Source organism: Syngnathus scovelli, unplaced genomic scaffold, assembly GCF_024217435.2.
Source record: "Syngnathus scovelli strain Florida unplaced genomic scaffold, RoL_Ssco_1.2 HiC_scaffold_32, whole genome shotgun sequence".
In the NCBI taxonomy this organism is placed as follows: domain Eukaryota; kingdom Metazoa; phylum Chordata; class Actinopteri; order Syngnathiformes; family Syngnathidae; genus Syngnathus; species Syngnathus scovelli.
The window spans coordinates 928304-1000392 of NW_026061412.1; the positions used below are offsets into that span (position 1 = coordinate 928304).

Here is a 72089-nt window from a genome sequence, read left to right on the forward strand (position 1 = left end):
AATAAAGTTGTATAGTACAGGTTTGGCCAAGCCGCAACTCCCGAACCGCATGCGGCTCTTTTATGTTCATATCAACATTTGTGTGTGTGTGTGTGTGTGGGGGGGGGGGGGGGGGGGGGTTGTGCGTGTTGGCTTCACTTGAGTTCAATTTGGTATTTTGGTCAAAAGCGCATGTGGTGAAATTCCACAAAGTAGGATGGGCAAACACATTTCTTTAAACTATGAGTGTCAATTGGGCTCTCGAAATGGCAGGGAAAAGATGCACAGCAAAACGAAAATACGTAGATGAACACAGGACGTTTTAATCAGAGTGGGAAAGTTTCTATTTTTTGTTGAACGTGATGGCAAACCATTCTGCCTGATATGTCAGACCTCAGCGCATTTCAAAGATTCAAATCTTCAGCGCCATGCACTTCAGCTCACTCCATGCTAACATTGATCAGGCGTCGAACCCGCAACATCATGCTTAAGAGGTGGCCATGCTAACCAGTGCGCCATTATGTCAACGCATAATAACTGTAAGTCTACTGATCAAAACAGCGGTTACTATATGACGTCGCTACGTCGTGGTCACGTGACGCAGACAAGACGTCAATGGACGTGGGCAGAGTTAACTTGTTTAAAAGGGAGTGGGCAGAAGAAATATTTAATTTATTTAAATCTATTTTGAGTGCACACCATTATGCCAATGCATAACAACTGTAAATCTACTAAACAAAACAGCGGTTGCTATATGACATCTGCCGCGTGTGGTCACGTGACAGACGTCACGTGATGGGCAGAACTTCCGCCGGAATTCAAATCCGCGGGGAGAGTTAACTTGTTTAAAAGGGAGTGGGCAGAAGAATTATTTAATTTATTTAAATCTATTTGGAGTGTGCGCCATTATGTCAATGCATAACAACTGTAAGTCTACTAAACAAAACAGCGGTTGCTATATGACGTCTGCCACGTCGTGGTCACGTGACGCGGACGTGACGTCGACGCCTACTTTACATCCCACCGATCACAGGACCCCTCGGCTGCATAACCGTGCCCCCTTCCCAACCAATCGGATTTGCTATACGCAAAAACGACGCCAATGGAAAGAGCTTCCGCCCAAATTTAAATCCGTGGGCGTGGCTCGCAGCAGGAAGTAGGAAAATGGCGGTGATGTTGACAAAGACACAGCGGATGGTAACATACGACTAACAAGAGAAATATTTTTATTTTCTGCTTGCAACTGGACCGTCCAGAGCGTACACGGTAAGTACAACTCATCGTTTTTAAAAAGAAGTACTTTTGTTGCCCTGAAAAGCGAGTGAGCGTGGCGTTTGTGGGGGACGTCGAATTTCGACGATTCTTTCTGGTCAACGGTTGTAAATGATTGTGTTGATTAAAAAAGAAAACTTGATGTAACTCTACTTTTAACTGCCGTTTCAGATAGATTTGGAATTGCATCACATCCAATTTTGCCTAGAGCGTACACGGTAAGTAACACTCATTGTGTTTAAGGAGATTTACGTTTGTAATAGCAGAAGTGTAGCCGCGTTGCGTTGTACGTGTGAAAATTGGTCGAGGCGAAATGTTAATGTTTAATTTCATTCCTTTAGGTTCCACGGTGTTTGTTGGCTGCAAGTTTTCCACTGCAAGAAGAGGCTCGTATCATTGACCAGGAGCGAGCTACAATGGTGAGTAGCCATAACATTTATGTTAAACACTTCCTATTTCATGTCTAACAGTACTTGATTTAACAAATAACCATAAATAAATACAGTGTGGGCACTGAAGTTAACATATGTGATTATACTGCCTAATCTGTCACCGAGTAGATTGTTGCAAAGTAATATAAGATCCAAAGTTGTAATTCAGAATAGTTTTCAAAAGAAGGCCATTAGAATTATATACAAGTCTGATTACCCTGAACAAGCTATTAATTAAATCACAAATTCTTCAATTCAAAGATTTGGTAGATTATCAGACAAATAATGTCTAACAGTAATTGATTTAACACATCACGATAAGTAGATTGAGTGTGGGCACTCTCAAGTTAACATATATGATTATACTGCCTAATCTGTTACAGAGTATGTTGTTGCCAAGTAATGTAGAATAGATCCAAAGTAGTAATCCAGAATAGTTTTGAAGAGGCCATTAGAATAATAAACAAATCTGATTACCTTGAACATAATAACAAGCTAAGTGTTTAATATGTCCTATGAAGTCGAAATTGGGCACCGTCATGTGGTGAAATTTGGAATTGCATCACATCCAATTTTGCCTGGGAACAAACAGATTAAATAAATCTTAGTTTTGAATAAGCCACTCCTTCTCAAACAAGTAAACTCTGCCCATTTCGCGCAGTAGATGTTCTGTTAATATCTAGTATTTATACAAAGTCATAATTTAAATTGCTTTCAACCTTCATTCATCGGTTCAACCAACATTACTCGCTCTTACTACCAACTTGTATTGATTTAACTAAGCGTTTAATACTTCCTATCAGGTCTCAAGGCAAGATTTGGCAAAATACAGTTTCAGCAAATCCAATTTTGCCAGGGAACAAAAATAGATTAAATAAACTAAATAAGTCTTCTTCCCAATAAATAAATCAGAAAAGTCTGTCTTGTAACCAGTCCTCTTCAAACAAGTAAAGTCTGCCCATTTTGTGCCGTAGATTTTGTGTCCATGCCTAGTATTTAAACAAAATCATAATTTAAACGACTTCTTGCCTTCATTCACTTTGGAAATTTGGAATTGCAGCAAATCGAATTTTGCCAGGGAACAAAAATAGATCAATTAAACTAAGTCTTCTTCCCATTAAATAAATTAAAAAAGTCTGTCTTGTAACCAGTCCTTTTCAAACAAGTAAAGTCTGCCCATTTTGTGCCGTCGATTTTGTGTTAATGCCTAGTATTTATACAAAATCATAATTTAAAGGACTTCATTCCTTCATTCACTTTGGAAATTTGGAATCGCAGCACATCAAATTTTGCCTGGGAAGAAAAGTAGATTAAATAAATTTAATAAGTCTTACTACTTCCCATTAAATAAATTAAATACGTCTTACTTGTTCCCACTCCTTTTCAAAACAGTAGTTTAAAACGAGGGCCCTTCACTCAACCTTTAACCCTATTTATTCACCTTCTAGGCTAAGTGTTAAAGGCTAAGTGTTAAAGGCTAAGTGTTAAAGGCTAAGTGTTAGAGGCTAAGTGCCAGAGGCTAGGCGCCAGAGGCGAGTTTTTGTGGGCTGAAGTTTTAGTGGGGTTAGTGTGAATACAATCCAAAAGAATACAACAGAATACAATACAATAGAATATAATACATAGATTAAATTCAATAGCTCTTACTACTTCCCATTAAATAAATTAAATACGTCTTACTTGTTCCCAATCCTTTTCAAAAAAGTAGTTTAAAACGAGGGCCCTTCACTCAACCTTTAACCTCAACCCCGCACGTCACATTGTGTTGTATCTGTGAATGTTGGTTGTGGCCAAATGATAGTTTTCTTTCATTCGTTTAGGTTCCACGGTGTTTGTTGGCTATGTTTTCCACTGTCAGAAGGATGAAAATACAAAGTACAACGCTTGGACGTGGGCGAAGACGTCACCGGTGAGTCCTTCCTTCCTATTTATTTACCTTCTAGATGCTAGAGGCTAAGTGTTAGAGGCTAAGTGTTAGAGGCTAAGTGTTAGAGGCTAAGTGTTAAAGGCAACACAATACGAACAACACAACACAATACGAACAACTCAACACAATATGAACAACACAATATGAACAACACAACACAATACGAACAACACAACACAATACGAACAACACAACACAATACGAACAACACAACACATTACGAACAACACAATACGAACAACACAACGATACTGCACTGAACAACACGATACCGCACTGAGAAACACGATACCGCACTGAACAACACGATACCGCACTGAACAACACCATGCCGCACTGAACACCATGCCACACTGAACAACACCATCCCGCACTGAACAACACCATGCCGCACTAAACAACACCATGCCGCACTGAACAACACCATGCCTCACTGAACGACACCATGCCGCACTGAAAGACACCATGCCGCACTGAACGACACCATGCCGCACTGAAAGACACCATCCCGCACTGAACACCATGCCGCACTGAACAACACCATCCTGCACTGAACAACACCATCCCGCACTGAACAACACCATGCCGCACTGAACAACATTATGCCGCACTGAACAACATTATGCCGCACTGAACATTATGCCGCACTGAACAACACCATGCCGCACTGAACAACACCATGCCGCACTGAACAACACCATGCCGCACTGAACAACACCATGCCGCACTGAACAACACCACCCCGTACTGAACAACACGATCCCGCATTGAACAACACCATCCCACACTGAACAACACCATGCCGCACTGAACAACACCATTCCGCACTGAACAACACCATGCCGCACTGAACAACACCATGCCGCACTGAACAACACCATGCCGCACTGAACAACACCATGCCGCATTGAACAACACCATGCCGCACTGAACAACACCATCCTGCACTGAACAACACCATCCCGCACTGAACAACACCATGCCGCATTGAACAACACCATGCCGCACTGAAGAACACCATCCTGCACTGAACAACACCATCCCGCACTGAACAACACCATGCCGCACTGAACAACATTATGGCTTACTGAACAACATTATGCCGCACTGAACAACACCATGCCGCACTGAACAACACCATGCCGCACTGAACAACATTATGCCGCACTGAACAACATTATGCCGAAATGAACAACACCATGCCGCACTGAACAACACCATGCCGCACTGAACAACACCATGCCGCACTGAACAACACCATGCCGCACTGAACAACACCATGCCGCACTGAACAACACCATGCCGCACTGAACAACACGATCCCGCATTGAACACCATGCCGCACTGAACAACACCATGCCGCACTGAACAACACCATGCCGCACTGAACAACACCATGCCGCACTGAACAACACCATTCCGCACTGAACAACACCATGCCACACTGAACAACATTATGCTGCACTGAACAACACCATGCCGCACTGAACAACAACATGCCGCACTGAAAAACATTATGCCGCACTGAACAACACCATGCCGCACTGAACAACACCATCCCGAACTGAACAACACCATGCCGCATTGAACAACACCATGCCGCACTGAACAACACCATCCTGCACTGAACAACACCATCCCGCACTGAACAACACCATGCCGCACTGAACAACACCATGCCGCACTGAACAACACCATGCCGCAATGAACAACACCATCCCGCACTGAACAACATTATGCCGCACTGAACAACATTATGCCGCACTGAACAACACCATGCCGCACTGAACAACACCATGCCGCACTGAACAACACCATGCCGCACTGAACAACACCATGCCGCACTGAACAACACGATCCCGCATTGAACAACACCATGCCGCACTGAACAACACCATGCCGCACTGAACAACACCATCCCGCACTGAACAACACCATGCCGCACTGAACAACATTATGGCGCACTGAACAACATTATGCCGCACTGAACAACACCATGCCGCACTGAACAACACCATGCCGCACTGAACAACACCATGCCGCACTGAACAACACCATCCCGCACTGAACAACACCATGCCGCACTGAGCAACACCATGCCGCACTGAACAACACCATCCTGCACTGAACAACACCATGCCGCATTGAACAACACCATGCCGCACTGAACAACACCATGCCGCACTGAACAACACCATGCCGCACTGAACAACATTACGCTGCACTGAACAACACCATGCCGCACTGAACAACACCATGCCGCACTGAACAACACCATGCCGCATTGAACAACACCATGCCGCATTGAACAACACCATGCCGCACTGAACAACACCATCCTGCACTGAACAACACCATGCCGCATTGAACAACACCATGCCGCACTGAACAACACCATCCTGCACTGAACAACACCATCCCGCACTGAACAACACCATCCCGCATTGAACAACACCATCCTGCACTGAACAACACCATGCCGCACTGAACAACACCATGCCGCACTGAACAACACCATTCCGCACTGAACAACACCATGCCGCACTGAACAACACCATCCTGCACTGAACAACACCATCCCGCACTGAACAACACCATGCCGCATTGAACAACACCATCCTGCACTGAACAACACCATCCTGCACTGAACAACACCATGCCGCACTGAACAACACCATGCCGCACTGAACAACACCATGCCGCACTGAACAACACCATGCCGCACTGAACAACACCATGCCGCACTGAACAACATTATGCCGCACTGAACAACATTATGTCGCACTGAACAACACCATGCCGCACTGAACAACACCATGCTGCACTGAACAACATTATGCCGCACTGAAAAACACCATGCCGCACTGAACAACACCATCCCGCACTGAACAACACCATGCCGCATTGAACAACACCATGCCGCACTGAACAACACCATGCTGCACTGAACAACACCATGCTGCACTGAACAACACGATCCTGCATTGAACAACACCATGCCGCACTGAACAACACCATCCTGCACTGAACAACACCATCCTGCACTGAACAACACCACCCCGTACTGAACAACACGATCCCGCATTGAACAACACCATCCCACACTGAACAACACCATGCCGCACTGAACAACACCATTCCGCACTGAACAACACCATGCCGCACTGAACAACACCATGCCGCACTGAACAACACCATGCCGCACTGAACAACACCATGCCGCATTGAACAACACCATGCCGCACTGAACAACACCATCCTGCACTGAACAACACCATCCCGCACTGAACAACACCATGCCGCATTGAACAACACCATGCCGCACTGAAGAACACCATCCTGCACTGAACAACACCATCCCGCACTGAACAACACCATGCCGCACTGAACAACATTATGGCTTACTGAACAACATTATGCCGCACTGAACAACACCATGCCGCACTGAACAACACCATGCCGCACTGAACAACACCATGCCGCACTGAACAACATTATGCCGCACTGAACAACATTATGCCGCACTGAACAACACCATGCCGCACTGAACAACACCATGCCGCACTGAACAACACCATGCCGCACTGAACAACACGACGTCGCACTGAACAACACGACGCCGCACAGAACAACACGACGCCGCACAGAATAACACAATACCGCACAGAACAACACAATACCGCACAAACAGTTTTAGATAATATTACGTCGCAGTCATGTGACGCGGACATGACGTCAATAGGCGGAACTCACGGCAAAATTATAATCCGTGGGCGTGGCTTGCAACAGGAAGTAGGAAAGCGGCAATTCTGGCAAACAAGACACAGCGGTTAGTAACACGATGACTTACAAGGCAAATATTTTTGTTTTCAGCTTGCAACTTGACCGTCTAGAGCGTACAAGGTAATTACAACTGTTTTTTTTTTAGCCCTGAAAAGCGAGGGAGTGTGGCGTTTGGGAGGAATGTCGAACTCGGCGTCTGCTTCCAGCCACAGACGCCAAATTTCGACGATTATTTCGACTGGTCAACGGTTGTAAATTATTGCGTTGACTAAAAACTTTATTTAACTCTACTCTTAACTTTGCCGTTTCAGATATGCGGGTATTACACTGCGGAAATGACGTCAATAGGCTGAACTCTCGCCAAAATTCAAATCTGTGGGCGCAATGGCCTTGAGCGAGACACCGGATACAAACACGACGATTATCAACAGAAATATCTTTATTTTCTGCTTGCAAGTGGACCGTCTAGAGCGTACACGGTAAGTACAACTCATTGTGTTTAAAAAGATTTACGTTTGTGTAGTTTGCGTTGCGTTGTATCTGTGAATGTTGGTTTAGGCTAAATGTTAATGTTTAATTTCATTCCTTTAGGTTCCACGGTGTTTGTTGGCTGTATGTTTTCCACTGCAAGAAGAGGCTCGTATCATTGACCAGCAGGAGCTACAATGGTGAGTACCCCTTTCGTCTTCCATTTATGTTAAACACTTCCTATTTCATGTCTAACAGTACTCGATTTAACAAATAACCATAAATAAATACAGTGTGGGCAGTCACGTTAACATATGTGATTATCCTGCCTAATATGTTTATCACAAATATGTCACTAATCACTAATATGTTTATTTGTTTATCACAACACCTTTGGACCTTCAGCAATCGATTATTTCCCTTCATCTACATAGAGACAGAACGATGGTGTCTTAAACATCTCATTCATTTCACCAAATAACTTCACGCAGGTGGATAACGGCCGTCTCGGTCACGCTATGTTGCGTGATGCAGTTTTGAAGAACCAAATGCATTTATTCAATGAATAAGTCAAGCTAGTTCTATGTTTATGATGTTGTAAGTTACGGTACCGATTGAAGTTGAGTTCGAAGCCAGTGGAAAACAGCGCTGCGTTTGTGCTCTCCAGGTACAAATGTTGTGATCTCTGACTGACGACCGGGCGAGACTCGAGTAAGAGATGTCCAAACGAGCTCCGGCAGGGCGGGCCAAGGCGGAGCGAACGGACGCCCTTCAGGCCGCCAATGACGAGCTGAGAACCAAACTGATGGACGTCCAGTTAGAACTTCAGCAGGAGAAGAACAAGGTGAAAACCTCAACAGACAGACACTGCCTGCCTCCCTGCCTGCCTCCCTGCCTGCCTCCCTGCCTGCCTCCCTGCCTGCCTCCCTGCCTGCCTCCCTCCCTCCCAGTTTTCCCGATGTAGATTAGACATGCGTGTGCCATGACTGTGTCAGCCTACATCAACAAATGCACCGAGGACGTCAGCACCACTAAGAATATCATCACCCGGGGCAACCAACGACCCTGGATGACTGAGGAGGTACGTCAAACGCTACGAGCGCGGAACTCTGCCTTCAAGTCTGGCGCCAAGGAGACACTGAGGACAGCGAGAGCCAACTTGAACCGTGCCATCAGGATAGCGAAGCGAGACCGCAGTCGAAAATTTCAGGATCGTTTCCACGACGTCAAAAACATCAGGAGTATGTGGCAAGGCATACGGGCGATTACAGACTACAACTCACCCTCCCCCCCCCCCGGTGGGTGTAGTTGATGCTGACTTTCTAAATGGTCTAAATAACTTCTTTGGGAGGTTCGAGGCACTAAACGGCACTCCAGCAGTTAAAACTGTCCCCCATCAGGAAGAGGAGGTACTCTGCCTTGACTCCGCCGATGTGTTGAAGACCCTGAGGAGAGTCAACCCCTGTAAGGCCCCTGGCCCCGACAACATTCCTGGGCGTGTGTTCAGGGAATGTGCAAGTCATCTGGCTGGGGTCATCACAGACATTTTTAACACCTCGCTGGGCCAAGCCACAGTGCCGGCGTGCTTTAAGACTGCCTCCATCATTCCGGTGCCGAAGAAACCTCAAATCACCTCATTTAATGATTACCGGCCTGTTGCACTGACTCCGGTTATGATGAAGTGCTTCGAAAGGCTGCTTAAAGGTCACATCGTTTCCAGACTCCCCCTATTATTTGACCCGTTCCAGTTTGCCGACCGGCAAAACCGCTCCACTCAGGAAGCCATCTCCTCCGTTCTTCACCTGAGCCTGGCTCACCTGGAGGAGAAGAACACCCATGTGCGGAGGCTGTTCCTGGACTTCAGCTCAGCGTTTAACACCATCATCCCACAGCATCTGGTAGGAAAATTGGAACACCTGGGCTTCAACACCCCCCTTCGCAACTGGCTGCTAGACTTCCTCACCAACAGACCTCAGTCAGTCCGGGTCGGACAGAACACCTCTGATGTCATCACCCTCAGCACAGGCTCCCTTCAGGGCTGCGTCCTGAGCCCCCTGCTGTGCACCCTGATGACACACGACTGCGTCCTCAGGTTCACCACCAATCACATCGTGAAGTCAGCAGACGACACAACGGTGGTGGGGCTCATCAGAGACAACAACGACCTGGACTACAGAGAGGAGGTGGAGCAGCTGGTGGGCTGGTGCAGAGAAAACAGCCTGATCCTGAATGAGGAGAAGATGAAGGAGATCATCGTCGACTTCAGGAAAAAACAGCCTCACCACGCTCCACTGATCATCAACAGCTCAGCTGTGGAGGTGGTCAGCAGCACCAAATTCCTGGGGGTCCACATCACAGAAGACCTCACCTGGACTATGAACACTACGGCACTGGTCAAGAGGGCACAGAAGCGCTTGTACTTCCTGCGGAGGATGAGGAGAGCCCACCTGCCCCCACCCATCATGAGGACGTTCTACAGGAGCACCATAGAGAGCATTCTGACAAGCTGTCTCTCTGTGTGGTGTGGAGGCTGCACCGCCTCCGATTGGAAGAACGTGAGGAGAGTGGTGAGGACAGCAGAGAGGATCATAGGGGCTCCTCTTCCCTCCATTCAGGACATTTCATCTCAGCGCTGCATGTCCCGTGCCCGTAACATCATCAATGACCCATCACACCCCCACCATGGACTGTTCTCCCTGCTGCCCTCTGGGAAGAGGTTTGCAGCATCCGCTGCAGGTCCACCAGGTTCTGCAACAGCTTTTTCCCTGCTGTCATCAGACTGTTGAACACTAGAACTGTTGAGCTCTAAACTGAACTCTGCATCACACATTCACAGAACTTTATGACACTACGGACCTCTATCTTGCACTATCTCGCACTACCAACTTTACTGAACTTGCATAAACCCTTTAAATAGAAGTTTAATACATGGTTTAGCATTCCTCTGCACACTCTTGAATACTGTTTTGCCTACTTGCACTATTGCATAATTATCACTGCTGCACTTTATACTTATTTTTAATATATATATATATATATATATATATAGTATATGTATATATATATATTTTCATAGGATATGTTACTTCTATTCAACTGCAATATCACTACTTTGTTGTAAGACGTATGCAACGGAATTTCGTTTTGTATGCACCATGTGCAGACAAGATGACAATAAAGTTTGTCTAAGTCTAAGTCATGTCAGGTCAGCTGTCTGGAGAGAGAGAGAAGTCAGGACCTGCGGGCGGAGCACCACCGTGCCACCGCCGCCATGACGGAACTCAAAAGCAAACTCCATGAGGAGAAGCAGAAAGAGTTAGCCATTACCAGGGAGGCATTACTGCGGCAGCATGAAATGGAGCTGATGAGAGTGATCAAAATCAAAGATGGAGAGATCCAGCGACTGAATGCCTTGGTCCTCAGCCTGAGGGACGGCTCCATGGACAAGGTGATCCGCTCTATCCGTGTCTGACTATCCGCACGCCACGTCGGGCTTCGATGCGGCCGCTACCGTATTGTGTAGCTTGTCCCCAGTAAGCGTCGCGGCGCTCCGTTGCGGTCTCAACGGCCCGGTGTGGCGCAATGTCTGCTCAGGTGAGGAGGGGGGGCGCTTTGCTGGCGGAGGTGGAGGAGACGCGGCGGTGTCGGGAGACGCGGCGGTGTCGGGAGACCGAGTGGTGTCGCCTCCACCAGGAGCGCGGAAGAAGCCCTGGCAGCGGCCCAGCAGGCCTGGCAGTCCCGAGCGGCCGAGCTCCGATCGGCTCATCACCAGCATCGGGAGGAGCTGAGCCGAACCAAGAGAGACTGCGAGAGGGAGATCCGCCGACTGGTAGGACTGATCAGATGCGCGGTGCGTGGCTATGTTCCCAATTTCGTTGTATACCTGCAGTGCAATGACACCTAAGGCATTCTATTCTATTCTATTCTATTTCACAAGAAGAAAATGTCCGGTTGCTCGCTTCGCTTTTGTCACAGCAAAGGTGTTCTAGTCGATTCAAGAAAAAAATTGGCCGGTTGCTCTCTTTGTTTTTGTCACAATTCTGGCAAATGAGTTTGCCCGCCTGCCTGAGCGCTCCCCGTTTGTACATCCAGACGGATGAGATCAAGCTGAAAGACAGAGCGGTTAGTGTTTTGGATGAAGCCCTGGGGCCGGCCACGTCCACCGCCTTCAGCTGCAGACTCAGGCTGCCGAGCAGCAGATCGCTGCCCTGAGGGATTCCCAAAGGGCGGGCCTAAACTACCCTGGAAGTGGGGTCAACGCCGCTACTAGCAATCCTCTTCATTGCGTAAGCCACCTCATCACACACTTGCAGTACGCATGACTTAGTTCGTTGCTGGAGGAAGGTAGCACAAAAACAGTTTTGAACTTTGAACGAGTGCTTGTGTGTGTGTGTTGCGGGGCGTTTTCAGTCTCAGGAGGATCGGGACACGCGACGGTTTCATCTGAAAATCGCTGAGCTCAGCGCAGTCATCAGGAAACTGGAGGATCGAAACGCCCTGCTTTCTGAAGAGCGCAATGAACTGGTAATTTATTGACGGCACGCTTGAAGGTTTGCGCTACGTTTGATGCGCGCCATCCAGCGAGGCACCCATTGCGCTTGCTTATTAGTTGAGCGGCGCGGCGAGTCGGTTGCCTGGTAGATGTCTTTTATTGGGAGCCAAAGCCACGATTCCGTTCAAACCGATGCAAAAGGAATGGATACGTTCTGGCCCGCGTGTTGTGCGTCTTTCACATCCCGCACTTCATGCTTGCAGCTAAAGCGACTGAGAGAAACAGAAAGCCAGTTTCTGCCACTCCTGTACAAAAACAAACGCCTGAGCAGGAAGAATGAAGAACTCTCGCTGGTGCTGTGTCGCCTTGAAAACAAAGTGCGCTTTGTCACCCAGGAGAACGAGGAGATGGCAAGCTTGGTAAGTCGACGCGGACAACGGCGGCGTGCCAACAGAGTCCACTGCATTTGTGTTCCACAGAGAAGGCCTAGTTCGCTCAATGACCTGGACCGCGGTTGCGGCCAGCAGGACGGTGAAATGGAGTTCCTTCAAGTTGTGGAGCAGCGGCACATCATCGACGACTTGTCCAAGGTCTTCAGGCAGGCGACTCGGTGCACGTACGGCAGCGCCGCGCTCGCTCGCTGTCGCCAGGAAACCTTTTCCGTCCAAAGCTTGGCCGGCGGCCGCCATCCAAAAAATTGGCCCCTTAAATTCCGACCTTTCAAGCAGGAGCATTGTGCGCACGCGTTTGAACACGCTTTAGACTTGTTTTGCCGTTTTCAGCAGCTCAAAGCTCCTGTTTTGTCAGCGCCTTTGCCACTCGCTGTGCGCTGAAAACGACGGACTTGCCCGGCTGCTCAGCCCGTCAACCATGAGCCGCGAGCGCGACGTCATTGTCCGTAGGCAGCTAGTGGCAAAATGCACCCTGTTAGAGTTGCGCTCGCTCCAACTTACTTTGCAAGAACCACACGGGAGACAAGTAAGTTCTTTTGGACACCTGCAGGTGGAGAGTCCATCCGTTGTACGAATGAAGTCTGACTCTCGGCTCCTGCACGAGCATTTTAATTAAGAGAAACAGGGTGGGTGTAAGAGTGGATTGAATAGAGGAAGCCCTTGACCTCTAGTCAAAACATAGCAAGGGGTGTTTTACGACTTTGTGTAGGAAGGGATAAGCGATAGGGATAAATAAGGGATAAATAATATTATTTATTACAGGTCGCAGTCAAAGTCAAAGCAACACAATGATACGATAAAGATAATCTGGAAAACCCTGACACACCCTGTAGTTGTCACTTTTGGAAAAGACGAGCGTCCCTCCAATCATCGCCGGTGACGTGTTTTTCAGGCTCTGGAGACAGGAGCTCATGTCAGAAATGTCATTGTGAGTCGCGTTTGTTTCTGCGCCGGAGCCGTTCGTTCCCTTTGCATCCAAAGCATCTCAAAGGCGGATTATTTGTGTCGACAGGAGAGAGATTTGCTGCTACGATACCGACGTCGAGAATCTCTGAGGAGGAACAAAGCGTGAGGTCCTGCAAGGTGAGTCTGTTTGTTTGCGGCTGCTTGGTGTTGCGCAAGATGAAATGGCCTTTTTCTCGCTATCGTTCCTCTCGTCGATTCATCGTGAGGTGTCGCTTCAGTTTGTTCAGAGAGATGTTTGCTTCCGCGCCCGCAGGTCATCGAAACATTTTACGGCTACGACGAAGACGTGTTGGTGGACCCGGACGGATCGTCCTTGTCTTTTCACACCGACAGAACCCCCGACACGGAACCCGAAGAGGTAGCCCGCCATTTCTGCCAGCGTATTGGCACCAAACATTCCTCTTCAGCCTGGAATCGGACTCGTCTTTGCGTCGCGGGTGCTTTGTCGCCGGTCTGACTGATTCTGGTACTAGTGCTGTGTTGCATTGGTGTGTGCATGAAGAGGCGGAGCTTCGCTACCGCCAGCTGACGCAAGAATATCAAGCGCTGCAACGAGCCTACGCTCTGCTAGCCCAGACCAGCGAAGGGGACTACGACGCCGAGAAGGAGATCAAGGTGGCGCCCCTTCCCGCAACCCCCGGCCGGGTCGCAGCCTCCCCGTTCTCACCCAGCCTCGGGTGTTCTCTGGTCTGAAAGGAGGAGGAGGAGCCTCCCTCCTCCTCCTTTCAGACCAGAGAAAAGCTGATGGTAGAAATGGGTCACTATCAAAGCAGAGTAGCAGATCTGGAGTCAGCGCTGAAGCAACAAGGACAGGTAAGCTCATCAATGAGCACACCTTTTTCTCAGACAAAATAGCTACATTCTTCAGTCACTCATCCGTCTGGCATTACTGGACCAACCCCCCCCCCCCCCCCCCCGAACGTGGCTGGGAAAATGCGGAGAAAAGCAAATGTCATTTTCCAGTCAACCAAAGAATTTGTGGATGAAAATGACACAACATTCCAAAGCTGTCCACGCGTTTGTCTCTTCTAGAATGTCAAGTGGGTGGAGGAGAAGCAGCTGCTGCGTCAGAGCAATCAGCAGTTGGCCGAAAAGGTGACGGAAAGAAAGGCGCTGGGCGGAGTCGCTTGGCGTCACACCCGTCGTGAAGCCCCGCAGATGAGGTCTGACTGTCTTTTCAGGTCAGGCGGATGGAGGCGGAAGAAGCGCGTCTGAAAGAGCACATCCAGGATATCCGAGACCAAAACGAACTGCTTGAGTTCCGCATCCTGGAGCTGGAGGTGGGAAGACTCGCACAAGCGTGTTGAGGCCAGAGATGTGACGGACGGACGGACGGACGGACGGACGGATGCATGCCTCTGCCTTTCAGGAGAGGGAGTGGCGCTCCCCCGTCTTGAAGTTTCTGCAAGTCCGTTTCCCAGACGGCCTCAGCCCTTTGCAGATCTACTGCGAGGCCGAGGGCGTGAGCGTACGTAAGGCGTCCCTCGCAACCCTAACCTTAACCCGAGGTCCCAGAACACCTTACATTGCTCCTTGCGCCTTTCCCCCGGACATCGTCATCAGTGATCTGATGAAGAAGCTGGACATCCTGGGCTATAACGCCGTAAGTGTATGTCGAACTCCTTATGTTCGCACTCCACGAGACTCGGCGGCTCAAATGTGACTTTTGGAAGGCTTTGCGCTGAAAGAAGCTTGTTGACGCTGTGCCTTTGGGCTCTTGCAGAATCTCACCAACGAGGAGCAGGTGGTCGTGATTCACGCCAGGACCCTTCTCACCCTAGCGCACGTCCACGCACGCTCTCGCATTCTGCTTATGTGACAGCAGCCTTTCCTCAGTGGTTAGAATACATCAAAGTGACCAAGTCAGCACTTCAACAGAAGATGTTGGACATTGAAAGTGAGAAGGTAGACAGACACGCGACATCAGCCAAGGGGAACCGGCAATGTGCCCCAACAATTCTGACCTTGAGCTGTGCTAGGATATGTTCTGCAAGCAGAAGGGCTACCTGGATGAAGAGTTGGACTTCAGGAAGTGTTCCATGGACCAGGCTCATAAGGTAAGCCGCCCTCAAATCTCCCGCCGGACCACTGATGGACGAGGATTGCGGCCCAGAGGATCCTGGAGCTGGAGGCCATGTTGTACGAGGCGCTACCGCAGCGGGACTGCCCCGCCACGGACGGCGAAAAAGCCAGCCACGCTGGCGTGAATGACGTGCTGACGGCGGATCAGAGAGAAGAGCTTAGGAGCGCCGTGGACCAATGGAAGCGAGCCCTGATGTGCGAGTTGAGGGAGCGCGACGCTTGCATCCTCCAAGAGAGAATGGATCTGCTGCACAGCGCGCAACAGGTAAGGGCCCAAAGCCAGCCCGGCACTTACTTGCACGCTTACTGGCTTTTGAATGCCACTTTCCATTTGTCCGTCCTAGAGGAACAAAGAGCTGAAAGAATTCATCGAAGCTCAGAAGAGACAAATCAAACAATTGGAGGAGAAGTTTCTGTTTCTCTTTCTATTCTTCTCCTTGGCCTTCATTCTGTGGCCCTAACACCAGCTGGTGAGTGAGCTCCAGCGGCACCGCACTCGACACCTCCGATACACTGCCAGCCGGTCTCAGACGTTGGCAGACGCTCCGATGCCAACGTATACCCCCCGCCACGGTGACAGAGGCACCGCGTCACACCGGCGCTCATCCAATCAGAAGGCAGGAAAAGCAAATTCACATGCAGGGCACTTTTGAACCAGAAGAGAGCGCCACAAAAAAACGGTTGTTGCCCCAAACGCGCACTAAAAAGGGTCAGAATAACAAGAGTCCCACTGGCCAGCCGGGGCCACCCGTCCAGCTGTTTCTTCAGGGGGGAAAAAAATTGGAGTCACCGGTGAGTACATTTTGCATTTAGCTCTGCTTTTCTGCTTCTGTCTTCAAGTGTGTGGCATCCTGCGATCAAAGATTCAGCCAACCCCAAAGCGGTTGACCTCAACGTCCCACCACCATGCCTACCAGAGCAGGTGACGTGATGCTTTGGACATCCTTCCTCAGATGCCCAAAAGTACTCTTTGCCACATCTGCGGCAATACGGTGTCTTTTCAAAGGTGCAAATAAATCCAGCGTGGGCGGAACACGCACGTCTTCGGTTTTTCCCGCTTTGTTTGTGTGACAGCTGTTGTGAAAATTTTATACAAATAAAGTTGTATAGTACAGGTTTGGCCAAGCCGCAACTCCCGAACCGCATGCGGCTCTTTTATGTTCATATCAACATTTGTGTGTGTGTGTGTGTGTGTGTGGGGGGGGGGGGGGGTTGTGCGTGTTGGCTTCACTTGAGTTCAATTTGGTATTTTGGTCAAAAGCGCATGTGGTGAAATTCCACAAAGTAGGATGGGCAAACACATTTCTTTAAACTATGAGTGTCAATTGGGCTCTCGAAATGGCAGGGAAAAGATGCACAGCAAAACGAAAATACGTAGATGAACACAGGACGTTTTAATCAGAGTGGGAAAGTTTCTATTTTTTGTTGAACGTGATGGCAAACCATTCTGCCTGATATGTCAGACCTCAGCGCATTTCAAAGATTCAAATCTTCAGCGCCATGCACTTCAGCTCACTCCATGCTAACATTGATCAGGCGTCGAACCCGCAACATCATGCTTAAGAGGTGGCCATGCTAACCAGTGCGCCATTATGTCAACGCATAATAACTGTAAGTCTACTGATCAAAACAGCGGTTACTATATGACGTCGCTACGTCGTGGTCACGTGACGCAGACAAGACGTCAATGGACGTGGGCAGAGTTAACTTGTTTAAAAGGGAGTGGGCAGAAGAAATATTTAATTTATTTAAATCTATTTTGAGTGCACACCATTATGCCAATGCATAACAACTGTAAATCTACTAAACAAAACAGCGGTTGCTATATGACATCTGCCGCGTGTGGTCACGTGACAGACGTCACGTGATGGGCAGAACTTCCGCCGGAATTCAAATCCGCGGGGAGAGTTAACTTGTTTAAAAGGGAGTGGGCAGAAGAATTATTTAATTTATTTAAATCTATTTGGAGTGTGCGCCATTATGTCAATGCATAACAACTGTAAGTCTACTAAACAAAACAGCGGTTGCTATATGACGTCTGCCACGTCGTGGTCACGTGACGCGGACGTGACGTCGACGCCTACTTTACATCCCACCGATCACAGGACCCCTCGGCTGCATAACCGTGCCCCCTTCCCAACCAATCGGATTTGCTATACGCAAAAACGACGCCAATGGAAAGAGCTTCCGCCCAAATTTAAATCCGTGGGCGTGGCTCGCAGCAGGAAGTAGGAAAATGGCGGTGATGTTGACAAAGACACAGCGGATGGTAACATACGACTAACAAGAGAAATATTTTTATTTTCTGCTTGCAACTGGACCGTCCAGAGCGTACACGGTAAGTACAACTCATCGTTTTTAAAAAGAAGTACTTTTGTTGCCCTGAAAAGCGAGTGAGCGTGGCGTTTGTGGGGGACGTCGAATTTCGACGATTCTTTCTGGTCAACGGTTGTAAATGATTGTGTTGATTAAAAAAGAAAACTTGATGTAACTCTACTTTTAACTGCCGTTTCAGATAGATTTGGAATTGCATCACATCCAATTTTGCCTAGAGCGTACACGGTAAGTAACACTCATTGTGTTTAAGGAGATTTACGTTTGTAATAGCAGAAGTGTAGCCGCGTTGCGTTGTACGTGTGAAAATTGGTCGAGGCGAAATGTTAATGTTTAATTTCATTCCTTTAGGTTCCACGGTGTTTGTTGGCTGCAAGTTTTCCACTGCAAGAAGAGGCTCGTATCATTGACCAGGAGCGAGCTACAATGGTGAGTAGCCATAACATTTATGTTAAACACTTCCTATTTCATGTCTAACAGTACTTGATTTAACAAATAACCATAAATAAATACAGTGTGGGCACTGAAGTTAACATATGTGATTATACTGCCTAATCTGTCACCGAGTAGATTGTTGCAAAGTAATATAAGATCCAAAGTTGTAATTCAGAATAGTTTTCAAAAGAAGGCCATTAGAATTATATACAAGTCTGATTACCCTGAACAAGCTATTAATTAAATCACAAATTCTTCAATTCAAAGATTTGGTAGATTATCAGACAAATAATGTCTAACAGTAATTGATTTAACACATCACGATAAGTAGATTGAGTGTGGGCACTCTCAAGTTAACATATATGACTAGAATTTGCAATTCCTGAAGAAATTGCGTGTGAAGGTGAAGAGGTTGAATAAATACTTGGGGAATGCTGCAGAATGATGTTGAAAAGAGTTGAATCGGTTGAAAAATGTAGAAATTACAAGGGAAAAGGAAATTTGGGAAAATTGGGTGTGAATTTCAAAACTGAAAATTTGGAATTTTGGGTAAGTGGGAAGTTGTGGAATAGGTAGGAAAATGATGAACAGTTGAAAGGTGGAATGGGTTGAATAAGTTGAATGGGTTGAATAAGTAGAAAAAAGTAGAAATTAGAGTAGAAAACCAAAATTGAACAGTTGAAAGTTGGAACGAGTTGAATCGGTTAAAAAATGTAGAAGTTAGAGCAAATCTTGAATCCTAATAAAGAATGAATGGGAATTAAAAGAAAAAAAAAATTGCGCCAAAATCTTTTGAAATTTGGAACAAAAGGAAAAAAACGGCTTCAGGAGGTTCACTTTTGGGGTTAAAATGTAGAAACGGGTTTAATCGGTCAAAATTTGCAAAAGTTAGCGCAAATGTAGGTATTTTGGGCACTTAATGTTGAATTATGGTCACTTCCGGTTTGATTTGGGTCACTTCCGGTCTATTTGGGTCACTTCCGGTTTGATTAGAGGCACTTCCGGTCCAGCTGAGGTCACTTCCGGTTTATTTGGGGTCACTTCCGGTTTAAAAAGGTAACTTCCGGTTTGATTTGGGGTCACTTCCGGTTTGATTTGGGGTCACTTCCGGTTTACCTGAGGTCACTTCCGGTTCATTTGGGGTCAATTCCGGTTTGATTTGGGGCACTTCCAGTTCATTCCGGGTTCATTGGGGCACTTCAGGGTCAATCCAAGATGGCCGCCACTCTGGAAGTGGGGGTCAAGGGTTGAATTGTGGAAGTGGGGGTGAAGGGGGTGAATATGGTAAGCATAAGGTGAACAAAGTGAATAAAGTTGGAATGGGTTGAATCGGTTGAAAAATGTAGAAATTAGAAGGGAAAAACTAAATTTTGGGAAAATTTGGTGTGAATTTCAAAATTGAAAATTTGGAAATTTTGCTAAGTGGGAAGGTGCGGAATAGGTAGGCAAAAGATGAACAGTTGAAAGTTGGAACGAGTTGAATCGGTGGAAAAATGTAGAAACTAGAAGTGAAAAACTAAATTTTGTGAAATTTTGCAAAATTTTGTGCAAATTTTAAAAGTGAAAACGTGAAATTTTTGAATTTGGCAAGTTTGGGAATGTCCCCAATGTGATTTGAATGTGTTGAAATAAGTGAATTTCAAACTGGAACAACAAAAATGTGAAATGTTGAATCTGCCATTAAGAATGAATGGGGAAAAAAATGCCACAAAATCGTGAATTTTGTGAAAACGGAAAATTTTTCGAACAAAAAAAATGTAAGCAGCCGTGTCATGAATATTTGGAATAAGTGAAAAGTGGAACGGAGTGAATCGGTTGAAGTATGTGGAAGGAGTTAAGCGTCAAAAAAGTGAGCGGAATAAGTAGAATAATAATAATAACTAGAATTTGCAATTCCTGAAGAAATTGCGTGTGAAGGTGAAGAGGTTGAATAAATACTTGGGGAATGTTGCAGAATGATGTTGAAAAGAGTTGAATCGGTTGAAAAATGTAGAAATTACAAGGGAAAAAGGAAATTTGGGAAAATTGCGTGTGAATTTCAAAATTGAAAATTTGGAATTTTGGGTAAGTGGGAAGTTGTGGAATAGGTAGGAAAATGATAAACAGTGGAATGGGTTGAATAAGTTGAAAATGTAGAAATTAGAGTAGAAAAACAAAATTGTAGAGAATTTTTGGTAAGTGGGAAGTTGTGGAATAGGAAGGCAAAAGAGGAACAGTTGAAAGTTGAAACGAGTTAAATCGGTTAAAAAATGTAGAAGTTAGAGCAAATCTTGAATCCTAATAGAGAATGAATGGGAATTAAAAGAAAAAAAAATTGCACCAAAAGTTTCTGAAATTTGGAACAAAAGTAAAAAAACGGCTTCAGGAGGTTCACTTTTGGGGTTAAAATGTTGAAATGGGTTTAATCGGGCAAAATTTGCAAAAGTTAGCGCAAATGTAGGTATTTAGGGCACTTAATGTTGAAATATGGTCACTTCCGGTTTGATTTGGGTCACTTCCGGTTTGATTAGAGGCACTTCCGGTCTAGCTGAGGTCACTTCCGGTTTATTTGTGGTCACTTCCGGTTTAAAAAGGTCACTTCCGGTTTAAAAAGGTCACTTCCGGTTTGATTTGGGGTCACTTCCGGTTTACCTGAGGTCACTTCCGGTTCATTTGGGGTCAATTCCGGTTTGATTTGGGGCACTTCCAGTTCATTCCGGGTTCATTGGGGCACTTCAGGGTCAATCCAAGATGGCCGCCACTCTGGAAGTGGGGGTCAAGGGTTGAATTGTGGAAGTGGGGGTGAAGGGGGTGAATATGGTAAGCATAAGGTGAACAAAGTGAATAAAGTTGGAATGGGTTGAATCGGTCGAAAAATGTAGAAATTAGAAGGGAAAAACTAAATTTTGGGAAAATTTGGTGTGAATTTCAAAATTGAAAATTTGGAAATTTTGCTAAGTGGGAAGGTGTGGAATAGGTAGGCAAAAGATGAACAGTTGAAAGTTGGAACGAGTTGAATCGGTGGAAAAATGTAGAAACTAGAAGTGAAAAACTAAATTTTGTGAAATTTTGCAAAATTTTGTGCAAATTTTAAAAGTGAAAACGTGAAATTTTTGAATTTGGCAAGTTTGGGAATGTCCCCAATGTGATTTGAATGTGTTGAAATAAGTGAATTTCAAACTGGAACAACAAAAATGTGAAATGTTGAATCTGCCATTAAGAATGAATGGGGAAAAAAATGCCACAAAATCGTGAATTTTGTGAAAACGGAAAATTTTTCGAACAAAAAAAATGTAAGCAGCCGTGTCATGAATATTTGGAATAAGTGAAAAGTGGAACGGAGTGAATCGGTTGAAGTATGTGGAAGGAGTTAAGCGTCAAAAAAGTGAGCGGAATAAGTAGAATAATAATAATAATAATAACTAGAATTTGCAATTCCTGAAGAAATTGCGTGTGAAGGTGAAGAGGTTGAATAAATACTTGGGGAATGTTGCAGAATGATGTTGAAAAGAGTTGAATCGGTTGAAAAATGTAGAAATTACAAGGGAAAAAGGAAATTTGGGAAAATTGGGTGTGTTACAAAATTGAAAATTTGGAATTTTGGGTAAGTGGGAAGTTGTGGAATAGGTAGGAAAATGATGAACAGTTGAAAGGTCGAATGGGTTGAATAAGTTGAAAAATGTAGAAATTAGATTAGAAAAACAAAATTGTAGAGAATTTTTGGTAAGTGGGTAGTTGTGGAATAGGAAGGCAAAAGAAGAACAGTTCAAAGTTGGAACAAGTTGAATCGGTTAAAAAATGTAGAAGTTAGAGCAAATCTTGAATCCTAATAGAGAATGAATGGGAATTAAAAGAAAAAAAATTGCACCAAAATTTTTTGAAATTTGGAACAAAAGGAAAAAAAACAGCTTTAGGAGGTTCACTTTTGGGGTTAAAATGTTGAAATGGGTTTAATCGGGCAAAATTTGCAAAAGTTAGCGCAAATGTAGGTATTTAGGGCACTTAATGTTGAAATATGGTCACTTCCGGTTTGATTTGGGTCACTTCCGGTCTATTTGGGTCACTTCCGGTTTGATTAGAGGCACTTCCGGTCTAGCTGAGGTCACTTCCGGTTTATTTGGGGTCACTTCCGGTTGAAAAAGGTCACTTCCGGTTTGATTTGGGGTCACTTCCGGTTTGATTTGGGGTCACTTCCGGTTTACCTGAGGTCACTTCCGGTTCATTTGGGGTCAATTCCGGTTTGATTTGGGGCACTTCCAGTTCATTCCGGGTTCATTGGGGCACTTCAGGGTCAATCCAAGATGGCCGCCACTCTGGAAGTGGGGGTCAAGGGTTGAATTGTGGAAGTGGGGGTGAAGGGGGTGAATATGGTAAGCATAAGGTGAACAAAGTGAATAAAGTTGGAATGGGTTGAATCGGTTGAAAAATGTAGAAATTAGAAGGGAAAAACTAAATTTGGGGAAAATTTGGTGTCAATTTCAAAATTGAAAATTTGGAAATTCTGGTAAGTGGGAAGGTGTGGAATAGGTAGGCAAAAGATGAACAGTTGAAAGTTGGAACGAGTTGAATCGGTGGAAAAATGTAGAAACTAGAAGTGAAAAACTAAATTTTGTGAAATTTTGCAAAATTTTGTGCAAATTTTAAAAGTGAAAACGTGAAATTTTTGAATTTGGCAAGTTTGGGAATGTCCCCAATGTGATTTGAATGTGTTGAAATAAGTGAATTTCAAACTGGAACAACAAAAATGTGAAATGTTGAATCTGCCATTAAGAATGAATGGGGAAAAAAATGCCACAAAATCGTGAATTTTGTGAAAACGGAAAATTTTTCGAACAAAAAAAATGTAAGCAGCCGTGTCATGAATATTTGGAATAAGTGAAAAGTGGAACGGAGTGAATCGGTTGAAGTATGTGGAAGGAGTTAAGCGTCAAAAAAGTGAGCGGAATAAGTAGAATAATAATAATAATAACTAGAATTTGCAATTCCTGAAGAAATTGCGTGTGAAGGTGAGAGGTTGAATAAATACTTGGGGAATGTTGCAGAATGATGTTGAAAAGAGTTGAATCGGTTGAAAAATGTAGAAATTACAAGGGAAAAAGGAAATTTGGGAAAATTGGGTGTGAATTTCAAAATTGAAAATTTGGAATTTTGGGTAAGTGGGAAGTTGTGGAATAGGTAGGAAAATGATGAACAGTTGAAAGGTGGAATGGGTTGAATAAGTTGAAAATGTAGAAATTAGAGTAGAAAAACAAAATTGTAGAGAATTTTTGGTAAGTGGGAAGTTGTGGAATAGGAAGGCAAAAGAGGAACAGTTGAAAGTTGGAACGAGTTGAATCGGTTAAAAAATGTAGAAGTTAGAGCAAATCTTGAATCCTAATAGAGAATGAATGGGAATTAAAAGAAAAAAAAATTGCACCAAAAGTTTCTGAAATTTGGAACAAAAGGAAAGAAACGGCTTCAGGAGGTTCACTTTTGGGGTTAAAATGTTGAAATGGGTTTAATCGGGCAAAATTTGCAAAAGTTAGCGCAAATGTAGGTATTTAGGGCACTTAATGTTGAAATATGGTCACTTCCGGTTTGATTTGGGTCACTTCCGGTCTATTTGGGTCACTTCCGGTTTGATTAGAGGCACTTCCGGTCTAGCTGAGGTCACTTCCGGTTTATTTGGGGTCACTTCCGGTTTAAAAAGGTCACTTCCGGTTTGATTTGGGGTCACTTCCGGTTTACCTGAGGTCACTTCCGGTTCTTTTGGAGTCAATTCCGGTTTGATTTGGGGCACTTCCAGTTCATTCCGGGTTCATTGGGGCACTTCAGGGTCAATCCAAGATGGCCGCCACTCTGGAAGTGGGGGTCAAGGGTTGAATTGTGGAAGTGGGGGTGAAGGGGGTGAATATGGTAAGCATAAGGTGAACAAAGTGAATAAAGTTGGAATGGGTTGAATCGGTTGAAAAATGTAGAAATTAGAAGGGAAAAACTAAATTTTGGGAAAATTTGGTGTGAATTTCAAAATTGAAAATTTGGAAATTTTGCTAAGTGGGAAGGTGTGGAATAGGTAGGCAAAAGATGAACAGTTGAAAGTTGGAACGAGTTGAATCGGTGGAAAAATGTAGAAACTAGAAGTGAAAAACTAAATTTTGTGAAATTTTGCAAAATTTTGTGCAAATTTTAAAAGTGAAAACGTGAAATTTTTGAATTTGGCAAGTTTGGGAATGTCCCCAATGTGATTTGAATGTGTTGAAATAAGTGAATTTCAAACTGGAACAACAAAAATGTGAAATGTTGAATCTGCCATTAAGAATGAATGGGGAAAAAAATGCCACAAAATCGTGAATTTTGTGAAAACGGAAAATTTTTCGAACAAAAAAAATGTAAGCAGCCGTGTCATGAATATTTGGAATAAGTGAAAAGTGGAACGGAGTGAATCGGTTGAAGTATGTGGAAGGAGTTAAGCGTCAAAAAAGTGAGCGGAATAAGTAGAATAATAATAATAATAACTAGAATTTGCAATTCCTGAAGAAATTGCGTGTGAAGGTGAAGAGGTTGAATAAATACTTGGGGAATGCTGCAGAATGATGTTGAAAAGAGTTGAATCGGTTGAAAAATGTAGAAATTACAAGGGAAAAGGAAATTTGGGAAAATTGGGTGTGAATTTCAAAACTGAAAATTTGGAATTTTGGGTAAGTGGGAAGTTGTGGAATAGGTAGGAAAATGATGAACAGTTGAAAGGTGGAATGGGTTGAATAAGTTGAATGGGTTGAATAAGTTGAAAAAAGTAGAAATTAGAGTAGAAAACCAAAATTGAACAGTTGAAAGTTGGAACGAGTTGAATCGGTTAAAAAATGTAGAAGTTAGAGCAAATCTTGAATCCTAATAAAGAATGAATGGGAATTAAAAGAAAAAAAAATTGCGCCAAAATCTTTTGAAATTTGGAACAAAAGGAAAAAAACGGCTTCAGGAGGTTCACTTTTGGGGTTAAAATGTAGAAACGGGTTTAATCGGTCAAAATTTGCAAAAGTTAGCGCAAATGTAGGTATTTTGGGCACTTAATGTTGAAATATGGTCACTTCCGGTTTGATTTGGGTCACTTCCGGTCTATTTGAGTCACTTCCGGTTTGAATAGAGGCACTTCCGGTCTAGCTGAGGTCACTTCCGGTTTAAAAAGGTCACTTCCGGTTTAAAAAGGTCACTTCCGGTTTGATTTGGGGTCACTTCCGGTTTGATTTGGGTCACTTCCGGTTTATTTAGGTCACTTCCGGTTTGATTAGAGGCACTTCCGGTCTATTTAGGTCACTTCCGGTTTGATTAGAGGCACTTCCGGTCTAGCTGAGGTCACTTCCGGTTTATTTGGGGTCACTTCCGGTTTAAAAAGGTCACTTCCGGTTTGATTTGGGGTCACTTCCGGTTTGATTTGGGGTCACTTCCGGTTTGATTTGGGGTCACTTCCGGTTTACCAGAGGTCACTTCCGGTTCATTTGGGGTCAATTCCGGTTTGATTTGGGGCACTTCCAGTTCATTCCGGGTTCATTGGGGCACTTCAGGGTCAATCCAAGATGGCCGCCACTCTGGAAGTGGGGGTCAAGGGTTGAATTGTGGAAGTGGGGGTGAAGGGGGTGAATATGGTAAGCATAAGGTGAACAAAGTGAATAAAGTTGGAATGGGTTGAATCGGTTGAAAAATGTAGAAATTAGAAGGGAAAAACTAAATTTTGGGAAAATTTGGTGTGAATTTCAAAATTGAAAATTTGCAAATTTTGCTAAGTGGGAAGGTGTGGAATAGGTAGGCAAAAGATGAACAGTTGAAAGTTGGAACGAGTTGAATCGGTGGAAAAATGTAGAAACTAGAAGTGAAAAACTAAATTTTGTGAAATTTTGCAAAATTTTGTGCAAATTTTAAAAGTGAAAACGTGAAATTTTTGAATTTGGCAAGTTTGGGAATGTCCCCAATGTGATTTGAATGTGTTGAAATAAGTGAATTTCAAACTGGAACAACAAAAATGTGAAATGTTGAATCTGCCATTAAGAATGAATGGGGAAAAAAATGCCACAAAATCGTGAATTTTGTGAAAACGGAAAATTTTTCGAACAAAAAAAATGTAAGCAGCCGTGTCATGAATATTTGGAATAAGTGAAAAGTGGAACGGAGTGAATCGGTTGAAGTATGTGGAAGGAGTTAAGCGTCAAAAAAGTGAGCGGAATAAGTAGAATAATAATAATAATAATAATAATAATAATAAAGGACAGCAATAACAATAGTGTGAAGGTCTTCACCTTCACACTAATAATAAAGGACAGCAATAACAATAGTGTGAAGGTCTTCACCTTCACACTAATAACTAGAATTTGCAATTCCTGAAGAAATTGCGTGTGAAGGTGAAGAGGTTGAATAAATACTTGGGGAATGTTGCAGAATGATGTTGAAAAGAGTTGAATCGGTTGAAAAATGTAGAAATTACAAGGGAAAAAGGAAATTTGGGAAAATTGGGTGTGAATTTCAAAATTGAAAATTTGGAATTTTGGGTAAGTGGGAAGTTGTGGAATAGGTAGGAAAATGATGAACAGTTGAAAGGTGGAATGGGTTGAATAAGTTGAAAATGTAGAAATTAGAGTAGAAAAACAAAATAGTAGAGAATTTTTGGTAAGTGGGAAGTTGTGGAATAGGAAGGCAAAAGAGGAACAGTTGAAAGTTGGAACGAGTTGAATCGGTTAAAAAATGTAGAAGTTAGAGCAAATCTTGAATCCTAATAGAGAATGAATGGGAATTAAAAGAAAAAAAAATTGCACCAAAAGTTTCTGAAATTTGGAACAAAAGGAAAAAAACGGGTTCAGGAGGTTCACTTTTGGGGTTAAAATGTTGAAATGGGTTTAATCGGGCAAAATTTGCAAAAGTTAGCGCAAATGTAGGTATTTAGGGCACTTAATGTTGAAATATGGTCATTTCCGGTTTGATTTGGGTCACTTCCGGTTTGATTAGAGGCACTTCCGGTCTAGCTGAGGTCACTTCCGGTTTATTTGGGGTCACTTCCGGTTTAAAAAGGTCACTTCCGGTTTAAAAAGGTCACTTCCGGTTTGATTTGGGGTCACTTCCGGTTTGATTTGGGGTCACTTCCGGTTTACCTGAGGTCACTTCCGGTTCATTTGGGGTCAATTCCGGTTTGATTTGGGGCACTTCCAGTTCATTCCGGGTTCATTGGGGCACTTCAGGGTCAATCCAAGATGGCCGCCACTCTGGAAGTGGGGGTCAAGGGTTGAATTGTGGAAGTGGGGGTGAAGGGGGTGAATATGGTAAGCATAAGGTGAACAAAGTGAATAAAGTTGGAATGGGTTGAATCGGTTGAAAAATGTAGAAATTAGAAGGGAAAAACTAAATTTTGGGAAAATTTGGTGTGAATTTCAAAATTGAAAATTTGGAAATTTTGCTAAGTGGGAAGGTGTGGAATAGGTAGGCAAAAGATGAACAGTTGAAAGTTGGAACGAGTTGAATCGGTGGAAAAATGTAGAAACTAGAAGTGAAAAACTAAATTTTGTGAAATTTTGCAAAATTTTGTGCAAATTTTAAAAGTGAAAACGTGAAATTTTTGAATTTGGCAAGTTTGGGAATGTCCCCAATGTGATTTGAATGTGTTGAAATAAGTGAATTTCAAACTGGAACAACAAAAATGTGAAATGTTGAATCTGCCATTAAGAATGAATGGGGAAAAAAATGCCACAAAATCGTGAATTTTGTGAAAACGGAAAATTTTTCGAACAAAAAAAATGTAAGCAGCCGTGTCATGAATATTTGGAATAAGTGAAAAGTGGAACGGAGTGAATCGGTTGAAGTATGTGGAAGGAGTTAAGCGTCAAAAAAGTGAGCGGAATAAGTAGAATAATAATAACTAGAATTTGCAATTCCTGAAGAAATTGCGTGTGAAGGTGAAGAGGTTGAATAAATACTTGGGGAATGTTGCAGAATGATGTTGAAAAGAGTTGAATCGGTTGAAAAATGTAGAAATTACAAGGGAAAAAGGAAATTTGGGAAAATTGGGTGTGAATTTCAAAATTGAAAATTTGGAATTTTGGGTAAGTGGGAAGTTGTGGAATAGGTAGGAAAATGATGAACAGTTGAAAGGTGGAATGGGTTGAATAAGTTGAAAATGTAGAAATTAGAGTAGAAAAACAAAATTGTAGAGAATTTTTGGTAAGTGGGAAGTTGTGGAATAGGAAGGCAAAAGAGGAACAGTTGAAAGTTGGAACGAGTTGAATCGGTTAAAAAATGTAGAAGTTAGAGCAAATCTTGAATCCTAATAGAGAATGAATGGGAATTAAAAGAAAAAAAAATTGCACCAAAAGTTTCTGAAATTTGGAACAAAAGGAAAGAAACGGCTTCAGGAGGTTCACTTTTGGGGTTAAAATGTTGAAATGGGTTTAATCGGGCAAAATTTGCAAAAGTTAGCGCAAATGTAGGTATTTAGGGCACTTAATGTTGAAATATGGTCATTTCCGGTTTGATTTGGGTCACTTCCGGTTTGATTAGAGGCACTTCCGGTCTAGCTGAGGTCACTTCCGGTTTATTTGGGGTCACTTCCGGTTTAAAAAAGGTCACTTCCGGTTTGATTTGGGGTCACTTCCGGTTTGATTTGGGGTCACTTCCGGTTTACCTGAGGTCACTTCCGGTTCATTTGGGGTCAATCCCGGTTTGATTTGGGGCACTTCCAGTTCATTCCGGGTTCATTGGGGCACTTCAGGGTCAATCCAAGATGGCCGCCACTCTGGAAGTGGGGGTCAAGGGTTGAATTGTGGAAGTGGGGGTGAAGGTTGGTGAATATGGTAAGCATAAGGTGAACAAAGTGAATAAAGTTGGAATGGGTTGAATCGGTTGAAAAATGTAGAAATTAGAAGGGAAAAACTAAATTTTGGGAAAATTTGGTGTGAATTTCAAAATTGAAAATTTGGAAATTTTGCTAAGTGGGACGGTGTGGAATAGGTAGGCAAAAGATGAACAGTTGAAAGTTGGAACGAGTTGAATCGGTGGAAAAATGTAGAAACTAGAAGTGAAAAACTAAATTTTGTGAAATTTTGCAAAATTTTGTGCAAATTTTAAAAGTGAAAACGTGAAATTTTTGAATTTGGCAAGTTTGGGAATGTCCCCAATGTGATTTGAATGTGTTGAAATAAGTGAATTTCAAACTGGAACAACAAAAATGTGAAATGTTGAATCTGCCATTAAGAATGAATGGGGAAAAAAATGCCACAAAATCGTGAATTTTGTGAAAACGGAAAATTTTTCGAACAAAAAAAATGTAAGCAGCCGTGTCATGAATATTTGGAATAAGTGAAAAGTGGAATGGAGTGAATCGGTTGAAGTATGTGGAAGGAGTTAAGCGTCAAAAAAGTGAGCGGAATAAGTAGAATAATAATAATAAAGGACAGCAATAACAATAGTGTGAAGGTCTTCACCTTCACACTAATAATAATAAAGGACAGCAATAACAATAGTGTGAAGGTCTTCACCTTCACACTAATAATAATAATAATAAAGGACAGCAATAACAATAGTGTGAAGGTCTTCACCTTCACACTAATAAAGGACAGCAATAACAATAGTGTGAAGGTCTTCACCTTCACACTAATTATACTGCCTAATCTGTTACAGAGTATGTTGTTGCCAAGTAATGTAGAATAGATCCAAAGTAGTAATCCAGAATAGTTTTGAAGAGGCCATTAGAATAATAAACAAATCTGATTACCTTGAACATAATAACAAGCTAAGTGTTTAATATGTCCTATGAAGTCGAAATTGGGCACCGTCATGTGGTGAAATTTGGAATTGCATCACATCCAATTTTGCCTGGGAACAAACAGATTAAATAAATCTTAGTTTTGAATAAGCCACTCCTTCTCAAACAAGTAAACTCTGCCCATTTCGCGCAGTAGATGTTCTGTTAATATCTAGTATTTATACAAAGTCATAATTTAAATTGCTTTCAACCTTCATTCATCGGTTCAACCAACATTACTCGCTCTTACTACCAACTTGTATTGATTTAACTAAGCGTTTAATACTTCCTATCAGGTCTCAAGGCAAGATTTGGCAAAATACAGTTTCAGCAAATCCAATTTTGCCAGGGAACAAAAATAGATTAAATAAACTAAATAAGTCTTCTTCCCAATAAATAAATCAGAAAAGTCTGTCTTGTAACCAGTCCTCTTCAAACAAGTAAAGTCTGCCCATTTTGTGCCGTAGATTTTGTGTCCATGCCTAGTATTTAAACAAAATCATAATTTAAACGACTTCTTGCCTTCATTCACTTTGGAAATTTGGAATTGCAGCAAATCGAATTTTGCCAGGGAACAAAAATAGATCAATTAAACTAAGTCTTCTTCCCATTAAATAAATTAAAAAAGTCTGTCTTGTAACCAGTCCTTTTCAAACAAGTAAAGTCTGCCCATTTTGTGCCGTCGATTTTGTGTTAATGCCTAGTATTTATACAAAATCATAATTTAAAGGACTTCATTCCTTCATTCACTTTGGAAATTTGGAATCGCAGCACATCAAATTTTGCCTGGGAAGAAAAGTAGATTAAATAAATTTAATAAGTCTTACTACTTCCCATTAAATAAATTAAATACGTCTTACTTGTTCCCACTCCTTTTCAAAACAGTAGTTTAAAACGAGGGCCCTTCACTCAACCTTTAACCCTATTTATTCACCTTCTAGGCTAAGTGTTAAAGGCTAAGTGTTAAAGGCTAAGTGTTAAAGGCTAAGTGTTAAAGGCTAAGTGTTAGAGGCTAAGTGCCAGAGGCTAGGCGCCAGAGGCGAGTTTTTGTGGGCTGAAGTTTTAGTGGGGTTAGTGTGAATACAATCCAAAAGAATACAACAGAATACAATACAATAGAATATAATACATAGATTAAATTCAATAGCTCTTACTACTTCCCATTAAATAAATTAAATACGTCTTACTTGTTCCCAATCCTTTTCAAAAAAGTAGTTTAAAACGAGGGCCCTTCACTCAACCTTTAACCTCAACCCCGCACGTCACATTGTGTTGTATCTGTGAATGTTGGTTGTGGCCAAATGATAGTTTTCTTTCATTCGTTTAGGTTCCACGGTGTTTGTTGGCTATGTTTTCCACTGTCAGAAGGATGAAAATACAAAGTACAACGCTTGGACGTGGGCGAAGACGTCACCGGTGAGTCCTTCCTTCCTATTTATTTACCTTCTAGATGCTAGAGGCTAAGTGTTAGAGGCTAAGTGTTAGAGGCTAAGTGTTAAAGGCAACACAATACGAACAACACAACACAATACGAACAACTCAACACAATATGAACAACACAATATGAACAACACAACACAATACGAACAACACAACACAATACGAACAACACAACACAATACGAACAACACAACACATTACGAACAACACAACACAATACGAACAACACAACGATACTGCACTGAACAACACGATACCGCACTGAGAAACACGATACCGCACTGAACAACACGATACCGCACTGAACAACACCATGCCGCACTGAACACCATGCCACACTGAACAACACCATCCCGCACTGAACAACACCATGCCGCACTAAACAACACCATGCCGCACTGAACAACACCATGCCTCACTGAACGACACCATGCCGCACTGAAAGACACCATGCCGCACTGAACGACACCATGCCGCACTGAAAGACACCATCCCGCACTGAACACCATGCCGCACTGAACAACACCATCCTGCACTGAACAACACCATCCCGCACTGAACAACACCATGCCGCACTGAACAACATTATGCCGCACTGAACAACATTATGCCGCACTGAACATTATGCCGCACTGAACAACACCATGCCGCACTGAACAACACCATGCCGCACTGAACAACACCATGCCGCACTGAACAACACCATGCCGCACTGAACAACACCATGCCGCACTGAACAACACCATGCCGCACTGAACATTATGCCGCACTGAACAACACCATGCCGCACTGAACAACACCATCCTGCACTGAACAACACCATTCCGCATTGAACACCATGCCGCACTGAACAACACCATCCCGCACTGAACAACACCATCCCGCACTGAACAACATTACGCCGCACTGAACAACATTATGCCGCACTGAACAACACCATGCCGCACTGAACAACACCATGCCGCACTGAACAACACCATGCCGCACTGAACAACATTATAACGCACTGAACAACACCATCCCGCACTGAACAACACCATGCCGCACTAAACAACATTATGCCGCACTGAACAACATTATGCCGAAATGAACAACACCATGCCGCACTGAACAACACCATGCCGCACTGAACAACACCATGCCGCACTGAACAACACCATGCCGCACTGAACAACACCATGCCGCACTGAACAACACCATGCCGCACTGAACAACACGATCCCGCATTGAACACCATGCCGCACTGAACAACACCATGCCGCACTGAACAACACCATGCCGCACTGAACAACACCATGCCGCACTGAACAACACCATTCCGCACTGAACAACACCATGCCACACTGAACAACATTATGCTGCACTGAACAACACCATGCCGCACTGAACAACAACATGCCGCACTGAAAAACATTATGCCGCACTGAACAACACCATGCCGCACTGAACAACACCATCCCGAACTGAACAACACCATGCCGCATTGAACAACACCATGCCGCACTGAACAACACCATCCTGCAATGAACAACACCATCCCGCACTGAACAACATTATGCCGCACTGAACAACATTATGCCGCACTGAACAACACCATGCCGCACTGAACAACACCATGCCGCACTGAACAACACCATGCCGCACTGAACAACACCATGCCGCACTGAACAACACGATCCCGCATTGAACAACACCATGCCGCACTGAACAACACCATGCCGCACTGAACAACACCATCCCGCACTGAACAACACCATGCCGCACTGAACAACATTATGGCGCACTGAACAACATTATGCCGCACTGAACAACACCATGCCGCACTGAACAACACCATGCCGCACTGAACAACACCATGCCGCACTGAACAACACCATCCCGCACTGAACAACACCATGCCGCACTGAGCAACACCATGCCGCACTGAACAACACCATCCTGCACTGAACAACACCATGCCGCATTGAACAACACCATGCCGCACTGAACAACACCATGCCGCACTGAACAACATTACGCTGCACTGAACAACACCATGCCGCACTGAACAACACCATGCCGCACTGAACAACACCATGCCGCATTGAACAACACCATGCCGCATTGAACAACACCATGCCGCACTGAACAACACCATCCTGCACTGAACAACACCATGCCGCATTGAACAACACCATGCCGCACTGAACAACACCATCCTGCACTGAACAACACCATCCCGCACTGAACAACACCATCCCGCATTGAACAACACCATCCTGCACTGAACAACACCATGCCGCACTGAACAACACCATGCCGCACTGAACAACACCATTCCGCACTGAACAACACCATGCCGCACTGAACAACACCATCCTGCACTGAACAACACCATCCCGCACTGAACAACACCATGCCGCATTGAACAACACCATCCTGCACTGAACAACACCATCCTGCACTGAACAACACCATGCCGCACTGAACAACACCATGCCGCACTGAACAACACCATGCCGCACTGAACAACACCATGCCGCACTGAACAACACCATGCCGCACTGAACAACATTATGCCGCACTGAACAACATTATGTCGCACTGAACAACACCATGCCGCACTGAACAACACCATGCTGCACTGAACAACATTATGCCGCACTGAAAAACACCATGCCGCACTGAACAACACCATCCCGCACTGAACAACACCATGCCGCATTGAACAACACCATGCCGCACTGAACAACACCATGCTGCACTGAACAACACCATGCTGCACTGAACAACACGATCCTGCATTGAACAACACCATGCCGCACTGAACAACACCATCCTGCACTGAACAACACCATCCTGCACTGAACAACACCACCCCGTACTGAACAACACGATCCCGCATTGAACAACACCATCCCACACTGAACAACACCATGCCGCACTGAACAACACCATTCCGCACTGAACAACACCATGCCGCACTGAACAACACCATGCCGCACTGAACAACACCATGCCGCACTGAACAACACCATGCCGCATTGAACAACACCATGCCGCACTGAACAACACCATCCTGCACTGAACAACACCATCCCGCACTGAACAACACCATGCCGCATTGAACAACACCATGCCGCACTGAAGAACACCATCCTGCACTGAACAACACCATCCCGCACTGAACAACACCATGCCGCACTGAACAACATTATGGCTTACTGAACAACATTATGCCGCACTGAACAACACCATGCCGCACTGAACAACACCATGCCGCACTGAACAACACCATGCCGCACTGAACAACATTATGCCGCACTGAACAACATTATGCCGCACTGAACAACACCATGCCGCACTGAACAACACCATGCCGCACTGAACAACACCATGCCGCACTGAACAACACGACGTCGCACTGAACAACACGACGCCGCACAGAACAACACGACGCCGCACAGAATAACACAATACCGCACAGAACAACACAATACCGCACAAACAGTTTTAGATAATATTACGTCGCAGTCATGTGACGCGGACATGACGTCAATAGGCGGAACTCACGGCAAAATTATAATCCGTGGGCGTGGCTTGCAACAGGAAGTAGGAAAGCGGCAATTCTGGCAAACAAGACACAGCGGTTAGTAACACGATGACTTACAAGGCAAATATTTTTGTTTTCAGCTTGCAACTTGACCGTCTAGAGCGTACAAGGTAATTACAACTGTTTTTTTTTTAGCCCTGAAAAGCGAGGGAGTGTGGCGTTTGGGAGGAATGTCGAACTCGGCGTCTGCTTCCAGCCACAGACGCCAAATTTCGACGATTATTTCGACTGGTCAACGGTTGTAAATTATTGCGTTGACTAAAAACTTTATTTAACTCTACTCTTAACTTTGCCGTTTCAGATATGCGGGTATTACACTGCGGAAATGACGTCAATAGGCTGAACTCTCGCCAAAATTCAAATCTGTGGGCGCAATGGCCTTGAGCGAGACACCGGATACAAACACGACGATTATCAACAGAAATATCTTTATTTTCTGCTTGCAAGTGGACCGTCTAGAGCGTACACGGTAAGTACAACTCATTGTGTTTAAAAAGATTTACGTTTGTGTAGTTTGCGTTGCGTTGTATCTGTGAATGTTGGTTTAGGCTAAATGTTAATGTTTAATTTCATTCCTTTAGGTTCCACGGTGTTTGTTGGCTGTATGTTTTCCACTGCAAGAAGAGGCTCGTATCATTGACCAGCAGGAGCTACAATGGTGAGTACCCCTTTCGTCTTCCATTTATGTTAAACACTTCCTATTTCATGTCTAACAGTACTCGATTTAACAAATAACCATAAATAAATACAGTGTGGGCAGTCACGTTAACATATGTGATTATCCTGCCTAATATGTTTATCACAAATATGTCACTAATCACTAATATGTTTATTTGTTTATCACAACACCTTTGGACCTTCAGCAATCGATTATTTCCCTTCATCTACATAGAGACAGAACGATGGTGTCTTAAACATCTCATTCATTTCACCAAATAACTTCACGCAGGTGGATAACGGCCGTCTCGGTCACGCTATGTTGCGTGATGCAGTTTTGAAGAACCAAATGCATTTATTCAATGAATAAGTCAAGCTAGTTCTATGTTTATGATGTTGTAAGTTACGGTACCGATTGAAGTTGAGTTCGAAGCCAGTGGAAAACAGCGCTGCGTTTGTGCTCTCCAGGTACAAATGTTGTGATCTCTGACTGACGACCGGGCGAGACTCGAGTAAGAGATGTCCAAACGAGCTCCGGCAGGGCGGGCCAAGGCGGAGCGAACGGACGCCCTTCAGGCCGCCAATGACGAGCTGAGAACCAAACTGATGGACGTCCAGTTAGAACTTCAGCAGGAGAAGAACAAGGTGAAAACCTCAACAGACAGACACTGCCTGCCTCCCTGCCTGCCTCCCTGCCTGCCTCCCTGCCTGCCTCCCTGCCTGCCTCCCTCCCTCCCAGTTTTCCCGATGTAGATTAGACATGCGTGTGCCATGACTGTGTCAGCCTACATCAACAAATGCACCGAGGACGTCAGCACCACTAAGAATATCATCACCCGGGGCAACCAACGACCCTGGATGACTGAGGAGGTACGTCAAACGCTACGAGCGCGGAACTCTGCCTTCAAGTCTGGCGCCAAGGAGACACTGAGGACAGCGAGAGCCAACTTGAACCGTGCCATCAGGATAGCGAAGCGAGACCGCAGTCGAAAATTTCAGGATCGTTTCCACGACGTCAAAAACATCAGGAGTATGTGGCAAGGCATACGGGCGATTACAGACTACAACTCACCCTCCCCCCCCCCCGGTGGGTGTAGTTGATGCTGACTTTCTAAATGGTCTAAATAACTTCTTTGGGAGGTTCGAGGCACTAAACGGCACTCCAGCAGTTAAAACTGTCCCCCATCAGGAAGAGGAGGTACTCTGCCTTGACTCCGCCGATGTGTTGAAGACCCTGAGGAGAGTCAACCCCTGTAAGGCCCCTGGCCCCGACAACATTCCTGGGCGTGTGTTCAGGGAATGTGCAAGTCATCTGGCTGGGGTCATCACAGACATTTTTAACACCTCGCTGGGCCAAGCCACAGTGCCGGCGTGCTTTAAGACTGCCTCCATCATTCCGGTGCCGAAGAAACCTCAAATCACCTCATTTAATGATTACCGGCCTGTTGCACTGACTCCGGTTATGATGAAGTGCTTCGAAAGGCTGCTTAAAGGTCACATCGTTTCCAGACTCCCCCTATTATTTGACCCGTTCCAGTTTGCCGACCGGCAAAACCGCTCCACTCAGGAAGCCATCTCCTCCGTTCTTCACCTGAGCCTGGCTCACCTGGAGGAGAAGAACACCCATGTGCGGAGGCTGTTCCTGGACTTCAGCTCAGCGTTTAACACCATCATCCCACAGCATCTGGTAGGAAAATTGGAACACCTGGGCTTCAACACCCCCCTTCGCAACTGGCTGCTAGACTTCCTCACCAACAGACCTCAGTCAGTCCGGGTCGGACAGAACACCTCTGATGTCATCACCCTCAGCACAGGCTCCCTTCAGGGCTGCGTCCTGAGCCCCCTGCTGTGCACCCTGATGACACACGACTGCGTCCTCAGGTTCACCACCAATCACATCGTGAAGTCAGCAGACGACACAACGGAGGTGGGGCTCATCAGAGACAACAACGACCTGGACTACAGAGAGGAGGTGGAGCAGCTGGTGGGCTGGTGCAGAGAAAACAGCCTGATCCTGAATGAGGAGAAGATGAAGGAGATCATCGTCGACTTCAGGAAAAAACAGCCTCACCACGCTCCACTGATCATCAACAGCTCAGCTGTGGAGGTGGTCAGCAGCACCAAATTCCTGGGGGTCCACATCACAGAAGACCTCACCTGGACTATGAACACTACGGCACTGGTCAAGAGGGCACAGAAGCGCTTGTACTTCCTGCGGAGGATGAGGAGAGCCCACCTGCCCCCACCCATCATGAGGACGTTCTACAGGAGCACCATAGAGAGCATTCTGACAAGCTGTCTCTCTGTGTGGTGTGGAGGCTGCACCGCCTCCGATTGGAAGAACGTGAGGAGAGTGGTGAGGACAGCAGAGAGGATCATAGGGGCTCCTCTTCCCTCCATTCAGGACATTTCATCTCAGCGCTGCATGTCCCGTGCCCGTAACATCATCAATGACCCATCACACCCCCACCATGGACTGTTCTCCCTGCTGCCCTCTGGGAAGAGGTTTGCAGCATCCGCTGCAGGTCCACCAGGTTCTGCAACAGCTTTTTCCCTGCTGTCATCAGACTGTTGAACACTAGAACTGTTGAGCTCTAAACTGAACTCTGCATCACACATTCACAGAACTGTACTTTATGACACTACGGACCTCTATCTTGCACTATCTCGCACTACCAACTTTACTGAACTTGCATAAACCCTTTAAATAGAAGTTTAATACATGGTTTAGCATTCCTCTGCACACTCTTGAATACTGTTTTGCCTACTTGCACTATTGCATAATTATCACTGCTGCACTTTATACTTATTTTTAATATATATATATATATATATATATATAGTATATGTATATATATATATTTTCATAGGATATGTTACTTCTATTCAACTGCAATATCACTACTTTGTTGTAAGACGTATGCAACGGAATTTCGTTTTGTATGCACCATGTGCAGACAAGATGACAATAAAGTTTGTCTAAGTCTAAGTCATGTCAGGTCAGCTGTCTGGAGAGAGAGAGAAGTCAGGACCTGCGGGCGGAGCACCACCGTGCCACCGCCGCCATGACGGAACTCAAAAGCAAACTCCATGAGGAGAAGCAGAAAGAGTTAGCCATTACCAGGGAGGCATTACTGCGGCAGCATGAAATGGAGCTGATGAGAGTGATCAAAATCAAAGATGGAGAGATCCAGCGACTGAATGCCTTGGTCCTCAGCCTGAGGGACGGCTCCATGGACAAGGTGATCCGCTCTATCCGTGTCTGACTATCCGCACGCCACGTCGGGCTTCGATGCGGCCGCTACCGTATTGTGTAGCTTGTCCCCAGTAAGCGTCGCGGCGCTCCGTTGCGGTCTCAACGGCCCGGTGTGGCGCAATGTCTGCTCAGGTGAGGAGGGGGGGCGCTTTGCTGGCGGAGGTGGAGGAGACGCGGCGGTGTCGGGAGACGCGGCGGTGTCGGGAGACCGAGCGGTGTCGCCTCCACCAGGAGCGCGGAAGAAGCCCTGGCAGCGGCCCAGCAGGCCTGGCAGTCCCGAGCGGCCGAGCTCCGATCGGCTCATCACCAGCATCGGGAGGAGCTGAGCCGAACCAAGAGAGACTGCGAGAGGGAGATCCGCCGACTGGTAGGACTGATCAGATGCGCGGTGCGTGGCTATGTTCCCAATTTCGTTGTATACCTGCAGTGCAATGACACCTAAGGCATTCTATTCTATTCTATTTCACAAGAAGAAAATGTCCGGTTGCTCGCTTCGCTTTTGTCACAGCAAAGGTGTTCTAGTCGATTCAAGAAAAAAATTGGCCGGTTGCTCTCTTTGTTTTTGTCACAATTCTGGCAAATGAGTTTGCCCGCCTGCCTGAGCGCTCCCCGTTTGTACATCCAGACGGATGAGATCAAGCTGAAAGACAGAGCGGTTAGTGTTTTGGATGAAGCCCTGGGGCCGGCCACGTCCACCGCCTTCAGCTGCAGACTCAGGCTGCCGAGCAGCAGATCGCTGCCCTGAGGGATTCCCAAAGGGCGGGCCTAAACTACCCTGGAAGTGGGGTCAACGCCGCTACTAGCAATCCTCTTCATTGCGTAAGCCACCTCATCACACACTTGCAGTACGCATGACTTAGTTCGTTGCTGGAGGAAGGTAGCACAAAAACAGTTTTGAACTTTGAACGAGTGCTTGTGTGTGTGTGTTGCGGGGCGTTTTCAGTCTCAGGAGGATCGGGACACGCGACGGTTTCATCTGAAAATCGCTGAGCTCAGCGCAGTCATCAGGAAACTGGAGGATCGAAACGCCCTGCTTTCTGAAGAGCGCAATGAACTGGTAATTTATTGACGGCACGCTTGAAGGTTTGCGCTACGTTTGATGCGCGCCATCCAGCGAGGCACCCATTGCGCTTGCTTATTAGTTGAGCGGCGCGGCGAGTCGGTTGCCTGGTAGATGTCTTTTATTGGGAGCCAAAGCCACGATTCCGTTCAAACCGATGCAAAAGGAATGGATACGTTCTGGCCCGCGTGTTGTGCGTCTTTCACATCCCGCACTTCATGCTTGCAGCTAAAGCGACTGAGAGAAACAGAAAGCCAGTTTCTGCCACTCCTGTACAAAAACAAACGCCTGAGCAGGAAGAATGAAGAACTCTCGCTGGTGCTGTGTCGCCTTGAAAACAAAGTGCGCTTTGTCACCCAGGAGAACGAGGAGATGGCAAGCTTGGTAAGTCGACGCGGACAACGGCGGCGTGCCAACAGAGTCCACTGCATTTGTGTTCCACAGAGAAGGCCTAGTTCGCTCAATGACCTGGACCGCGGTTGCGGCCAGCAGGACGGTGAAATGGAGTTCCTTCAAGTTGTGGAGCAGCGGCACATCATCGACGACTTGTCCAAGGTCTTCAGGCAGGCGACTCGGTGCACGTACGGCAGCGCCGCGCTCGCTCGCTGTCGCCAGGAAACCTTTTCCGTCCAAAGCTTGGCCGGCGGCCGCCATCCAAAAAATTGGCCCCTTAAATTCCGACCTTTCAAGCAGGAGCATTGTGCGCACGCGTTTGAACACGCTTTAGACTTGTTTTGCCGTTTTCAGCAGCTCAAAGCTCCCGTTTTGTCAGCGCCTTTGCCACTCGCTGTGCGCTGAAAACGACGGACTTGCCCGGCTGCTCAGCCCGTCAACCATGAGCCGCGAGCGCGACGTCATTGTCCGTAGGCAGCTAGTGGCAAAATGCACCCTGTTAGAGTTGCGCTCGCTCCAACTTATTTTGCAAGAACCACACGGGAGACAAGTAAGTTCTTTTGGACACCTGCAGGTGGAGAGTCCATCCGTTGTACGAATGAAGTCTGACTCTCGGCTCCTGCACGAGCATTTTAATTAAGAGAAACAGGGTGGGTGTAAGAGTGGATTGAATAGAGGAAGCCCTTGACCTCTAGTCAAAACATAGCAAGGGGTGTTTTACGACTTTGTGTAGGAAGGGATAAGCGATAGGGATAAATAAGGGATAAATAATATTATTTATTACAGGTCGCAGTCAAAGTCAAAGCAACACAATGATACGATAAAGATAATCTGGAAAACCCTGACACACCCTGTAGTTGTCACTTTTGGAAAAGACGAGCGTCCCTCCAATCATCGCCGGTGACGTGTTTTTCAGGCTCTGGAGACAGGAGCTCATGTCAGAAATGTCATTGTGAGTCGCGTTTGTTTCTGCGCCGGAGCCGTTCGTTCCCTTTGCATCCAAAGAATCTCAAAGGCGGATTATTTGTGTCGACAGGAGAGAGATTTGCTGCTACGATACCGACGTCGAGAATCTCTGAGGAGGAACAAAGCGTGAGGTCCTGCAAGGTGAGTCTGTTTGTTTGCGGCTGCTTGGTGTTGCGCAAGATGAAATGGCCTTTTTCTCGCTATCGTTCCTCTCGTCGATTCATCGTGAGGTGTCGCTTCAGTTTGTTCAGAGAGATGTTTGCTTCCGCGCCCGCAGGTCATCGAAACATTTTACGGCTACGACGAAGACGTGTTGGTGGACCCGGACGGATCGTCCTTGTCTTTTCACACCGACAGAACCCCCGACACGGAACCCGAAGAGGTAGCCCGCCATTTCTGCCAGCGTATTGGCACCAAACATTCCTCTTCAGCCTGGAATCGGACTCGTCTTTGCGTCGCGGGTGCTTTGTCGCCGGTCTGACTGATTCTGGTACTAGTGCTGTGTTGCATTGGTGTGTGCATGAAGAGGCGGAGCTTCGCTACCGCCAGCTGACGCAAGAATATCAAGCGCTGCAACGAGCCTACGCTCTGCTAGCCCAGACCAGCGAAGGGGACTACGACGCCGAGAAGGAGATCAAGGTGGCGCCCCTTCCCGCAACCCCCGGCCGGGTCGCAGCCTCCCCGTTCTCACCCAGCCTCGGGTGTTCTCTGGTCTGAAAGGAGGAGGAGGAGCCTCCCTCCTCCTCCTTTCAGACCAGAGAAAAGCTGATGGTAGAAATGGGTCACTATCAAAGCAGAGTAGCAGATCTGGAGTCAGCGCTGAAGCAACAAGGACAGGTAAGCTCATCAATGAGCACACCTTTTTCTCAGACAAAATAGCTACATTCTTCAGTCACTCATCCGTCTGGCATTACTGGACCAACCCCCCCCCCCCCCCCCCCCCGAACGTGGCTGGGAAAATGCGGAGAAAAGCAAATGTCATTTTCCAGTCAACCAAAGAATTTGTGGATGAAAATGACACAACATTCCAAAGCTGTCCACGTGTTTGTCTCTTCTAGAATGTCAAGTGGGTGGAGGAGAAGCAGCTGCTGCGTCAGAGCAATCAGCAGTTGGCCGAAAAGGTGACGGAAAGAAAGGCGCTGGGCGGAGTCGCTTGGCGTCACACCTGTCGGGAAGCCCCGCAGATGAGGTCTGACTGTCTTTTCAGGTCAGGCGGATGGAGGCGGAAGAAGCGCGTCTGAAAGAGCACATCCAGGATATCCGAGACCAAAACGAACTGCTTGAGTTCCGCATCCTGGAGCTGGAGGTGGGAAGACTCGCACAAGCGTGTTGAGGCCAGAGATGTGACGGACGGACGGACGGACGGACGGACGGACGGATGCATGCCTCTGCCTTTCAGGAGAGGGAGTGGCGCTCCCCCGTCTTGAAGTTTCTGCAAGTCCGTTTCCCAGACGGCCTCAGCCCTTTGCAGATCTACTGCGAGGCCGAGGGCGTGAGCGTACGTAAGGCGTCCCTTGCAACCCTAACCTTAACCCGAGGTCCCAGAACACCTTACATTGCTCCTTGCGCCTTTCCCCCGGACATCGTCATCAGTGATCTGATGAAGAAGCTGGACATCCTGGGCTATAACGCCGTAAGTGTATGTCGAACTCCTTATGTTCGCACTCCACGAGACTCGGCGGCTCAAATGTGACTTTTGGAAGGCTTTGCGCTGAAAGAAGCTTGTTGACGCTGTGCCTTTGGGCTCTTGCAGAATCTCACCAACGAGGAGCAGGTGGTCGTGATTCACGCCAGGACCCTTCTCACCCTAGCCGAGAAGGTAACGCGCACGTCCACGCACGCTCTCGCATTCTGCTTATGTGACAGCAGCCTTTCCTCAGTGGTTAGAATACATCAAAGTGACCAAGTCAGCACTTCAACAGAAGATGTTGGACATTGAAAGTGAGAAGGTAGACAGACACGCGACATCAGCCAAGGGGAACTCCGGCAATGTGCCCCAACAATTCTGACCTTGAGCTGTGCTAGGATATGTTCTGCAAGCAGAAGGGCTACCTGGATGAAGAGTTGGACTTCAGGAAGTGTTCCATGGACCAGGCTCATAAGGTAAGCCGCCCTCAAATCTCCCGCCGGACCACTGATGGACGAGGATTGCGGCCCAGAGGATCCTGGAGCTGGAGGCCATGTTGTACGAGGCGCTACCGCAGCGGGACTGCCCCGCCACGGACGGCGAAAAAGCCAGCCACGCTGGCGTGAATGACGTGCTGACGGCGGATCAGAGAGAAGAGCTTAGGAGCGCCGTGGACCAATGGAAGCGAGCCCTGATGTGCGAGTTGAGGGAGCGCGACGCTTGCATCCTCCAAGAGAGAATGGATCTGCTGCACAGCGCGCAACAGGTAAGGGCCCAAAGCCAGCCCGGCACTTACTTGCACGCTTACTGGCTTTTGAATGCCACTTTCCATTTGTCCGTCCTAGAGGAACAAAGAGCTGAAAGAATTCATCGAAGCTCAGAAGAGACAAATCAAACAATTGGAGGAGAAGTTTCTGTTTCTCTTTCTATTCTTCTCCTTGGCCTTCATTCTGTGGCCCTAACACCAGCTGGTGAGTGAGCTCCAGCGGCACCGCACTCGACACCTCCGATACACTGCCAGCCGGTCTCAGACGTTGGCAGACGCTCCGATGCCAACGTATACCCCCCGCCACGGTGACAGAGGCACCGCGTCACACCGGCGCTCATCCAATCAGAAGGCAGGAAAAGCAAATTCACATGCAGGGCACTTTTGAACCAGAAGAGAGCGCCACAAAAAACGGTTGTTGCCCCAAACGCGCACTAAAAAGGGTCAGAATAACAAGAGTCCCACTGGCCAGCCGGGGCCACCCGTCCAGCTGTTTCTTCAGGGGGGAAAAAAATTGGAGTCACCGGTGAGTACATTTTGCATTTAGCTCTGCTTTTCTGCTTCTGTCTTCAAGTGTGTGGCATCCTGCGATCAAAGATTCAGCCAAACCCAAAGCGGTTGACCTCAACGTCCCACCACCATGCCTACCAGAGCAGGTGACGTGATGCTTTGGACATCCTTCCGTCTCAGATGCCCAAAAGTACTCTTTGCCACATCTGCGGCAATACGGTGTCTTTTCAAAGGTGCAAATAAATCCAGCGTGGGCGGAACACGCACGTCTTCGGTTTTTCCCGCTTTGTTTGTGTGACAGCTGTTGTGAAAATTTTATACAAATAAAGTTGTATAGTACAGGTTTGGCCAAGCCGCAACTCCCGAACCGCATGCGGCTCTTTTATGTTCATATCAACATTTGTGTGTGTGTGTGTGTGTGTGTGTGGGGGGGGGGGTTGTGCGTGTTGGCTTCACTTGAGTTCAATTTGGTATTTTGGTCAAAAGCGCATGTGGTGAAATTCCACAAAGTAGGATGGGCAAACACATTTCTTTAAACTATGAGTGTCAATTGGGCTCTCGAAATGGCAGGGAAAAGATGCACAGCAAAACGAAAATACGTAGATGAACACAGGACGTTTTAATCAGAGTGGGAAAGTTTCTATTTTTTGTTGAACGTGATGGCAAACCATTCTGCCTGATATGTCAGACCTCAGCGCATTTCAAAGATTCAAATCTTCAGCGCCATGCACTTCAGCTCACTCCATGCTAACATTGATCAGGCGTCGAACCCGCAACATCATGCTTAAGAGGTGGCCATGCTAACCAGTGCGCCATTATGTCAACGCATAATAACTGTAAGTCTACTGATCAAAACAGCGGTTACTATATGACGTCGCTACGTCGTGGTCACGTGACGCAGACAAGACGTCAATGGACGTGGGCAGAGTTAACTTGTTTAAAAGGGAGTGGGCAGAAGAAATATTTAATTTATTTAAATCTATTTTGAGTGCACACCATTATGCCAATGCATAACAACTGTAAATCTACTAAACAAAACAGCGGTTGCTATATGACATCTGCCACGTCGTGGTCACGTGACATACGTGACGTCGATGGGCGTAACTTTCGCCGGAATTCAAATCCGCGGGGAGAGTTAACTTGTTTAAAAGAGAGTGGGCAGAAGAATTATTTAATTTATTTAAATCTATTTGGTGTGTGCGCCATTATGTCAATGCATAACAACTGTAAGTCTACTAAACAAAACAGCGGTTGCTATATGACGTCTGCCACGTCGTGGTCACGTGACGCGGACGTGACGTTGACGCCTACTTTACATCCCACCGATCACAGGACCCCTCGGCTGCATAACCGTGCCCCCTTCCCAACCAATCGGATTTGCTATACGCGAAAACGACGCCAATGGAAAGAGCTTCCGCCCAAATTTAAATCCGTGGGCGTGGCTCGCAGCAGGAAGTAGGAAAACGGCGGCGATGTTGACAAAGACACAGCGGATGGTAACATACGACTAACAAGAGAAATATTTTTATTTTCTGCTTGCAACTGGACCGTCCAGAGCGTACACGGTAAGTACAACTCATCGTTTTTAAAAAGAAGTACTTTTGTTGCCCTGAAAAGCGAGTGAGCGTGGCGTTTGTGGGGGACGTCGAATTTCGACGATTCTTTCTGGTCAACGGTTGTAAATGATTGTGTTGATTAAAAAAGAAAACTTGATGTAACTCTACTTTTAACTGCCGTTTCAGATAGATTTGGAATTGCATCACATCCAATTTTGCCTAGAGCGTACACGGTAAGTAACACTCATTGTGTTTAAGGAGATTTACGTTTGTAATAGCAGAAGTGTAGCCGCGTTGCGTTGTACGTGTGAAAATTGGTCGAGGCGAAATGTTAATGTTTAATTTCATTCCTTTAGGTTCCACGGTGTTTGTTGGCTGCAAGTTTTCCACTGCAAGAAGAGGCTCGTATCATTGACCAGGAGCGAGCTACAATGGTGAGTAGCCATAACATTTATGTTAAACACTTCCTATTTCATGTCTAACAGTACTTGATTTAACAAATAACCATAAATAAATACAGTGTGGGCACTGAAGTTAACATATGTGATTATACTGCCTAATCTGTCACCGAGTAGATTGTTGCAAAGTAATATAAGATCCAAAGTTGTAATTCAGAATAGTTTTCAAAAGAAGGCCATTAGAATTATATACAAGTCTGATTACCCTGAACAAGCTATTAATTAAATCACAAATTCTTCAATTCAAAGATTTGGTAGATTATCAGACAAATAATGTCTAACAGTAATTGATTTAACACATCACGATAAGTAGATTGAGTGTGGGCACTCTCAAGTTAACATATGTGATTATACTGCCTAATCTGTTACAGAGTATGTTGTTGCCAAGTAATGTAGAATAGATCCAAAGTAGTAATCCAGAATAGTTTTGAAGAGGCCATTAGAATGATAAACAAATCTGATTACCTTGAACATAATAACAAGCTAAGTGTTTAATATGTCCTATGAAGTCAAAATTGGGCACCATCATGTGGTGAAATTTGGAATTGCATCACATCCAATTTGTCCTGGGAACAAACAGATTACATAAATCTTAGTTTTGAATAAACCACTCCTTCTCAAACAAGTAAACTCTGCCCATTTTGCGCAGTAGATGTTCTGTTAATATCTAGTATTTATACAAAGTCATAATTTAAATTGCTTTCAACCTTCATTCATCGGTTCAACCAACATTACTCGCTCTTATTACCAACTTGTATTGATTTAACTAAGCGTTTAATACTTCCTATCAGGTCTCAAATCGAGATTTGGCAAAATACAATTTCAGCAAATCCAATTTTGCCAGGGAACAAAAATAGATTAAATAAACTAAATAAGTCCTCTTCCCATTAAATAAATCAGAAAAGTCTGTCTTGTAACCAGTCCTCTTCAAACAAGTAAAGTCTGCCCATTTTGTGCCGTAGATTTTGTGTCTATGCCTAGTATTTAAACAAAATCATAATTTAAACGACTTCTTTCCTTCATTCACTTTGGAAATTTGGAATTGCAGCAAATCGAATTTTGCCAGGGAACAAAAATAGATCAATTAAACTAAATAAGTCTTCTTCCCATTAAATAAATTAAAAAAGTCTGTCTTGTAACCAGTCCTTTTCAAACAAGTAAAGTCTGCCCATTTTGTGCCGTCGATTTTGTGTTTATGCCTAGTATTTATACAAAATCATAATTTAAAGGACTTCATTCCTTCATTCACTTTGGAAATTTGGAATTGCAGCACATCAAATTTTGCCTGGGAAGAAAAGTAGATTAAATAAATTGAATAAGTCTTACTACTTCCCATTAAATAAATTAAATACGTCTTACTTGTTTCCACTCCTTTTCAAAACAGTAGTTTAAAACGAGGGCCCTTCACTCAATCTTTAACCTCAACCCCGCACGTTGTGTTGTATCTGTGAATGTTGGTTGTGGCCAAATGATAGTTTTCTTTCATTCGTTTAGGTTCCAAGAAAACTTGATGTAACTCTACTTTTAACTGCCGTTTCAGATAAGCGGGTATTACGTCGCAGTCATGTGCCGCGGATATGACGTAATTGCCGGAACCTCCGCCAAAATTCAAATCTGTTGGCGCGATGGCCGTGAGCCACTGAGCAGCGACGATTATCAACAGAAATATCTTTATTTTCTGCTTGCAACTGGACCGTCTAGAGCAGGGGTCTCAAACTCAATTTACCTGGGGGCCGCTGGAGGTAGAGTCTGGGTGAGGCTGGGCCGCATCAAATCGTAATCCACAAAAGTAATCCATAAAAAAGGTCCTGATCCAATCTTCTCAATTTGAACAAATTAACAGTCAGAACATGCAGAACATGAAGAACAGGAACAGTTCTTCAGAACATAGGCTTCATTTCTACTTCCTCCTACTCCTTGCTGCCAGAGACTTGGCAACACTTCCTCTCACACAGCTGAGCCACATTTGGCTTGAGGGAGGAGGCAACTGAGACCCTCAGTATGGCTTTAAGATGCTCATCTTTAATTCTGGACCTGTACTTTGACTTATTGAAGTTCATTGTGGAGAAGAGCTTTTCACACAGATAGGTGTTGCCAAAAAGGCACATGGTCCGCTTGAACATCCTGGAAAGCTCAGGGAAGCTGGGGGGCAGTTCTCTCAAAAATTGTCCAAGCTCCACTGTTCTTCCACTCACTTCCCTGAACTTGGCTTTGAGTTCAGTATTGCACTGCAGGTCAATTAGCTCCATCTGCAGAACAGGGGGGGGGGGGGGGGGGGGGGCATCCTCAACATCAAAGGAGAAGGGGTCAGCAAAAATGTTAAAAGTGGCTCTGTGTGTCTTGAAGTCTGCAAACCTGTGATCAAATTCTTCTTGTAATGGTATCAGCATACTTCTCACCACTGAATGCTGTGCCTGAATCCATTTCCAGCTTTTGCTATCATTTCACTCACAACATAGCTAGCTTTCACAGCCGCTTCGTTCTCTTTGCTTGTTTTTTTTTGAAAAAAACTTGTTGCCTCAGTAGAGATTATTTAAGTTTGGCGACCCGATCCTCTCGCTCATCTCCCAGGTATTTTGCATACTCCTCAGCATGTTTAGTTGAGTAAGGACGTCTGATGTTAAACTCTTTGTTAACAGCAACTTTACCCATGCATATTAGACAGGTTGCGACGTTCCTGTGCTCAACAAAAAAATATCCCGCCTCCCACTTCTCCTGAAATTGCCTGTGCTCATCCGCAACTTTTCTCTTCACGGCAGGTTTTGAAACAGACATGACGGGGGCTGACAAACAATGTACAGCACTAGGTGACAGTGACAAGATATTTCCCTCCACTCGCTCATTCAAACATGTCAAAGTGCTAATTCGCCAATTAGCCAATTGCTAATTCGCCCAGTTGTCACGAGCCTGAGCTACGGGAGCCCATACGTGTCAAAAAAAGTAAAACGGCCAGATGCATGTGCGAAAAGAAATTCGCGGGCCGCACTAACACACAGCTTAGATGTCACGCAGGGGGCCGCAAAATATTGTCCCGAGGGCCGCAATTGGCACGCGGGCCATGAGTTTGAGACCCCTGGTCTAGAGCGTACACGGTAAGTAACACTCATTGTGTTTAAGGAGATTTACGTTTGTAATAGCAGAAGTGTAGCCGCGTTGCGTTGTACGTGTGAAAATTGGTCGAGGCGAAATGTTAATGTTTAATTTCATTCCTTTAGGTTCCACGGTGTTTGTTGGCTGCAAGTTTTCCACTGCAAGAAGAGGCTCGTATCATTGACCAGGAGCGAGCTACAATGGTGAGTAGCCATAACATTTATGTTAAACACTTCCTATTTCATGTCTAACAGTACTTGATTTAACAAATAACCATAAATAAATACAGTGTGGGCACTGAAGTTAACATATGTGATTATACTGCCTAATCTGTCACCGAGTAGATTGTTGCAAAGTAATATAAGATCCAAAGTTGTAATTCAGAATAGTTTTCAAAAGAAGGCCATTAGAATTATATACAAGTCTGATTACCCTGAACATAACAACAAGCTATTAATTAAATCACAAATTCTTCAATTCAAAGATTTGGTAGATTATCAGACAAATAATGTCTAACAGTAATTGATTTAACACATCACAATAAGTAGATTGAGTGTGGGCACTCTCAAGTTAACATATATGATTATACTGCCTAATCTGTTACAGAGTATGTTGTTGCCAAGTAATGTAGAATAGATCCAAAGTAGTAATCCAGAATAGTTTTGAAGAGGCCATTAGAATAATAAACAAATCTGATTACCTTGAACATAATAACAAGCTAAGTGTTTAATATGTCCTATGAAGTCGAAATTGGGCACCGTCATGTGGTGAAATTTGGAATTGCATCACATCCAATTTTGCCTGGGAACAAACAGATTAAATAAATCTTAGTTTTGAATAAGCCACTCCTTCTCAAACAAGTAAACTCTGCCCATTTCGCGCAGTAGATGTTCTGTTAATATCTAGTATTTATACAAAGTCATAATTTAAATTGCTTTCAACCTTCATTCATCGGTTCAACCAACATTACTCGCTCTTACTACCAACTTGTATTGATTTAACTAAGCGTTTAATACTTCCTATCAGGTCTCAAGGCAAGATTTGGCAAAATACAGTTTCAGCAAATCCAATTTTGCCAGGGGACAAAAATAGATTAAATAAACTAAATAAGTCTTCTTCCCAATAAATAAATCAGAAAAGTCTGTCTTGTAACCAGTCCTCTTCAAACAAGTAAAGTCTGCCCATTTTGTGCCGTAGATTTTGTGTCCATGCCTAGTATTTAAACAAAATCATAATTTAAACGACTTCTTGCCTTCATTCACTTTGGAAATTTGGAATTGCAGCAAATCGAATTTTGCCAGGGAACAAAAATAGATCAATTAAACTAAGTCTTCTTCCCATTAAATAAATTAAAAAAGTCTGTCTTGTAACCAGTCCTTTTCAAACAAGTAAAGTCTGCCCATTTTGTGCCGTCGATTTTGTGTTAATGCCTAGTATTTATACAAAATCATAATTTAAAGGACTTCATTCCTTCATTCACTTTGGAAATTTGGAATTTGCCTGGGAAGAAAAGTAGATTAAATAAATTTAATAAGTCTTACTACTTCCCATTAAATAAATTAAATACGTCTTACTTGTTCCCACTCCTTTTCAAAACAGTAGTTTAAAACGAGGGCCCTTCACTCAACCTTTAACCCTATTTATTCACCTTCTAGGCTAAGTGTTAAAGGCTAAGTGTTAAAGGCTAAGTGTTAAAGGCTAAGTGTTAAAGGCTAAGTGTTAAAGGCTAAGTGTTAGAGGCTAAGTGCCAGAGGCTAGGCGCCAGAGGCGAGTTTTTGTGGGCTGAAGTTTTAGTGGGGTTAGTGTGAATACAATCCAAAAGAATACAACAGAATACAATACAATAGAATATAATACATAGATTAAATTCAATAGCTCTTACTACTTCCCATTAAATAAATTAAATACGTCTTACTTGTTCCCAATCCTTTTCAAAAAAGTAGTTTAAAACGAGGGCCCTTCACTCAACCTTTAACCTCAACCCCGCACGTCACATTGTGTTGTATCTGTGAATGTTGGTTGTGGCCAAATGATAGTTTTCTTTCATTCGTTTAGGTTCCACGGTGTTTGTTGGCTATGTTTTCCACTGTCAGAAGGATGAAAATACAAAGTACAACGCTTGGACGTGGGCGAAGACGTCACCGGTGAGTCCTTCCTTCCTATTTATTTACCTTCTAGATGCTAGAGGCTAAGTGTTAGAGGCTAAGTGTTAGAGGCTAAGTGTTAAAGGCAACACAATACGAACAACACAACACAATACGAACAACTCAACACAATATGAACAACACAATATGAACAACACAACACAATATGAACAACACAACACAATACGAACAACACAACACAATACGAACAACACAACACAATACGAACAACACAACACAATACGAACAACACAACACATTACGAACAACACAACACAATACGAACAACACAACGATACTGCACTGAACAACACGATACCGCACTGAGAAACACGATACCGCACTGAACAACACGATACCGCACTGAACAACACCATGCCGCACTGAACACCATGCCACACTGAACAACACCATCCCGCACTGAACAACACCATGCCGCACTAAACAACACCATGCCGCACTGAACAACACCATGCCTCACTGAACGACACCATGCCGCACTGAAAGACACCATGCCGCACTGAACGACACCATGCCGCACTGAAAGACACCATCCCGCACTGAACACCATGCCGCACTGAACAACACCATCCTGCACTGAACAACACCATCCCGCACTGAACAACACCATGCCGCACTGAACAACATTATGCCGCACTGAACAACATTATGCCGCACTGAACATTATGCCGCACTGAACAACACCATGCCGCACTGAACAACACCATGCCGCACTGAACAACACCATGCCGCACTGAACAACACCATGCCGCACTGAACAACACCATGCCGCACTGAACAACACCATGCCGCACTGAACAACATTATGCCGCACTGAACAACACCATGCCGCACTGAACAACACCATCCTGCACTGAACAACACCATTCCGCATTGAACACCATGCCGCACTGAACAACACCATCCCGCACTGAACAACACCATCCCGCACTGAACAACACCATCCCGCACTGAACAACATTATGCCGCACTGAACAACACCATGCCGCACTGAACAACACCATGCCGCACTGAACAACACCATGCCGCACTGAACAACACCATGCCGCACTGAACAACATTATAACGCACTGAACAACACCATCCCGCACTGAACAACACCATGCCGCACTAAACAACATTATGCCGCACTGAACAACATTATGCCGAAATGAACAACACCATGCCGCACTAAACAACACCATGCCGCACTGAACAACACCATGCCGCACTGAACAACACCATGCCGCACTGAACAACACGATCCCGCATTGAACACCATCCCGCACTGAACAACACCATGCCGCACTGAACAACACCATGCCGCACTGAACAACACCATGCCGCACTGAACAACACCATGCCGCACTGAACAACATTATGCTGCACTGAACAACACCATGCCGCACTGAACAACATTATGCTGCACTGAACAACACCATGCCGCACTGAACAACAACATGCCGCACTGAAAAACATTATGCCGCACTGAACAACACCATGCCGCACTGAACAACACCATCCCGAACTGAACAACACCATGCCGCATTGAACAACACCATGCCGCACTGAACAACACCATCTTGCACTGAACAACACCATGCCGCACTGAACAACACCATGCCGCACTGAACAACACCATGCCGCACTGAACAACACCATGCCGCAATGAACAACACCATGCCGCAATGAACAACACCATCCCGCACTGAACAACATTATGCCGCACTGAACAACATTATGCCGCACTGAACAACATTATGCCGCACTGAACAACATTATGCCGCACTGAACAACATTATGCCGCACTGAACAACATTATGCCGCACTGAACAACACCATGCCGCACTGAACAACACCATGCCGCACTGAACAACACCATGCCGCACTGAACAACACCATGCCGCACTGAACAACACGATCCCGCATTGAACAACACCATGCCGCACTGAACAACACCATGCCGCACTGAACAACACCATCCTGCACTGAACAACACCATTCCGCACTGAACAACACCATGCCGCACTGAACAACATTATGGCGCACTGAACAACATTATGCCGCACTGAACAACACCATGCCACACTGAACAATACCATGCCGCACTGAACAACACCATGCCGCACTGAACAACACCATCCCGCACTGAACAACACCATGCCGCACTGAGCAACACCATGCCGCACTGAACAACACCATCCCGCACTGAACAACACCATGCCGCACTGAACAACACCATTCCGCACTGAACAACACCATGCCGCACTGAACAACATTACGCTGCACTGAACAACACCATGCCGCACTGAACAACACCATGCCGCACTGAACAACACCATGCCGCATTGAACAACACCATGCCGCATTGAACAACACCATGCCGCACTGAACAACACCATGCCGCACTGAACAACACCATGCCGCATTGAACAACACCATGCCGCACTGAACAACACCATCCTGCACTGAACAACACCATCCCGCACTGAACAACACCATCCCGCATTGAACAACACCATCCTGCACTGAACAACACCATGCCGCACTGAACAACACCATGCCGCACTGAACAACACCATTCCGCACTGAACAACACCATGCCGCACTGAACAACACCATCCTGCACTGAACAACACCATCCCGCACTGAACAACACAATGCCGCATTGAACAACACCATCCTGCACTGAACAACACCATCCTGCACTGAACAACACCATGCCGCACTGAACAACACCATGCCGCACTGAACAACACCATGCCGCACTGAACAACACCATGCCGCACTGAACAACATTATGCCGCACTGAACAACATTATGTCGCACTGAACAACACCATGCCACACTGAACAACACCATGCTGCACTGAACAACATTATGCCGCACTGAAAAACACCATGCCGCACTGAACAACACCATCCCGCACTGAACAACACCATGCCGCATTGAACAACACCATGCCGCACTGAACAACACCATGCTGCACTGAACAACACCATGCTGCACTGAACAACACGATCCTGCATTGAACAACACCATGCCGCATTGAACAGCACCATCCTGCACTGAACAACACCATCCTGCACTGAACAACACCACCCCGTACTGAACAACACGATCCCGCATTGAACAACACCATCCCACACTGAACAACACCATGCCGCACTGAACAACACCATTCCGCACTGAACAACACCATGCCGCACTGAACAACACCATGCCGCACTGAACAACACCATGCCGCACTGAACAACACCATGCCGCACTGAACAACACCATGCCGCACTGAACAACACCATGCCGCATTGAACAACACCATGCCGCACTGAACAACACCATTCCGCACTGAACAACACCATGCCGCACTGAACAACACCATGCCGCACTGAACAACACCATGCCGCACTGAACAACACCATGCCGCACTGAACAACACCATGCCGCACTGAACAACACCATCCCGCACTGAACAACACCATGCCGCATTGAACAACACCATGCCGCACTGAACAACACCATCCTGCACTGAACAACACCATCCCGCACTGAACAACACCATGCCGCACTGAACAACATTATGGCTTACTGAACAACATTATGCCGCACTGAACAACACCATGCCGCACTGAACAACACCATGCCGCACTGAACAACACCATGCCGCACTGAACAACATTATGCCGCACTGAACAACATTATGCCGCACTGAACAACACCATGCCGCACTGAACAACACCATGCCGCACTGAACAACACCATGCCGCACTGAACAACACGACGTCGCACTGAACAACACGACGCCGCACAGAACAACACGACGCCGCACAGAATAACACAATACCGCACAGAACAACACAATACCGCACAAACAGTTTTAGATAATATTACGTCGCAGTCATGTGACGCGGACATGACGTCAATAGGCGGAACTCACGGCAAAATTATAATCCGTGGGCGTGGCTTGCAACAGGAAGTAGGAAAGCGGCAATTCTGGCAAACAAGACACAGCGGTTAGTAACACGATGACTTACAAGGCAAATATTTTTGTTTTCAGCTTGCAACTTGACCGTCTAGAGCGTACAAGGTAATTACAACTGTTTTTTTTTTAGCCCTGAAAAGCGAGGGAGTGTGGCGTTTGGGAGGAATGTCGAACTCGGCGTCTGCTTCCAGCCACAGACGCCAAATTTCGACGATTATTTCGACTGGTCAACGGTTGTAAATTATTGCGTTGACTAAAAACTTTATTTAACTCTACTCTTAACTTTGCCGTTTCAGATATGCGGGTATTACACTGCGGAAATGACGTCAATAGGCTGAACTCTCGCCAAAATTCAAATCTGTGGGCGCAATGGCCTTGAGCGAGACACCGGATACAAACACGACGATTATCAACAGAAATATCTTTATTTTCTGCTTGCAAGTGGACCGTCTAGAGCATACACGGTAAGTACAACTCATTGTGTTTAAAAAGATTTACGTTTGTGTAGTTTGCGTTGCGTTGTATCTGTGAATGTTGGTTTAGGCTAAATGTTAATGTTTAATTTCATTCCTTTAGGTTCCACGGTGTTTGTTGGCTGTATGTTTTCCACTGCAAGAAGAGGCTCGTATCATTGACCAGCAGGAGCTACAATGGTGAGTACCCCTTTCGTCTTCCATTTATGTTAAACACTTCCTATTTCATGTCTAACAGTACTCGATTTAACAAATAACCATAAATAAATACAGTGTGGGCAGTCACGTTAACATATGTCATTATCCTGCCTAATATGTTTATCACAAATATGTCACTAATCACTAATATGTTTATTTGTTTATCACAACACCTTTGTCAAAGTCAAAGTCAAAGTCAGCTTTATTGTCAATTTCTCCACATGCCAAAGACACACAAAGAAACCGAAATTTCGTTCCCCCCTATCCCACGGTGACAAGACATGGCTCACAACAGACAACAAGTAAACAAGTATAACAAAAGCGTGCTGAATAAATAATGAATAAATAACACAACAACAACAATAATAAACAACAATAAATAAATAGGAGGAGCAGAAAAAAAAAAAAAAAAAAAAAAAAGGAGCAAGTGCGCGTACAGCAGACATTCCCGAAAGTAGCGCAACAGTGCCGCACGCTACGCAGAAGGGGGTAGCGAGTTCAGGGCCCTAACAGCCTGGAGAAAGAAGCTGTTTGCGAGTCTGGTGGTGCGGGAGCGCAGGCTCCTGTACCTCTTCCCAGAGGGCAGAAGGTCAAACAAAGAGTGAGCCGGGTGACTCACATCTCTGGCAATCGAGGTTGCCTTGCGGGCGACATGGGAGGTGTAAATGTCCTTCAGGGAGGGTAGCGAAGCACCAATAATCTTACCAGCCGTATTCACAATGCGCTGCAGGGCCTTCAAGTTCTGTTCAGTGCAGTTACCACCCCAGACAGCGATGCAACTGGTGAGGACGCTCTCAATGGTGCCACGGTAAAATGTAGACAGGACTGCCTGAGGAGCACATGCACGCCTGAGCTTCCGCAGGAAGTACAAGCGGCGCTGAGCCTTCTTTGCCAGTGACGAGGTGTTTTCGGACCAGGAGAGGTCCTCACTGATGTGCACCCCCAGGAACTTGGTGCAGCTCACCCTCTCCACCACAGCACCGTCGATGATCAGCGGCAGGTGTGTTGTGTGACCCTTCCGGAAGTCAACAATCATTTCCTTGGTCTTATCGACGTTCAGCAGGAGGTTGTTGTCCCTGCACCACGTGGTCAGAAGGTCAACTTCCGACCTGTACCGAGTCTCGTCGCCCTTCGTGATGAGACCCACCAGAGTCGTGTCGTCAGCAAACTTCACTATGCGGTTGTCGCTGTAGGTCGCAGTGCAGTCATGCGTCAGCGGGGGGAAGAGCAATGGACTGAGCACGCAGCCCTGGGGGGCTCCCGTGCTCAGCGTGATGCTGGCGGAGATTTTGTCGCCAACACGCACCACCTGAGGCCTCTGACAGAGGAAGTCCAGTATCCAGTTGCAGAGGGAGGTACTGAGGCCCAGCTCGTCGAGTTTGCAGATGAGTCGCTGCGGCACAATGGTGTTGAAGGCAGAGCTGAAGTCCACAAACAGCAACCTCACATATGAGTCCTTTCTCTCCAGGTGGGTGAGGGCCGAGTGGAGGGCAGAGCAGATGGCGTCCTCAGAGGACCGCTTGGCACGGTACGCAAACTGGAAAGGGTCAATGGTGGGGGGGAGAACGGACTTGATGTGCTCCATGACCAGCCGCTCAAAGCACTTCATGATGATGGGCGTCAGTGCCACAGGGCGGTAGTCATTGAAGCAGGACGGTGCAGGTTTCTTTGGCACAGGAACGATGGTGGCAGCCTTGAAACACGAGGGGACGATGGCCTGCTGCAGGGAAACGTTAAAGATGTCCGTGAAGACACCCGACAGCTCCCCAGCACAGTCCTTCAGCGCTCGACCCGGGATGTTGTCAGGGCCCGCCGCCTTACGGGTGTCAATAGCGGCAAGCGCCCTCCTCACACCGTCGGCAGAGAGGCGCAGGGGCTGCTCGTGCAGGGGGGGAGTGGACTTCAGTGGGCAAGTGCTGTTCTGGGCGTCGAAGCGAGCAAAGAAGCGGTTCAGATCGTTCAGCAGACGGACGTCGCCCTCACAGCTCCTCGGCTCGGGCTTGTAGTCCGTGATGGTCTGAATGCCCCGCCAAAGGCTACGTGCGTCCTTGCTGTCCTTGAAGTGGGTGGAGACCTTGCACGAGAACGCCTTCTTTGCTTCTTTGATGCCTCGGGACAGGTCGGCCCTCGCTGTCCTCAAGCCAGCCTCATCCCCCGCTCTGAAAGCCTTGTCCCTGGCCCTCAACAGTCTGAGGACAGCCCCCGTCAGCCACGGCTTCCAGTTCGCGCGAGTGACGACGGATTTTGAGCAAGTCACATCATCGATGCACTTTGTGATGTAAGAGGTAACAGAGTCAGTATACTCCTCTATGTCCGTCCAATCGTTGTAGGTGGCTGCCTGCTTAAATAAGTCCCAGTCAGTGGTGTCGAAGCAGTCACGAAGTGCATCGGAGGCACCCTCAGGCCACACTCGAACCTGCCTCCGAACCGGCCTGGATGCCTTTACCAATTGTCTGTATGCGGGCAAAAGCAAAACGGTGAGATGGTCAGAAAGCCCCAGATGGGGGAGGGGGGTGGCTTTGAAAGCTCCCTTTTGCGCCGAGTAGACTAGGTCCAGGAAGATGTCTCCACGTGTCGGAAAGGGAACATGCTGGTGAAGCCTCGGGAAAACAGACTTCAGGTTGGCATGATTGAAGTCTCCAGCGAAGATGGTGAAACCGTCAGGGTGCGCTGTTTGCTGTTCACTGACAGCCTGGTACAGTTCACCAAGCGCCGCGATCTTATCTCCTTCGATGTTGGAAGGCGGGATGTATACCGCGACTAGCAGAATCGCGGTAAATTCCCTCGGCAGATAAAAAGGACGGCACTTAATGATCACAAACTCCACAAGCGGCGAGCAGTGCTTACACACCACCACAGAGTCCCGGCACCATTCTTCTCGGATGTAGACGCATATTCCACCTCCACGCGACTTTCCCCCTCGTACAATGGCACGGTCCGCCCGATAGCACGCTAGCCGCTCCAGGTGCACTGCAGAGTCCGGAATGTTGTCACTCAACCAGGTCTCGGTGAACACGAGCACACAGCAGTTCCGCACCGTCCGGTTCGTAGACCTCAGCAGGCGAACGTAATCCATTTTGTTGTCCAGCGATCGAACATTCGCCAGAAGAATGGAGGGCACCGCCGGTCGCGCTGGGTTGGCCGCCAGCCTGGCCCGGACGCCTCCGCGCTTGCCCCTCTTTTGCCTCCTCGCACACCGTTTCCGACGGCTCCCAACCGGGGAAGGAATAGCGGGTGTGGTCGGCGACGTTTCAGGACGTAGCAGTCCGAGCGCCTTTAATGTCGACGCTTCAAAGTCCAGAACGCCGCAAAACCCACTTCTGCCGATGTCAAGCAGAACCTGCCTGCTGTACTTGTAGCACGGACGAGACGAACACACAAGACTGTCGGACGAACACTCATAAGACGAACAAATCACCGTACTGACGGGACAGAGAGTGGCCGCTGCGTGTGCACGCGCCGCCATCTTGAACTACCTTGGACCTTCAGCAATCGATTATTTCCCTTCATCTACATAGAGACAGAACGATGGTGTCTTAAACATCTCATTCATTTCACCAAATAACTTCACACAGGTGGATAACGGCCGTCTCGGTCACGCTATGTTGCGTGATGCAGTTTTGAAGAACCAAATGCATTTATTCAATGAATAAGTCAAGCTAGTTCTATGTTTATGATGTTGTAAGTTACGGTACCGATTGAAGTTGAGTTCGAAGCCAGTGGAAAACAGCGCTGCGTTTGTGCTCTCCAGGTACAAATGTTGTGATCTCTGACTGACGACCGGGCGAGACTCGAGTAAGAGATGTCCAAACGAGCTCCGGCAGGGCGGGCCAAGGCGGAGCGAACGGACGCCCTTCAGGCCGCCAATGACGAGCTGAGAACCAAACTGATGGACGTCCAGTTAGAACTTCAGCAGGAGAAGAACAAGGTGAAAACCTCAACAGACAGACACTGCCTGCCTCCCTGCCTGCCTCCCTGCCTGCCTCCCTGCCTGCCTCCCTGCCTGCCTCCCTCCCTCCCAGTTTTCCCGATGTAGATTAGACATGCGTGTGCCATGACTGTGTCAGCCTACATCAACAAATGCACCGAGGACGTCAGCACCACTAAGAATATCATCACCCGGGGCAACCAACGACCCTGGATGACTGAGGAGGTACGTCAAACGCTACGAGCGCGGAACTCTGCCTTCAAGTCTGGCGCCAAGGAGACACTGAGGACAGCGAGAGCCAACTTGAACCGTGCCATCAGGATAGCGAAGCGAGACCGCAGTCGAAAATTTCAGGATCGTTTCCACGACGTCAAAAACATCAGGAGTATGTGGCAAGGCATACGGGCGATTACAGACTACAACTCACCCTCCCCCCCCCCCCGGTGGGTGTAGTTGATGCTGACTTTCTAAATGGTCTAAATAACTTCTTTGGGAGGTTCGAGGCACTAAACGGCACTCCAGCAGTTAAAACTGTCCCCCATCAGGAAGAGGAGGTACTCTGCCTTGACTCCGCCGATGTGTTGAAGACCCTGAGGAGAGTCAACCCCTGTAAGGCCCCTGGCCCCGACAACATTCCTGGGCGTGTGTTCAGGGAATGTGCAAGTCATCTGGCTGGGGTCATCACAGACATTTTTAACACCTCGCTGGGCCAAGCCACAGTGCCGGCGTGCTTTAAGACTGCCTCCATCATTCCGGTGCCGAAGAAACCTCAAATCACCTCATTTAATGATTACCGGCCTGTTGCACTGACTCCGGTTATGATGAAGTGCTTCGAAAGGCTGCTTAAAGGTCACATCGTTTCCAGACTCCCCCTATTATTTGACCCGTTCCAGTTTGCCGACCGGCAAAACCGCTCCACTCAGGAAGCCATCTCCTCCGTTCTTCACCTGAGCCTGGCTCACCTGGAGGAGAAGAACACCCATGTGCGGAGGCTGTTCCTGGACTTCAGCTCAGCGTTTAACACCATCATCCCACAGCATCTGGTAGGAAAATTGGAACACCTGGGCTTCAACACCCCCCTTCGCAACTGGCTGCTAGACTTCCTCACCAACAGACCTCAGTCAGTCCGGGTCGGACAGAACACCTCTGATGTCATCACCCTCAGCACAGGCTCCCTTCAGGGCTGCGTCCTGAGCCCCCTGCTGTGCACCCTGATGACACACGACTGCGTCCTCAGGTTCACCACCAATCACATCGTGAAGTCAGCAGACGACACAACGGAGGTGGGGCTCATCAGAGACAACAACGACCTGGACTACAGAGAGGAGGTGGAGCAGCTGGTGGGCTGGTGCAGAGAAAACAGCCTGATCCTGAATGAGGAGAAGATGAAGGAGATCATCGTCGACTTCAGGAAAAAACAGCCTCACCACGCTCCACTGATCATCAACAGCTCAGCTGTGGAGGTGGTCAGCAGCACCAAATTCCTGGGGGTCCACATCACAGAAGACCTCACCTGGACTATGAACACTACGGCACTGGTCAAGAGGGCACAGAAGCGCTTGTACTTCCTGCGGAGGATGAGGAGAGCCCACCTGCCCCCACCCATCATGAGGACGTTCTACAGGAGCACCATAGAGAGCATTCTGACAAGCTGTCTCTCTGTGTGGTGTGGAGGCTGCACCGCCTCCGATTGGAAGAACGTGAGGAGAGTGGTGAGGACAGCAGAGAGGATCATAGGGGCTCCTCTTCCCTCCATTCAGGACATTTCATCGCAGCGCTGCATGTCCCGTGCCCGTAACATCATCAATGACCCATCACACCCCCACCATGGACTGTTCTCCCTGCTGCCCTCTGGGAAGAGGTTTGCAGCATCCGCTGCAGGTCCACCAGGTTCTGCAACAGCTTTTTCCCTGCTGTCATCAGACTGTTGAACACTAGAACTGTTGAGCTCTAAACTGAACTCTGCATCACACATTCACAGAACTGTACTTTATGACACTACGGACCTCTATCTTGCACTATCTCGCACTACCAACTTTACTGAACTTGCATAAACCCTTTAAATAGAAGTTTAATACATGGTTTAGCATTCCTCTGCACACTCTTGAATACTGTTTTGCCTACTTGCACTATTGCATAATTATCACTGCTGCACTTTATACTTATTTTTAATATATATATATATATATATATATATATATAGTATATGTATATATATATATTTTCATAGGATATGTTACTTCTATTCAACTGCAATATCACTACTTTGTTGTAAGACGTATGCAACGGAATTTCGTTTTGTATGCACCATGTGCAGACAAGATGACAATAAAGTTTGTCTAAGTCTAAGTCTAAGTCATGTCAGGTCAGCTGTCTGGAGAGAGAGAGAAGTCAGGACCTGCGGGCGGAGCACCACCGTGCCACCGCCGCCATGACGGAACTCAAAAGCAAACTCCATGAGGAGAAGCAGAAAGAGTTAGCCATTACCAGGGAGGCATTACTGCGGCAGCATGAAATGGAGCTGATGAGAGTGATCAAAATCAAAGATGGAGAGATCCAGCGACTGAATGCCTTGGTCCTCAGCCTGAGGGACGGCTCCATGGACAAGGTGATCCGCTCTATCCGTGTCTGACTATCCGCACGCCACGTCGGGCTTCGATGCGGCCGCTACCGTATTGTGTAGCTTGTCCCCAGTAAGCGTCGCGGCGCTCCGTTGCGGTCTCAACGGCCCGGTGTGGCGCAATGTCTGCTCAGGTGAGGAGGGGGGGCGCTTTGCTGGCGGAGGTGGAGGAGACGCGGCGGTGTCGGGAGACGCGGCGGTGTCGGGAGACCGAGCGGTGTCGCCTCCACCAGGAGCGCGGAAGAAGCCCTGGCAGCGGCCCAGCAGGCCTGGCAGTCCCGAGCGGCCGAGCTCCGATCGGCTCATCACCAGCATCGGGAGGAGCTGAGCCGAACCAAGAGAGACTGCGAGAGGGAGATCCGCCGACTGGTAGGACTGATCAGATGCGCGGTGCGTGGCTATGTTCCCAATTTCGTTGTATACCTGCAGTGCAATGACACCTAAGGCATTCTATTCTATTCTATTTCACAAGAAGAAAATGTCCGGTTGCTCGCTTCGCTTTTGTCACAGCAAAGGTGTTCTAGTCGATTCAAGAAAAAAATTGGCCGGTTGCTCTCTTTGTTTTTGTCACAATTCTGGCAAATGAGTTTGCCCGCCTGCCTGAGCGCTCCCCGTTTGTACATCCAGACGGATGAGATCAAGCTGAAAGACAGAGCGGTTAGTGTTTTGGATGAAGCCCTGGGGCCGGCCACGTCCACCGCCTTCAGCTGCAGACTCAGGCTGCCGAGCAGCAGATCGCTGCCCTGAGGGATTCCCAAAGGGCGGGCCTAAACTACCCTGGAAGTGGGGTCAACGCCGCTACTAGCAATCCTCTTCATTGCGTAAGCCACCTCATCACACACTTGCAGTACGCATGACTTAGTTCGTTGCTGGAGGAAGGTAGCACAAAAACAGTTTTGAACTTTGAACGAGTGCTTGTGTGTGTGTGTTGCGGGGCGTTTTCAGTCTCAGGAGGATCGGGACACGCGACGGTTTCATCTGAAAATCGCTGAGCTCAGCGCAGTCATCAGGAAACTGGAGGATCGAAACGCCCTGCTTTCTGAAGAGCGCAATGAACTGGTAATTTATTGACGGCACGCTTGAAGGTTTGCGCTACGTTTGATGCGCGCCATCCAGCGAGGCACCCATTGCGCTTGCTTATTAGTTGAGCGGCGCGGCGAGTCGGTTGCCTGGTAGATGTCTTTTATTGGGAGCCAAAGCCACGATTCCGTTCAAACCGATGCAAAAGGAATGGATACGTTCTGGCCCGCGTGTTGTGCGTCTTTCACATCCCGCACTTCATGCTTGCAGCTAAAGCGACTGAGAGAAACAGAAAGCCAGTTTCTGCCACTCCTGTACAAAAACAAACGCCTGAGCAGGAAGAATGAAGAACTCTCGCTGGTGCTGTGTCGCCTTGAAAACAAAGTGGGCTTTGTCACCCAGGAGAACGAGGAGATGGCAAGCTTGGTAAGTCGACGCGGACAACGGCGGCGTGCCAACAGAGTCCACTGCATTTGTGTTCCACAGAGAAGGCCTAGTTCGCTCAATGACCTGGACCGCGGTTGCGGCCAGCAGGACGGTGAAATGGAGTTCCTTCAAGTTGTGGAGCAGCGGCACATCATCGACGACTTGTCCAAGGTCTTCAGGCAGGCGACTCGGTGCACGTACGGCAGCGCCGCGCTCGCTCGCTGTCGCCAGGAAACCTTTTCCGTCCAAAGCTTGGCCGGCGGCCGCCATCCAAAAAATTGGCCCCTTAAATTCCGACCTTTCAAGCAGGAGCATTGTGCGCACGCGTTTGAACACGCTTTAGACTTGTTTTGCCGTTTTCAGCAGCTCAAAGCTCCCGTTTTGTCAGCGCCTTTGCCACTCGCTGTGCGCTGAAAACGACGGACTTGCCCGGCTGCTCAGCCCGTCAACCATGAGCCGCGAGCGCGACGTCATTGTCCGTAGGCAGCTAGTGGCAAAATGCACCCTGTTAGAGTTGCGCTCGCTCCAACTTATTTTGCAAGAACCACACGGGAGACAAGTAAGTTCTTTTGGACACCTGCAGGTGGAGAGTCCATCCGTTGTACGAATGAAGTCTGACTCTCGGCTCCTGCACGAGCATTTTAATTAAGAGAAACAGGGTGGGTGTAAGAGTGGATTGAATAGAGGAAGCCCTTGACCTCTAGTCAAAACATAGCAAGGGGTGTTTTACGACTTTGTGTAGGAAGGGATAAGCGATAGGGATAAATAAGGGATAAATAATATTATTTATTACAGGTCGCAGTCAAAGTCAAAGCAACACAATGATACGATAAAGATAATCTGGAAAACCCTGACACACCCTGTAGTTGTCACTTTTGGAAAAGACGAGCGTCCCTCCAATCATCGCCGGTGACGTGTTTTTCAGGCTCTGGAGACAGGAGCTCATGTCAGAAATGTCATTGTGAGTCGCGTTTGTTTCTGCGCCGGAGCCGTTCGTTCCCTTTGCATCCAAAGAATCTCAAAGGCGGATTATTTGTGTCGACAGGAGAGAGATTTGCTGCTACGATACCGACGTCGAGAATCTCTGAGGAGGAACAAAGCGTGAGGTCCTGCAAGGTGAGTCTGTTTGTTTGCGGCTGCTTGGTGTTGCGCAAGATGAAATGGCCTTTTTCTCGCTATCGTTCCTCTCGTCGATTCATCGTGAGGTGTCGCTTCAGTTTGTTCAGAGAGATGTTTGCTTCCGCGCCCGCAGGTCATCGAAACATTTTACGGCTACGACGAAGACGTGTTGGTGGACCCGGACGGATCGTCCTTGTCTTTTCACACCGACAGAACCCCCGACACGGAACCCGAAGAGGTAGCCCGCCATTTCTGCCAGCGTATTGGCACCAAACATTCCTCTTCAGCCTGGAATCGGACTCGTCTTTGCGTCGCGGGTGCTTTGTCGCCGGTCTGACTGATTCTGGTACTAGTGCTGTGTTGCATTGGTGTGTGCATGAAGAGGCGGAGCTTCGCTACCGCCAGCTGACGCAAGAATATCAAGCGCTGCAACGAGCCTACGCTCTGCTAGCCCAGACCAGCGAAGGGGACTACGACGCCGAGAAGGAGATCAAGGTGGCGCCCCTTCCCGCAACCCCCGGCCGGGTCGCAGCCTCCCCGTTCTCACCCAGCCTCGGGTGTTCTCTGGTCTGAAAGGAGGAGGAGGAACCTCCCTCCTCCTCCTTTCAGACCAGAGAAAAGCTGATGGTAGAAATGGGTCACTATCAAAGCAGAGTAGCAGATCTGGAGTCAGCGCTGAAGCAACAAGGACAGGTAAGCTCATCAATGAGCACACCTTTTTCTCAGACAAAATAGCTACATTCTTCAGTCACTCATCCGTCTGGCATTACTGGACCAATCCCCCCCCCCCCCGAACGTGGCTGGGAAAATGCGGAGAAAAGCAAATGTCATTTTCCAGTCAACCAAAGAATTTGTGGATGAAAATGACACAACATTCCAAAGCTGTCCACGCGTTTGTCTCTTCTAGAATGTCAAGTGGGTGGAGGAGAAGCAGCTGCTGCGTCAGAGCAATCAGCAGTTGGCCGAAAAGGTGACGGAAAGAAAGGCGCTGGGCGGAGTCGCTTGGCGTCACACCCGTCGTGAAGCCCCGCAGATGAGGTCTGACTGTCTTTTCAGGTCAGGCGGATGGAGGCGGAAGAAGCGCGTCTGAAAGAGCACATCCAGGATATCCGAGACCAAAACGAACTGCTTGAGTTCCGCATCCTGGAGCTGGAGGTGGGAAGACTCGCACAAGCGTGTTGAGGCCAGAGATGTGACGGACGGACGGACGGACGGACGGACGGACGGACGGATGCATGCCTCTGCCTTTCAGGAGAGGGAGTGGCGCTCCCCCGTCTTGAAGTTTCTGCAAGTCCGTTTCCCAGACGGCCTCAGCCCTTTGCAGATCTACTGCGAGGCCGAGGGCGTGAGCGTACGTAAGGCGTCCCTCGCAACCCTAACCTTAACCCGAGGTCCCAGAACACCTTACATTGCTCCTTGCGCCTTTCCCCCGGACATCGTCATCAGTGATCTGATGAAGAAGCTGGACATCCTGGGCTATAACGCCGTAAGTGTATGTCGAACTCCTTATGTTCGCACTCCACGAGACTCGGCGGCTCAAATGTGACTTTTGGAAGGCTTTGCGCTGAAAGAAGCTTGTTGACGCTGTGCCTTTGGGCTCTTGCAGAATCTCACCAACGAGGAGCAGGTGGTCGTGATTCACGCCAGGACCCTTCTCACCCTAGCCGAGAAGGTAACGCGCACGTCCACGCACGCTCTCGCATTCTGCTTATGTGACAGCAGCCTTTCCTCAGTGGTTAGAATACATCAAAGTGACCAAGTCAGCACTTCAACAGAAGATGTTGGACATTGAAAGTGAGAAGGTAGACAGACACGCGACATCAGCCAAGGGGAACCGGCAATGTGCCCCAACAATTCTGACCTTGAGCTGTGCTAGGATATGTTCTGCAAGCAGAAGGGCTACCTGGATGAAGAGTTGGACTTCAGGAAGTGTTCCATGGACCAGGCTCATAAGGTAAGCCGCCCTCAAATCTCCCGCCGGACCACTGATGGACGAGGATTGCGGCCCAGAGGATCCTGGAGCTGGAGGCCATGTTGTACGAGGCGCTACCGCAGCGGGACTGCCCCGCCACGGACGGCGAAAAAGCCAGCCACGCTGGCGTGAATGACGTGCTGACGGCGGATCAGAGAGAAGAGCTTAGGAGCGCCGTGGACCAATGGAAGCGAGCCCTGATGTGCGAGTTGAGGGAGCGCGACGCTTGCATCCTCCAAGAGAGAATGGATCTGCTGCACAGCGCGCAACAGGTAAGGGCCCAAAGCCAGCCCGGCACTTACTTGCACGCTTACTGGCTTTTGAATGCCACTTTCCATTTGTCCGTCCTAGAGGAACAAAGAGCTGAAAGAATTCATCGAAGCTCAGAAGAGACAAATCAAACAATTGGAGGAGAAGTTTCTGTTTCTCTTTCTATTCTTCTCCTTGGCCTTCATTCTGTGGCCCTAACACCAGCTGGTGAGTGAGCTCCAGCGGCACCGCACTCGACACCTCCGATACACTGCCAGCCGGTCTCAGACGTTGGCAGACGCTCCGATGCCAACGTATACCCCCCGCCACGGTGACAGAGGCACCGCGTCACACCGGCGCTCATCCAATCAGAAGGCAGGAAAAGCAAATTCACATGCAGGGCACTTTTGAACCAGAAGAGAGCGCCACAAAAAACGGTTGTTGCCCCAAACGCGCACTAAAAAGGGTCAGAATAACAAGAGTCCCACTGGCCAGCCGGGGCCACCCGTCCAGCTGTTTCTTCAGGGGGGAAAAAAATTGGAGTCACCGGTGAGTACATTTTGCATTTAGCTCTGCTTTTCTGCTTCTGTCTTCAAGTGTGTGGCATCCTGCGATCAAAGATTCAGCCAACCCCAAAGCGGTTGACCTCAACGTCCCACCACCATGCCTACCAGAGCAGGTGACGTGATGCTTTGGACATCCTTCCTCAGATGCCCAAAAGTACTCTTTGCCACATCTGCGGCAATACGGTGTCTTTTCAAAGGTGCAAATAAATCCAGCGTGGGCGGAACACGCACGTCTTCGGTTTTTCCCGCTTTGTTTGTGTGACAGCTGTTGTGAAAATTTTATACAAATAAAGTTGTATAGTACAGGTTTGGCCAAGCCGCAACTCCCGAACCGCATGCGGCTCTTTTATGTTCATATCAACATTTGTGTGTGTGTGTGTGTGTGTGTGTGTGGGGGGGGGGGGGTTGTGCGTGTTGGCTTCACTTGAGTTCAATTTGGTATTTTGGTCAAAAGCGCATGTGGTGAAATTCCACAAAGTAGGATGGGCAAACACATTTCTTTAAACTATGAGTGTCAATTGGGCTCTCGAAATGGCAGGGAAAAGATGCACAGCAAAACAAAAATACGTAGATGAACACAGGACGTTTTAATCAGAGTGGGAAAGTTTCTATTTTTTGTTGAACGTGATGGCAAACCATTCTGCCTGATATGTCAGACCTCAGCGCATTTCAAAGATTCAAATCTTCAGCGCCATGCACTTCAGCTCACTCCATGCTAACATTGATCAGGCGTCGAACCCGCAACATCATGCTTAAGAGGTGGCCATGCTAACCAGTGCGCCATTATGTTAACGCATAATAACTGTAAGTCTACTGATCAAAACAGCGGTTACTATATGACGTCGCTACGTCGTGGTCACGTGACGCAGACAAGACGTCAATGGACGTGGGCAGAGTTAACTTGTTTAAAAGGGAGTGGGCAGAAGAAATATTTAATTTATTTAAATCTATTTTGAGTGCACACCATTATGCCAATGCATAACAACTGTAAATCTACTAAACAAAACAGCGGTTGCTATATGACATCTGCCGCGTGTGGTCACGTGACAGACGTCACGTGATGGGCAGAACTTCCGCCGGAATTCAAATCCGCGGGGAGAGTTAACTTGTTTAAAAGGGAGTGGGCAGAAGAATTATTTAATTTATTTAAATCTATTTGGAGTGTGCGCCATTATGTCAATGCATAACAACTGTAAGTCTACTAAACAAAACAGCGGTTGCTATATGACGTCTGCCACGTCGTGGTCACGTGACGCGGACGTGACGTCGACGCCTACTTTACATCCCACCGATCACAGGACCCCTCGGCTGCATAACCGTGCCCCCTTCCCAACCAATCGGATTTGCTATACGCGAAAACGACGCCAATGGAAAGAGCTTCCGCCCAAATTTAAATCCGTGGGCGTGGCTCGCAGCAGGAAGTAGGAAAACGGCGGTGATGTTGACAAAGACACAGCGGATGGTAACATACGACTAACAAGAGAAATATTTTTATTTTCTGCTTGCAACTGGACCGTCCAGAGCGTACACGGTAAGTACAACTCATCGTTTTTAAAAAGAAGTACTTTTGTTGCCCTGAAAAGCGAGTGAGCGTGGCGTTTGTGGGGGACGTCGAATTTCGACGATTCTTTCTGGTCAACGGTTGTAAATGATTGTGTTGATTAAAAAAGAAAACTTGATGTAACTCTACTTTTAACTGCCGTTTCAGATAGATTTGGAATTGCATCACATCCAATTTTGCCTAGAGCGTACACGGTAAGTAACACTCATTGTGTTTAAGGAGATTTACGTTTGTAATAGCAGAAGTGTAGCCGCGTTGCGTTGTACGTGTGAAAATTGGTCGAGGCGAAATGTTAATGTTTAATTTCATTCCTTTAGGTTCCACGGTGTTTGTTGGCTGCAAGTTTTCCACTGCAAGAAGAGGCTCGTATCATTGACCAGGAGCGAGCTACAATGGTGAGTAGCCATAACATTTATGTTAAACACTTCCTATTTCATGTCTAACAGTACTTGATTTAACAAATAACCATAAATAAATACAGTGTGGGCACTGAAGTTAACATATGTGATTATACTGCCTAATCTGTCACCGAGTAGATTGTTGCAAAGTAATATAAGATCCAAAGTTGTAATTCAGAATAGTTTTCAAAAGAATCCCATTAGAATTATATACAAGTCTGATTACCCTGAACAAGCTATTAATTAAATCACAAATTCTTCAATTCAAAGATTTGGTAGATTATCAGACAAATAATGTCTAACAGTAATTGATTTAACACATCACGATAAGTAGATTGAGTGTGGGCACTCTCAAGTTAACATATATGATTATACTGCCTAATCTGTTACAGAGTATGTTGTTGCCAAGTAATGTAGAATAGATCCAAAGTAGTAATCCAGAATAGTTTTGAAGAGGCCATTAGAATAATAAACAAATCTGATTACCTTGAACATAATAACAAGCTAAGTGTTTAATATGTCCTATGAAGTCGAAATTGGGCACCATCATGTGGTGAAATTTGGAATTGCATCACATCCAATTTTGCCTGGGAACAAACAGATTAAATAAATCTTAGTTTTGAATAAGCCACTCCTTCTCAAACAAGTAAACTCTGCCCATTTCGCGCAGTAGATGTTCTGTTAATATCTAGTATTTATACAAAGTCATAATTTAAATTGCTTTCAACCTTCATTCATCGGTTCAACCAACATTACTCGCTCTTACTACCAACTTGTATTGATTTAACTAAGCGTTTAATACTTCCTATCAGGTCTCAAGGCAAGATTTGGCAAAATACAGTTTCAGCAAATCCAATTTGGCCAGGGAACAAAAATAGATTAAATAAACTAAATAAGTCTTCTTCCCAATAAATAAATCAGAAAAGTCTGTCTTGTAACCAGTCCTCTTCAAACAAGTAAAGTCTGCCCATTTTGTGCCGTAGATTTTGTGTCCATGCCTAGTATTTAAACAAAATCATAATTTAAACGACTTCTTGCCTTCATTCACTTTGGAAATTTGGAATTGCAGCAAATCGAATTTTGCCAGGGAACAAAAATAGATCAATTAAACTAAATAAGTCTTCTTCCCATTAAATAAATTAAAAAAGTCTGTCTTGTAACCAGTCCTTTTCAAACAAGTAAAGTCTGCCCATTTTGTGCCGTCGATTTTGTGTTAATGCCTAGTATTTATACAAAATCATAATTTAAAGGACTTCATTCCTTCATTCACTTTGGAAATTTGGAATCGCAGCACATCAAATTTTGCCTGGGAAGAAAAGTAGATTAAATAAATTTAATAAGTCTTACTACTTCCCATTAAATAAATTAAATACGTCTTACTTGTTCCCACTCCTTTTCAAAACAGTAGTTTAAAACGAGGGCCCTTCACTCAACCTTTAACCCTATTTATTCACCTTCTAGGCTAAGTGTTAAAGGCTAAGTGTTAAAGGCTAAGTGTTAAAGGCTAAGTGTTAAAGGCTAAGTGTTAAAGGCTAAGTGTTAGAGGCTAAGTGCCAGAGGCTAGGCGCCAGAGGCGAGTTTTTGTGGGCTGAAGTTTTAGTGGGGTTAGTGTGAATACAATCCAAAAGAATACAACAGAATACAATACAATAGAATATAATACATAGATTAAATTCAATAGCTCTTACTACTTCCCATTAAATAAAT

The 72089-nt window shown here is 46.4% G+C and overlaps 2 long non-coding RNA genes across 2 annotated transcripts; both read left to right on the forward strand.

Annotated features, from left to right (window-relative positions):
- The first annotated feature begins 16218 nt into the window (after window positions 1–16218).
- On the forward strand, window positions 16219–16902 carry LOC137840016 (uncharacterized). The gene is made up of 2 exons (XR_011086407.1): window positions 16219–16322; window positions 16693–16902. It is a non-coding gene; the product is annotated as an uncharacterized lncRNA (long non-coding RNA).
- Window positions 16903–67978: 51076 nt separating this feature from the next.
- Window positions 67979–68664, forward strand: LOC137840018 (uncharacterized). Its single transcript, XR_011086409.1, has 2 exons — window positions 67979–68085; window positions 68455–68664. It is a non-coding gene; the product is annotated as an uncharacterized lncRNA (long non-coding RNA).
- The last annotated feature ends 3425 nt before the right edge of the window (window positions 68665–72089 follow it).